Genomic DNA, 52,325 nt, shown 5'->3' on the forward strand with positions numbered 1-52,325 from the left:
TGGTGACATATGTGTGTTTGTGTGTGTGTATATATACACACACAGAAACAGTATATATACACACGGTATTAAATCCATCCCATTCAGTCCTTAACATTTAATTGTTGTGGAGGATTTCTTACTCTTGTAGAATAATGACTTTCCTGACAAAGGGGGTCACTCTGCTTGGCAGGAGAGACTTGCTTCTGGTATCAAAATCATCCTGATGTTACATTGCAGCCAGTTCCTGTTAAAACTGTATTGATCTAACTGAAGATTAGAAGTACCATGGTTTTGTGACTGGAGTTTGACATCCTGATGAACCTCTTCTGCACCTCTCCAAAGCTTCCACATCCTTCCTCTAATGTACTTCACATGCCATCTTACCAAAGTTTTATACAGCTGCAAATTCATTGTGTGTAGAACAAGCACAGAACACAGAACAGTATAACATAAAACAATAGAGTCACAATGGCTGTGCCAACTATAACGCCAACTAAAACTAATCCCATCTGACGGTGCATGGTCTATGTCCTCCATTCCCTGAACTTTTTGACTTTAATATTTAGCACTTTATGTCCTTATACTCACCTGGGACCAGCACGCAAGTGCCTTCACAAAGGGTGTACAACAGCACCTTTACCTGCTTCGAAGTCTATGTAGATTTGGTATGTCACCTAAAATTTCGACAAACTTGCATTGATACACAGTGGAGAGTATCCTACCTGGTTGCATCACAGGCTGGTATGAATACACTGATGCCCAGCAAAGGAAAAGCCTTCAGAAACTGATGGATACAGCCCAGTCAGTCACAGGAAAAAGCTCCCTCTGGCTCTGAGCACATTTACATAGAATGCTGCCACAAGAAAGCAGCATCCATCATCGAGGTTCCCTACCATCCAGGCCAAGCTCTCTTCCCACTACTATCATTAGGCAGGAGGTACAGAAGCCTTACGTCCCACAGCACCAGGTTCAAAAGCAATTATTACCCTGCAACCATCTGGCACCTGAATCTGGCCAACTTCACCTGCCACATCTCTGAACTGATTCCACAACCTACAGACTCACTTTTAATAGTATTTTTGCAATTCCAAAGAATTGAAGAGAGGTATTTTTATTTCTGCAGTTTGTCTTCTTTTGCACATTGTTTGTCAGTGTTTATGTACCATTTATCATAAATCCTGTTGTATTTCTTTATTTTCCTGCAAATGCCCACAAGAAAATGAATCTTAGGGCCGTATATGGTGACATATATGTATGTTGATAATAAATTTACTTTGAACTTTGACTTGACTTTGATCACCATAGCTACTTGTGTTGCCTGGAGAATTATTCAAACCCTACACAGGAGGAAGATATGATACAGGTTCTTAAGTTAGAAGTGGGTACTGAAAATACGTTGGCATTAATAATGTAGTGAAACAACATAAAAAGGAATATTATTTGTAAAAATGGATTCCAATTCATGTCAATGAGGAGGAATTTCTTTAGCCAGAGGGTAGTGAATCTGTGGAATTCATTCCCACAGATGCCTGTTTTAGGCCAAGTCATTGGGTATATTTAAAGCAGAGGTTGATTAGTCAGGTTGGTGAAGGCTATGGGAGGCGGCCAAACAAAGGGGTAATTCATCCATGATGGAATGGCAGAGCAGACTCGATGGGCCAAGTGGACTAATTTTGCTCCTATTTCTTTTGGTATTAAATATATTGCACTTCCACAAAACAGGTGCATCATATAAATCCAATCATGAGCATTGCACTCGACACGCCCAGCTTGGTGAGCACTATTCAAAATCCCCATATTTCCCTGCAGCACCCTCTGGATTGGAGTACAGTATTCCCAGAGTGGATACTGCTGCCTGACAGTGGTCTTTGTGACAAAGAGACAGTCAAGTGAGCTCACTTTAAGTCACTGACATTTTGGATGATGCAATGTTATCACTTTTTCATTCCTCTGCAAGGCATTTCCAAGGCTTTTATTATATCTCCTACTTTTTTGAGTGTTGAGATATACTGTAAAATTTGCATCCCTTCGACTCAAAGGAACTAATATGCAAGATTACTCAGAATCAGATTAATATCACCAGCATATGTTGTTACGCAGTAGCAGTACATTACAATACCTAATAAAAATTGTAAATTACAATAAATACATATTTATATTTAAGAAGTTAACTTAAATAAATAGTGCAAAAAGAGAGAATAAATAGTGAGGTAGTGTTCAATGTCCATTCAGAAACCTGGCAGCGGAGGGGAAGAATCTGTTTCTGACTCGTTGTGTGTGCCTTCCGGCTCCTGAACCTCCTTCCTGACGGTAGCAAATGAGAAGAGGGTATGTCCTGGGTGGTGGGACGCCACCTCTTTGAGGCACTGCTCCTTGAATATGTCCTGGATGCTGGGGAGGATGGAGCTGATGGTGTTCACAACTTCCCGCAGCTTATTTCGATCCTGTGCAACGACCCCCCCCCCCCATGGAAGAAGGTGGGGGCAGAGCCTACAGTACAATCATATTGGGAGAAAGTCAGGATTTTTGCCGACTGTATAACGAAGCAGCCCGAAGTTCCGTGACGAATAAAGATCAGAAGGTGAGTTAGGTAGCAGTTTGAAAGTATGGCTAGAGGGCTGAGGCAGCTGGCAAATTTATCCTGCGCCTTAGTGTAACACTCTGCCTGATCAGCGTTTCATGTCGATGATTTCTATCAAAGATATCTCTACCTGAAGTGTTAACACATATACGCTCTGACCTTCTGGCTACTGTTAGAATTTTCTGTTGCGTTGTCCTCGTTTGAGCATGGAGGTGAAAACCGGTTAGCAGAAGTTCTTTGTTTACATGATATACATATATATAAAACTATAACTCAGAACACATTTTAACCTCACGAACACTTCAACGCTTAACATTAAAACACGCCGTCAATCACCCGCAGTACGGCCACATGCTTGCGCTTCCACGTTACGTTTACGCATGGAATTCCGCAACTCGCCGAGGTTACGTCAGCTCGCTGATTGGATACATTGATTGGATCACGTGAAACCTTTGAGCTGGGGTTGTGGGTCAGGCTGATGTATGTGTTACATTGGCCGGTGTAGTTTGCAATTGAAGTTAAGAGTCCGGTTGCTTTAAAGATGTTTCAAGAACTGAATAATATTCTTAATACAACTCCCGAAACATGTGAGCAGGTAATGGGCTCTCTTACTGTTCAAGGCTTCCTGCAGAATGTGTTGGGGTGTGGGGAATCCACTGATTTAGCCGGAGTTGGCGGCAGAATAGAGTTTTTCTAGGGCCGCGTGGGAATTAGACAATGCATGACCTTCTCTAACTCAGTCGTTCCTCTAGTTGTGGAAACTAGAGTTGTGCCCAAAACTGCAGGAAATTGTAGACAGCCCAGCACGTCACGTAAAGCAGCTTTCCTCTGTGGACTCATGTTTTTTGCTGCCTTGATGAAGCAGCCAATATAATCAAAAGCTCCACTTTTCCTAGACACGCACAAAATGCTGGGGGATCTCAGCGGGCCAGGCAGCATCTATGGAAAAGAGTACAGCCGATGTTTCGGGCCGAACCCCTTTGGCCTGCTGAGTTGCTCCAGCATTTGTGTGTGTGTTGCTCGGATTTCCAGCATCTGCAGATTTTCTGTTGTTTGTGATTGGATTACTACTCTTCCGAGACATTCTCTCTTCTCCCTTCTCCCATCAAGCAGAACATATAAAAGCCTGAAAATACATATTTCCAGGCTCGAGGACAGCATCTAAGACGACTGAACGGCCCTCCAGTACAATAACATGGACCTTTGACCTCACATTCTAACTCATTAAGGTCTTGCCCTGATTGTCTACCTGCATTGCACTTTCTCTGTAACTAACACTTTATTCTGCCTTTTGATGTTACTTTCTCTATGAACTGATCTGTACGGATGGCATGCTAACCTAAGTTTTTCACTGTGCCTTAATACGTTTCAATTTACTATTGAAATATTTGTTCCCTAACTATAGCTAATTTTCTTTACTCCGTGATCGGTGCTTGTGCTTTCACCTACTTTAATCCCAAAAGTTCTTAAACTGTATTCACACTTACCTACTTTTCTTTTATACAGCTGTGCTTAAAGTTGTTGCATTTGACCAAGATATTTATTGGCTACGCGTTCAACAATTGCTGTGATTTTGTCAAAATTAATTAATACTGCATTTCTAGGATGCCATAGTGTCTATGTGTATAAGAATATTACTATAATATGAATGTATATAATATGAATATTAGTGTCATAGTGTATATGAATATTATTTTTACAGTTGGTCACAATGAGACAATCTGTGAGCCTCCTTTAAGATTAGAAGATCCTAAAATACAAAATATTACAGTACAGAAAATTATTAGAAAATTCAAAGCTATTTTCTATTGTCATTCTCATATCTTGGCATCCTCATCTGCTTTAGAACTATAGCATACAGGCAACCATTAAGTCCACAGCAGATCATTTAAAATGTACAGTGGTGTTTTCCTCAAGACTCTCCATTGCAGGACATCATCTGCTTTGACTCTGCATTATTTTACTTTATTTTGGAGACAGTGAGGAACGGACCCTACCAACCCAGTGAGCCACACCACTCAGCAACCAACCTATTTAACGCTGGCCTAATTACAGGACAATTTACAATGACCAATTAACCTACTGACTGGGGTACGCCTTTGAGAATGAAGCCAGAGCACCGAGAGGAAACACTCACATTCAGGGGAGGAACGTACAAACTCTGTACAGGAAATCTTGGAACTGAACTCTGAACTCCAGTGCCCCGAGCTGTAACAGAGCCGCACTAACTGCTGCACTACTATTGTGAAGTTGCTCCATATCTTCCTAGTCACACTCTTGGCAGGAATTTAAATTGATCTTTGTTAACTGGCCCACAGACTACACAAAATAACTATTTGCTTATAAACTTTAACTCTTCATACTTTGTATCATAAGTTAAATTTAATGTGTACTACTTTTTGGTTATGTAGTCTCGGTCATCTGCTACCATAACCAAATTTAATTGCTTATCTCCTCAGTCTAATCTGAATGTAGAGATATTCTGTATGTTCCCTGTGGCTTTTATATGTGAAGTGTCTAAAATCTTGTAACTGATAAAACAGAAAATGCTGGAAATAAAAAAGAGAGAGCTGGAGGAGATCAGAAGGTTGGGCAGAATCTGTGGAAGAAAAGGAATGGTTGATGTTTTGGAACAAGTCCTGATGCTGCATGCATTTATTACTGTAAACTTCCCTAACCGGAATTACTGTGAAGATTAAAAATGGTCAGTGTCCTTTCTTCAATCTTCATCCGCATTCCTCAAATCTGCTCAGTTATCTCCATCTTAATGTTTTGTTTCTGTTTCAAATCCGGTATATTAGGATTTTTTCACACTAATAACATCACAACTGCACCCCACCCACCCTACCAATCGACCATCTCTTCCTAGATCACATTGACCCTTTCTTATATTTGTAGTGAATTCTTTTCCTTCCTTCCAACATTTCCCCGTGAAATTCCTTTGATTGCCTTTTTTATTTTATTTCGAGATACAGTGCTGAGTGGGCCCTTTTGGTTCAATGAGCCGCACCACATGGCAACCGCTATGTTACAATGGCATTTTTTTTTTGAGAGGTAGTCTGTCAGTTCCTAGGGCAGTTAGCATACACACTCACACAAAAATTAATTAAAAAAAAGACAATGGCATTTTTGTTACACTTTGGCTCTTATTGCATCCAGGTATATTGCCTCAAAATGACTCAATCCTGTAAAAGAAGAACATAACTTGTAATACTCTTATTCAGGTAAAGCAACAAAATAAAATAAAATCTGTAAACACAAGATCAATTGAGAAAAGTGGAGTTAATGCTTCAAGTACATTGCTCATTGTCAGTTATGAAAAAATTACAGATCAACTGTGAGGGTGAGAAAAGATGGAGCAGGAGAAAAATGAGGTGATTGATAGAAAAGTTCAAGACCAATGAAAGCTCACCAAGAGAAATTTGAGAAGTTACAAAAGAAAACTCTGTAAGCACAATATGTCTGTCTTGTTTTGCATTTGCTTCCTCCTAATCCTCCTCCATCTAACTTGGTTGGTTTTCAGCTTTTGTCTTGGGTTCTAAGGGTCCGCAATATTTTCCAATACCGGTGTTCCCCGCTTTTCGAACGTTCGCTTTACGAAACCTCACTGATACGAAAGACCTACATTAGCACCCTGTTTTTGCTTTCAGAAGGTGTTTTCACTGTTACGAAGAAAGGCAGCGCGTGATAAAAAATCAGCGTGTGATAGAAGGCAGCGTGCACCCTGAGCAGCCGCTCTCCCCTGGATTTGGAACGGCATTGCTTAAACACATTGCATTGAGCAGCCGTTAGCAAGATGAGTTCTAAGGTGTCGGAAAAGCCTGAAAGAGCTCATAAGGGTGTTACACTTAGCATAAAACTAGACATAATTAAGCGTTTCGATCGTGGTGACCGAAGCAAGGACAAAGTGAGTTTGGCTTGTGGAAGTTGACAAAGATGATGTTGAAGAGGTTTTGGCATCCCGTGACCAAGAACTGATAGATAAAGAGCTGGTGCAATTGGAAGAAAAAAGGATAACAATCGAAACCGAATGCAGTCACGAAAGTGAACTCGTCCAGGAACTGAACGTGAAGCAGCTGCGTGAGATTTTTGCTGCAATGATAAAGTACGACTTTAATTTTGAAAGGGTACGTAGGTTTAGGGGATATTTGCAGGATGTTTTGAGTCCTTACAAAGAACTGTGTGATAGAAAAATGCTCGAGGCTCAGCAGTCAAGCAAGCCTTCCAGCAGACGACGAACCTCGACCTTCGACATCGAGGCAGGCAGTCATAGGAGAAGATGAGCTGCCTGCCCTGATTGATGATGAGATGACAACCCCGTGTCCCACCACCCCAACCCCTGGGCCCCGGACAGATGCTGTACCGATTCGCGGAGAATGCAGCAGTAGCCGGGAGACACACAGCACATCTTTAAGAAAAAAGCCGAAATAAACATGCTAATTAATTAGGTGCCGCCTAGCACTAATTGTCGGCCCAGATCAGTGCCGATGCAATCGCCTCTGATCTGCGCCGACATTTACGTGCCGGGCAGCACCTAATTAATTAGCATGTTTATTTCAGCTTTTTTCTTAAAGTTGTGCTGTGTGCCTCCCTGCTACCCCTGCATGCTTCGCGGCAATGTATCAGTCGGCGGCCTGGAGGGTGGGGGCCACTGTACCACCCCAACCTGCGACAATTCAGTCTAACACACCATCATCAATGTGCTCGATGTCTTCCCAATTCCCGTAAGTGATACTACACTGTACATACATTATTTCTACTTTATATCGGCTGTGTATTTTTACGTGTTATTTGGTAGATTTGGTAGCTTCATAGTTTAAAGGTTACTGGAGAGTGCGTTTATGCCGAGAGCGCTTGCGTGAGATTTTCTGCCGAGAGCGCTTGCGTGAGATTTTCGCTACAGAGATCTGTGCAGGCGATCGTTGTGAAGTATTTCTACTTTATATAGGCTGTGTATTTATCATATCATTCCTGCTTTTACTATATGTTACTGTTATTTTAGGTTTTATGTGTTATTAGGCATGATTTGGTAGGTTATTTTTGGGTCTGCGAACGCTCACAAAATTTTCCCATATAAATAAATGGTAATTGCTTCTTCGCTTTACGACATTTCGGCTTACGAACCGTTTCATAGGAACGCTTTACCTTCGGTTGGCGGGGGAAACCTGTACTGATTTTTGTTGTGACATTCAAATCTGGCCACTTGGTGCTGCTGTTGATAGCTCCACAAACTTGTTTCACAATATAGAAAAAAATCAAGGAGAATTTAGAACTTTGAAGAATATTCATGGTGTCCAGGCTTTTAAAGTTAAAAGTAAATTTATTATCAAAGTATGTTTGTGTTGCCATATACTACCTTGACTTTCTTTTCTTGGAAGCATTTACAGGAAAAAGGAAATATAATAGAAATTTAAGAAGAACTGTCCATGTGCAGATAAAGACTGAGAAGCAGCTAAGGTGCAAAAGAAGACAAACTGCCCAGATAAAAATAACATTGAGAGCATGAGTTGCAAAGGAGTTCTGTAAAGTGAGTCTGTAGGTCATAGAATCAGTTCAGAGTAGTGAGAAATTCAGCTATTCATGCCATTTCAAGGCTCCTGTATCTCCGGCCCAATAATAGTAGTGAGAAGAGGGTATGGCCTGGATAATGGGGGTTGTTGATAACAGACACAGATCTCTTGTGGCAGTGCTCCATGTGAATGTACTCAGAGTTGGAGAGGACTTTGACTGTGGTGGGCTGGGCTGTGTCCACCATTTTCTGTAGGATTTTCCGTTTGATGTTGGTCACTTGATCAGAAAGAACTTGCTGTTATCAGTCCTACATTTACCATGTACTGGTTTGTGTGTCATGTGATAAATTTAATTTTGAAGCTACTCAATACCTTCCAAATTTCTACTGTTATCAGACTTTTTCAGGGCTTCGTGATTTCTCCATTTCCTCATGACCAGGAATTAGCTGTGCCCTCTCAGCAGTCTTCGCCTGGCTCTTTCACTTGGCTGGTTATTTTTTTTGTTAAATGCTATTCTTGTTACTGTTCTTGTAATTTTCAATCAATGCTGTTCCTTGTCACAATATCAGTTTTATGATCAAGATCTGTTGTATAAGCAAATGGCGTAGAATGTTACAGTGGTGACCTATTTTATTCTGTGGTCTTTAATTTCTTTCATCCCACTTTCCTTGTGCACTATTGAAGTTCCTTCTTCAAAAGAGACAAGTCATTTTTAAAACTATTTGTTGTTATCTAATTCTGGTGGAATCTTGCTTTGTCTCTTTTTTCTGGAACTTTGAGGGAGGAGTGTTTTAGCTTTTTTTTAAACTTAATATCCCAAAGGTGAATTAATTGAAGCACTTGTTTACAGCCTGTATTTTTTTTAAAATGATGATGCAACTTGTATGCTGCCCTGAGGATGTTTGTATGCTTTGGCTTGTTACAGGTGTGTTTAAGATAAATGGGATAATTGTTTGTAATATTTACGGCAGGTGGATGGGGCATGAGAGGATAAGGAGAGTAATTATAAATCAGTTTGCCGGTAGACAATGTGTAACTAGCATTGTAAATTAGCATTGTAGAAGAAAGGGGGGAGGGGGAGAAGGGGGGAATGGGGTTTCAGTGCTGCTCACTTTATTACTTCACAGTTATAATTGTATTACTTTAGGCATTATAGTCACTTAAGATGTTGGGAATGGGAGTAGCTGTTTATACATGGAAAAGTTGCACAGGTAGCACCATTCATTTTGAAATGTGCTCTTGGCTTCACACGACCAGGACACAGCTTAATAGCTCATGAAAGATCTTCAACCAGTAACATAATGTTTTTCTTTCTTTTTGGATTTGGTGGTTGTCCATCGTGCACGACAATGACAGAAAAGATGTGCAGGAGAGTTGTTAAAATGGAAAAGCCATTGCACTGGGGCATTTCCACTCTCTCGACCTCAGAAGTTCGGGTCAAGTAATACAAAGGGCACCACAAATTGGGGACTTTCTCGGTTGCAGTGGGCAACCGTGACGCCTTCTGTGCCTTGTCATGTTCTTCGCTCTCTACAGAGCATTGTGGGACTGCCTTCCTAGCTGTTGGATCTCACTGTAGATCTCATCCACCCAGTGTGCCGGAGATGACTTCACATGCTGGGACAGGCATGTCCCTATCTCACTGGGGTATGAGGCCGCCGGCTACCCTCACCTGGTTTAGCCCACCTGTTGAAGTGGTGTACCAGGGTGTGGCCGCTGTCGCAGGTAAACAGCTGCTTGGAGCCACAAGTGAGAGCTGAGTGTCCGGTGGGGACCAAAAGTGAGTGAGCTGCCCCAGAATGGACACGGCAAGCCCCTTCACCAGAGGCGCTTCCTCTCCCTGGACACCCCACAGTCCCCTCTTCATGGTGAATGCCTGATGTACAGTGTTTTCGGTTATTTTCCCATTCTTTGAGATTGGAGACTGATAAATCTGACTGAGGGTTTCCGTGGGGGGTGAGGGTATCATGAACTGGGGACCTAACATTAAAGATGGGCCATTCATGAATAAAACTGGTAACTACATTTGTCACACATAGTTGGTGTAAAAAGAGGCCTGAAACTGAGAAAAATGATGTTGATCCGGGCAAATGGGACTTTTAGAACTTAGATCGATTCTCTTAGCTTAAAGAATGCTACAAAGAATATGGAGTTAAGTGAAGGATCATAATGTAAACAAAGAGAAGGGAATGCCTTAGATGCTCAGTGAAATCCATTATCTTGAAAGTTGCCGTATACAACTTTGCAAGATGAAATAATTGTAAAAATGAGAAATGAGGAAGGCAGCAGAAAGGAAATTATAGACCAGTTAGCCTGACCTCAGTGGTTGGGAAGATTTTGGAGTCAATTGTTAAGGATGAGGTTATGGAGTACTTGGTAACACAGGACAAAATAGGACAAAGTCAGCATGGTTTCCATACAGGTAAATCTTGCCTGATGAGCCTGTTGGAATTCTTTGAGGAGATTACAAGTAGGATAGACAAAGGGAATGCAGTGGATATTGTATATTTGGACTTTCAGAAGGCCTTTGACAAGGTGCCACACATGAGGCTGCTTGCCAAGTTAAGAGCCCATAGTATTACAGGAAAGTTACTAACATGGTTAGAGCATTGGCTGATTGGTAGGGGGCAGCGAGTGGGAATAAAAGGATCCTTTTCTGATTGGCTGCCAGTGACTAGTGGTGTGTTACGTACCCTGTAACTGGGTTGCCAAACCAGCAGAAATGGACCACTCAGTTGGAGTCTGGATTACTGGAACTAAGGAAGTTTTATTAAAGAAATAAGCAACACAGTACTCTAATCAAAAGGATAATAAATGCAACAGTTCAGCAATGATAAACCCACATGTACACAGAACTAGGATAATAGGATCAATCAAGCTCTATCGCCGTCTAGGGGTAAATGACCAGTTTCAAGTGACGCAAAGTTCAGTTCAATTGAGTTCACTTCAGTTCGCAGTAATCACTGTTGTGCCGTTGGGGGCGGGGGGGGGGAAGAGAGAGAACGAATGAATATTCAAATCGGATTCCAAACAGACCTTCGATATTCCTCGCAGTTAGCTTTCGGGCGAGCCCTTTGTAATGTCTTCTGAGGTCACCGACTGTGACCCCTCCGTTCCAGCTACGATCGTTCTTCTGCGGTGAACCCAGCACCCAGGCAAGGGTGGACACACACGCCAGGTTCCCGCCGATCCGTGCCTTTCTACCCTGTGCATCTATGGCTGGTCCCGCGACCAGACCTCCAAAATACTCCCACCAACTAGTGGGGGGGCACACCGCTTTCAGGGTCTCATTACCTCGTGGAGTCATGTGTCGATTGCCTTAGCGAACCTGTCCCTTTTTATCCCCCTGCTGGGGTATCGCCTGTCCATCACACTTCAAACAGTTCAGGGTTCAAAAGGAGCCGGTCTTGACAATACTCAGACCAGTGTCTCCTTCCGTTAAACACTCTCGTCTCTTCATTAACATTTTCAAATGCTTCATTGTCTTACTTATATCTCTCTCCTGAAGACAGGTGGCAGATCAACTGTTGATCCCACTGGTGCTAGCACAGGACAGTTAACATCTTAGTCTATGTGTACTTTTGTAACCCTCTTTCGTCACAGGTGTTCCGTAGGAGTTGGTGTTGGGACCACTTCTTTTTATGCTGTATACCAATGATTTAGATGGTGGAATAGATGACTTTGTTGCCAAGTTTGCAGATGATATGAAGATTGGTGGAGGGGCAGGTAGTGTTGAGGAAACAGGCTGTAGAAGGACTTAGATGAGGAGAATGGGCAAGAAAGTGGAAAATGAAATAGTATTGGAAAATGCATGGTCAGGCGCTTTGGTAGAAGAAATAAAGATGTAAACTGTTTTCTAAATGGGGAGAAAATCCAAAAATCTGAGATGCAAAGAGACTTGGGAGTACTTGTGCAGAACACCCTAAAGGTTAACTTGCAGGTTAAGTCGGCGGTGAAGAAGGCAAATGCCGTGTTAGCATTCTTTTCAAGAGGTTGAGAATACAAGAGCATGGATGTGATGCTGAGGCTTTATATGGTACTGGTGAGGCCTCATTTTGAGTATTGTAAAGAATGCTGAGATCTTCATCTAGGAAAAGATGTGCTGGCATTAGAGGGGTTCAGAGGAGGTTCATAAGGATGATTCCAGGAATGAAAGGGTTATCATCTGAGGAACGTTTGATGGCTCTGGGTCTGTACTCATTGGAATTCAGATGGATGAGAAAGGATCTCATTGAAACCTTTCAAATGTTGAAAGGCCTAGACAGACGATGTGGAAAGGATGTTTCACATGGTGGGGGAGTCTAGGACAGCAGGGCACAGCCTCAAGATAGAGGAGCATACATTTAAAACAGATGTGGAGAAATTTACTTAGCCAGAGTGTGGTGAAGTTGTGGAATTTATTACCACAGGCAGCTGTGAAGGCCAGGTCGTCGGGTGTATTTAAGGCAGAGCTTGATAGGGTCTTGATTGGACATGGCATCAAAGGTTACGGGAAGAAGGCTGGGGAGTGGGGCTGACGAGGGGGATAAAAAAAGGATTAGCCATGATTAAATGGCAGAACAGATTTGATGGGCAAAATGGTCTAATTTGACTCCTTTGTCTTATGGTCTAAATCCTTATCCCCCCCCCCCCAAACAGGCCCTGCTCTTCCCCCACCTGCCAGCCAACCCTTTGGTTTCTTCGTTACATTGGTATGAACTTCCCTCTGATGGTGAGATATTGCAGAGTGTGTGGAAGGAAACTCAAATAGGAATCTTGCTCTTAATGTTTTCCTTTTATTTTCTGAAACAGGGAATAAGTGTACTCCTTTGTGACAAGCAGACTGATGGAGGTTTCCTTGTGCATCATTTCCTTTCCTTTTATCTCAAAGGTGAGTGGTGTTTCCTGCTTGGGTACAGCATTGTATTTGGTTTGTGGCAGAATGCCAGAAATCTTGTGCTCCTGAATGCATTACACTTTCTGAGATTGTATAGGTTCTTTTAGTGGAATAAGTATCTCACTGTATTCAAGAGCTCATGTCATCATTCTGACCCACCTTTTTATTCTGGTATCTTCCCACTTCCTTCTCAGTCCTGAGGAGGGTCTCAGCCCGATACATTTACTGTTTACACTTTTCCATAGATGCAGCCTGACCTGCTGAGTTCCTCTGGCATTTTGTGTGTGTTGCTTTGGATTTTCAGTACCTGCAGACTCTCTCGTGTTTATGATTGGACACATCATTATTGTGTGTTTGTGATGGCTAGGTGGTTGGAGGCTGGTTTAATCAAGGAATATCCAAGGTCAATTGAGATAACAGATACATACAGTATAACCTCTGTTTATTCTGAAAAGAATATATCGTGGTAACTGTTTATTTATGATTAAAGTTTAAGTTCTGGAAATACCTATCAGGTTCCATGCTCTCTGTATGTAGATGTCAACTTTCAGGTTGATGACCTTTCATTCGAACTGAGAATAATTGGAATTAAGTTTTGTGATTAAGAAAGCAAGATAAAATAACAGAAAAGGAAGACTTGCTGTAAGGTGGAATGAACGCAGGGAGAAATGAACTGATAAAAGGTATGATCTTGCAAGATTAAAGAGACTTCTCCTTGAACATATTTAAAGATTTTTCCTCAACTGCTGTCTGTGGTAGAGAATTCCACTGGTTCACCAATCTGTGAAGAAGTTTCTCCTTATTTGAAAAAGGATTACTGATTTCCCAGCGTATATGATGAATAAACTGTTCCTGGGCTTCCAGACAGGTACAGATATCAATTTTAACCGAAGTTTCGATGACGAACTCTGCCATCTTCATCAGGAATGATTCCTGGGGTTGTCTAGTCCAGAAGCATTTATACCACAGTTGGCTGTCCCTCCTGATTGGTCAGTCCTCTTCCAACCAGGTTTCCGCTGTCCCACCTTGCTTATAATCAAATTCCAGTTCTTACTTAGATTAAGACCTTCGTCTTTGTTAACATTCTTTTCCTCCAATTTTATTTCAATGGCTTCCTTCGCCAGGCGGTCCCAAAAGCCATTGGTGCAGCACAGTCGTCATGTGCTGTCGTAGTCAATCCTATGACCATTGTGATTGCAGTGTTCTGCTACTCCGGATTTCTCCAGGTAAACCAAATGATTAATTCAATTAGAGTCAAGGTGGGACAGCAGAAACTGATTGGATATGGACTAACCAATCAGGAGGGATGAATGACTGGGGTATAAATACCACGGGACTAAACATGCCCAGGCATCAATCCTCATGAAGATGGCAGAGTTTGTCATTGAAACATCTATTAAAATCAATACCTGTACCCAGCTGGAAATCTGAGAGGAGTTTATTTCAACTTATTTCATTCCTAAATTCCTACCTTGTATACTTAGGCTGTAACTCTTAGTTTTGGACTAACCTACCAAAGGAACTTCCTTACTACATTTACTCTGTTCTGTCTATCTAGATTTTCTAAGCTTCAATGAGTTCCTCTCTCATTTCTCTGAACTCTAGTGGATATAAGCTCAACCATCCCAATCCTTCATTCTCTGTCAGTCCTGACATTTCCGGAATCACTCCAGTAAACTTTGCTGTACTCCCTCTGTAGCAGGGCTTCCTAACCTTTTTTATGCCATGGACCAATACCATTAAGCAAGGGGTCTGTGGGTGGGAACCCCTGCCCTATAGCAAGAATATCCTTCCTCTGATGAGGACAAAATCGCAATACTCAGGGTATGGTGTCATCAAAGCCAGATGCAGTTGATGAAAGGCATTCCTGCTCCTGTACTCAAATCCTCCTGCTGTGAAGAACAACATATCATTTTCTTCCTTCAACAGCTGCTGCACCTGCATGCTTATTTTCATTTATTAGTGTACCGTGACACCCAGTACATGTTGTACTTCCATGACTAATCTACCACTGTTCTGATAATCTGCTCCTTTGTTTTTTGCTGTCAAAGTGGAGATTCTCTCAAGTTAAGTCAAGTTCATTGCCATTTAACTGTACAGTATACATTTGTTTACATGTCATTATAGCGGTCAGATCGTTTGCCTATCCAAATCGCACTCGAGCATTTCAACAAACCCATCAAAGCTTGAATCCCCACCCACATTTGTGTCATCACAAACCTGGAGATATTACTTAACTTTCGGTGGATATTTTTAAAAGCTGAACTACCACATCATTCACTGTCTACCATTTGGAAAAAGACCCATTTATACCTATGGTTTATTTATTGTTTGCTAATCAGTTCTCTTCTTCTAATATCTTGGTCTCAAAATAACATGTTTTAATTTTGTACACTAATCTCTTAAAGTAAGTGTGTGTGTGTGTGTGTGTGTGTATATATATTTCTCTTCCCCCCCCCCCCCCCAATCCATTCAACTAAGTGCATACTCAAGAAATGCCAGGAAACGTCAAGCACATCTTCCTTTTCATAAATCCATGCTGACTTTGAGAGTTGCTATCACTGTCTTTGAATACTCAGCTATTACAGAATTTTCCCACTACCAATGTCAGTGTAAGTGTTCAATAATTCTCTTGTTTTCTTTCCTTCTTTATAAATAGTGATGTTATAATAATTGGCCTCCAATCTACAGAAACTGATTCATTTTCAAATCTACTATTTCTCTAGTCATTCCCTTAACCACTATGGGAGTGTTCACTTTCAACCCATGGGGATTTATTGGCCTTCAATCCTTCCAGTTTTCTTCACAGCATTTCTCTACTTTCCTCAGTTCCTCCCTTCGCAACATGCTAAATTTCCTCACATTTTCTGTATGTTATTCGTTTCCTCATTTGTGGAAACAGAGCCAGAGTAATCCTTCATTTTTTTTCCTCTTCCCACCAATGCCCCTCATGTTCTGAGGAAGAATTGCTAACCCAGTACTGTACATTGTCAAGTTTCTCCTTGAATGATGCTGTTCGGTTAGTTGTGTTCTTTCAGCATTTGCTTTTATTTGTTCAGTTTGTGTGCCATTTCTTTTCTTCCCTGTTATAAATTCCCCTTCTGATTGCCTTCACAATTTCTGTTTCTCAGTGTACTTACAGAATCTTTTACAATCATGTTTTATGTTCTGTGTAAGCTTGTTTTCGTACTCTACCTTCCTCCCTTTAATTAATCCTTTGATCCTCCTTTTATTGAGTTCCAAACTGTTCCCAGTGCTCAAGTCTGTTGCTTTTTCAGGGCAGTTTATACATTCTCCCTCTTGGATTCTGTACAAATCCAGTTGATGTTCAACCATTCCGATCCTGCTGTGGCTGGTCCAACATTAACTCTTAAATATGATTTCTGATCTCCCCTTGTCAACCCCAGTTTCATATTATTGTAATTTCTTTCACTTAGACTCAGAATTTTCAACATAAATCACAACATGTTTCCATCTTAATGAAGTATTCTTTCATGTGACGCTGCAAAGCCACTTTGAGAAAAGCTATCAGATTGCTAATTCATCCATTTTCTGAGGGCAGCAGAATAGCATAGCAGTTGGCAAAACATATTACAGTACCAGTGACACAGGTTCAATTCCTGCTGCTCTCTGTAAGGAGTTTGTATGTTCTCCCCATGAATGCATGGGGTTTCTTTGGATGCTCCGGTTTCCTAACACATTCCAAAGCTGTGGTCACATGGATGTAATTTGGCAGTGCTTGCTCAGTGGACCGGGAGGGCCTGTTACCATGCTGTATCTCTAAATTACTCACTGATGAGTTTAGGATGGCCTGCTTTCTTATTGGTTCCTCTGTGTATAGGCCTAAAAAAAAGCCACTATTATTTCTAATATACTGTACATGTGGATTCAAGAGGACCATGATTACTGATGTTTCCTTTTGTAAGTGCCTCTAATTTTATATTTAATGTCATCCCCAGCATCACTACTGAGTCCCGATGAAGGGTCTCAGCCCGAAATGTTGACTGTTTACTCTTTTCTACTGATGCTGCCCGACCTGCTGCGTTTCTCCAGCCTCGTGTGTGTGTGTGTGTGTGTGTGTTGCTTGGACTTCAAGCATCTGCAGATTTTCTCGTGTTTGTGATTGGACTACCACTGTTTAAAGGTCCAAGTATAATTCCCACTAGTATTTTCTGCCCCTTGGTATTTTTAGCTCTAGCCGTACAGGTTTGATATGATCCAGGTCAGTATCCTTCCACAATGTTGTGTTTGAACATCTCTTTAACCAGCAAAGGTACACTATTGCCTTTTCCTTTTTTTGCCTGAATATCCTAAATCGTAAACACCCTTGCATCTTCTGCATAGTCATTTTGTTTTGTCATACGCACAAGTGCACGTATGCACAGGTGAAATGAAAAACTGACTTGCAGCAGTTCTAGTCCTAATTCCAGCTCTAGCCATGTCTCTCTCCTAAATTCCAATTATTATACCCATTTTTGTTCATAATTCATCCACCTTATTGCAGATGCTCTGCAGATTAAGACACAAAGCCTGAGAGTCAGAATCAGGTTTATCATCACTGACATGTGTTGTGAAATTTGTTATTTTGCTACAGCAGTACAGTGTGAATTCATGACAATTACTGTAAGTTAATAAATAAATGGTGCAAAAGGTGACTAACAAGGTAGTATTCGTGGGCCATTCAGGAATCTGATAGTGGAGGGAAGAAGCTGTTCTTAAAACTTTGACTGGGTCTTCAGGCTCCTGTACCAACTCCCTGATGTGAAGAGAGCATGCCTCAGATGATGAGGATCTGTAATGATGGATGCCACCTTCTTGATGCCTCTTGGAGGTGGGGGGGGCAGTATGTGCCAGTGATGGGACTGATGGAACTACAACCCTCTGCAACCTTTTTGTGATTCTGTGCTTTGGAGACTCCACAGCAGGCTGTGATGTAACTGATCAAATTGCTGTCCACTGTAGATTTGCACAAGACTTTTTGTCCTCTTGGCATTATTTTGCACACTGTTCCGCTTGATTTTCATCCTCCATTTCTGTCTTCCACTTGTGCTTTTACTCTCCAGTTCTTTGTTTTTCTTTCCTCTACATCAAAGCATAGGTTTCCATTCTTCTGCCATTTTGTCTAATCTCTTCTCTATAGCACAAGGAAACATTCCCCTGGGGTGTTGGCCCTGTTTCTGCCCAAGTGCAGACTGTCCAACTTTTACTGGTCCCATTGTTTGAGGAGTTTGAACCTCTCCACTTTACACAATTCCTCTAGCCACGTACTAAACTGGTGTTATCATCCTCTTTTTGCTAACTAGCATGTGGCACTAGTAGTGATCCTGAGAATACTACCTTTGTCTGTCTTTTAATTTTCTTTCTGTTTCCATAACTTCAGCTTGTAGGACCTGTTCTTTTTTTAACTGCCTTTAGTATGGGTATTGACTGTTCACTCCTCTCTCCTTCAGAATGTCCTGTAGCCATTCACAAACATCCTTGACCCTCCCACCAGAGTTACAACATAGCATCTTAGAATCTTGCTTCTGGCCACAGAAATTCCTGTTTGTCCTCTTTGCAGTTGAGTACGCCATCTTAATCCTTGTAATTTTAGATGTCTTTTCACTGTCCTATATACCATCAATATTAGTGCCATCTGCAAGCCTTGTGGATTGTGGGCTTGCTGCCTCGGATTCCTGGGAAGGATATTTATATACTGTGCATTGACTAGAATACATTTTGCAAATACACCCAACACAAATCTTCTACTCACTTTACCTCTTTCATTCACTCACTCATATTTCTCTTACTTCTCCAAGGAAGTCAGCTGCAAATATCAGACCTGCTCAGTGTGGCATATTTAAAGATTTGTCGATGATTTCATCCCTTCTATTTGAAGATTGGATATAATAGGGGCCTAAGTTTGTTTGAGCTCTTCAGATTTTCCATGAGTCATATTTTAAAATAAACATTCCTGTGGAGTATAGTTTTTCCTTGTAAAGAATCCAGCATTAGAATAAAGCAACTGTATTGGGGGGTAATTGTAGCTGAGGTCTTTCCAGTTGCAGCCGGAAAGACTAAATTTGCCATGTGAAGGGTGTGATCCTTAAGTTCAAGTTCACAAGTTTATTGCTATTCAACTGCATACATATGCACAGCCAAATGAAACAATGTTCCTCCGGATTAAATGCACAACACAGTACATATAACACATAAAGTAATATTACCATAAATTAACAAATAATAAAATAAGTTTTAATTCTCCCATGTGAGGTATTATTTTTGAGCTCATCAAAATGTATTTCAGGTCAAGTCTATTGGCATCTACCTGTATATATTTCACATATATAACCATATAATGTATACAGAAACGTCAGATATTTCTCTTTTAAAGCACTGCAGTACACATAACACACAAACCTTATCCTAACTTATAAAGATAAGGATAAAATCTACAGGTGAATCACACATAAAAACCAAACTAAAGCGCATTTGAGTTTTCTATTGAACCAGCTAATGAATAGAAACATTTTTGAAAGTTTTCATCGCTCCCTTTCTCTCTAGCTCCTTTGGTCCTCACTCACATGATTGTGGCATGCAAGCCTTTGGTCGTTTTCTTCACAGAACAATAATTTTAAGTTGTACAGTATATTGTATGCATCCTCTGATGTAAACTGGAACAATTGAATTAAAATGGTAGAGAACAGAATACATAAGAATTTGCAGGTCCTTTGAAAAGGACAAATATGAAATATAAAGGAAAAGAATTTGATTAGCGGAGCTAATATTGGCACTAGTGGAATGGTGAGAGTGGAAGGTAGAAGTGGGAGATAAAGCAAAGATGTGGGGCCTTCAACAAATCAGAGGCCAAAGCAAAGTTTCTTCATCAAAAGTAAAGTTAGCTTGCAGTCAGACTGTCAGGAAGGGCAGGCAGGTGATGGGACTCTGCAGCCAACGGGCTGAGTATCAAAACATTAGGGATGCAGAATCAGAAAGGATGGCAAATACGGTACCCAAGGTGTTATATCTGAATGTGCGTAGTATAAGAAATAAGGAAGGGTAAGACAAAGGAACACATATCAATCTTCATAGAGGGATCAGAAGTGGAGAGAGTGAGCAGCTTGAAGTTCCTGGGTGTCTAGATCTCTGAGGATCTAATCTGGTCCCAACATACTGTTGTAGTCATAAAGAAGGCAAGACAGTGGCTATACTTCATTAGGAGTTTGAAGAGGTTCAGCATGTCAATAAATACACTAAAAAAACTTCTATAGTTGTACTATGGAGAGCATTCTGACAGGCTGCATCACTGTGTGGTATGGAGGGGCACAGGACCGAAAGAAGCTGCAGAAGGTTGTAAATCTCGTCAGCTCCATCTTGGGCAGTAGCCTACAAAGTACCCAGGATATTCTTTAGGGAGTGGTGTCTCAGAATTATTAAAGATCTCCAGCACCCAGGGCATGCCCTTTTCTGTTACCATCAGGTAGGAGGTACGGAAGCCTGAAGGCACACACTCAGTGATTCAGGACAGCTTCTTCCCCTCTGCCATCTGATTCCTAAGTGGACATTGAAGCTTTGGACACTAGCTCACTTTTTAAAAAAATAAACGGTATTTTTGTTTTTGCACTTTTTAAAATCTATTCAATATTCGTAATTGATATATTATTTTTAAAAATTTTATTTATTATTATTTTTCTGCTAGATTATGTATTACATTGAACTGCTGCTGCTAAGTTAACAAATTTCACGTCCCATGCCAGTGACAATAAACCTGATTCCGATTCAGAGATGATCTTGTTGCTCTATTGCAGATTGCCAGGTATGATGTTGTAGCCATCACTGAATTGTGGCTGAAGGATGGTTGTAGTTGAGAGCTGAATGTTCAAGGTTGCACGTTATATTGGAGGGATAGGAAGGTAGGCTGAGGGGGTGGTGTGGCTCTACTGGTAAAGAATGGTAGAAAGATGTGACATAGGATCAGAAGATATTGAATTCTTTGTTGGTTGAGTTAAGAAACTACAAGGGTAAAAGGACATTGATGGCAGTTATATGCAGGCCTCCCAACAGTGGCTGGGAGGTGGACCACAGAGTACAACAGGAAATAGAAAAGGCGTGTCAAAAGGACAATGTTATGGTAGTCATGGGAGATTTTAACATGCAGGTCAATTGGGAAAATCAGGTTGGTCATGGATCTCAAGAAAGTGAGTTTGTTGAATGCCTGCGAGATGGCTTTTTTTAGGGGAGTTTGTTATTGAGCCTACTAGGGGATCAGCTATGCTGGATTGGCTGTTTTGTAATGAACCGGAGGTGATTAGGGAGCTTAAGGTAAAAGAATCCTTAGGAGCAGTGATCACAATATGATTGAGTTCAACTTGAAATTTGATAGGGAGAAAGAAAAGTCTGACACAGCAAGAGTGGAGTAAAGGAAATTTACAGTGGTATGAGAGAGGAGTTGGCCAAAGTAAATTGGAAGGAGCTGCTGGCCGGGATGTCAGGACAGCAGAAATGGCGTGACTTCTGGGGACAAATGAGGAAGGTGCAGGACGTATGTATTCCAAAAATGAAGAAATATTCAAATGGTAAAATAGTACAACCATGGCTGACAAGGGAAGTCAAAGCTACTGCAAAAAGCAAAAGAAAGAGCATACAACAAAGCAAAAAATAGTGGAAAGATAGAGTTAAAAATAAAAAAATGTGTTAAAAATAAAAGAGAAATGAGAATGGATATAGGACCACAAGAAAATGAGGGAAGAGAAATAACGGGGGACAAGGAGATGGCTGATGCATCAGTCTTCACTGTGGAAGACACTAGCAGTGTGCCAGATGTTGTAGTGTGTGAAGGAAGAGAAGTGGGTGCAATTACTACTACAAGGCAGAAGGTGCTCAAAAAGCTGAAAGAGCTAAAAGTACATCAGTCACCTGGACCAGATGATCTGCACTCTAGGGTTGTGAAAGAGGTAGTGTTAGAGATTGTGGTGGCATTAGAAATGATCTTTCAAAAACCATTGGACTCTGGCGTGGTGCCAGACGATTGGAAAAGTGCAAATGTCACTCCACTCTATAAGAAAGCAGGGTGAAATTATAGACCAGTTAGCCTGACCTCAGTGGTTGGGAAGATATTAGAGTCAATTGTTAAGGATGAGGTGATGGAGTACTTGGTGACACAGGTCAAGATAGTGTCATGTGACCAGCAACAATGAATATAGAATTGAGTCAGGTTTTAAAAACAAACATAAACATTCATTGAACTCTACTCCACTTTAAAACGAAACTGCGTCATGAGTCAAATACACAGCATAACGGAGTAACTGACGAATTAAGCAACAAATCAACCTCCGTAATAACGGGTTTTCCATTACATACCTATTGAGAACATGTCATCACATGACCTCACACTGGCAGGAAAATTACATCACCCCACCATCACAAGACCATTACATCATGCTTACAAGATACTCAATTACATCATGGTCATAAGACAGTCACAAGATACCCACGAGGTATGTAACAATAGTACAAAGTCAGCATGGTTTCCTTCAGGGAATATCCTGCCTGACAAATCCTTTGGAATCCTTTGAGGAGATTACAAGTAGGATAGATAAAGGGGATGCAATGGATGTTGTATATTTGGACTTACAGCAGACCTTTGACAAGATGCCACACATGAGGCTGTTTACCAAGTTAAGAGCCCATGGTATTACAGGAAAATTACTAATATGGTTAGAGCGTTGGCTGATTGGTAGAAGGCAGCGAGTGGGAATAAAAGGATCCTTTCCTGGTTGGCTGCCAGTGACTAGTGGTGTTCCTCAGGGGTCGGTGTTGGGACCACTTCTTTTTATGTTGTATATCATTGATTTAGTTGATGGAATAGATGGCTTTATTGCCAAGTTTGCAAATGATACGAAGATTGGTGGAGGGGCAAGTAGTGTTGAGGAAATGGGTAGGATGCAGAAGGACTTAGACAGATTAGAAAAAATGGGCAAGAAAGTGGCGAATGAAATACAGTGTTGGAAATGCATGGTCATGCACTTTGTTAGTAGATGTAAATGTGTGGACTATTTTCTGAATGGGGAGAAAATCCAAAAATCTGAGATGCAAAGGGACTTGGGAGACCTAGAACACCCTAAAGGTTAACTTTGCAGGTTGAGTCAGTGGTGAGGAAGGCAAAGGCTAGGTTAGCTTTCATTTCAAGAGGTCTGGAATACAAAAGCAAGGATGTGATGCTGAGGCTTTATAAGGTACTGGTGAGGCCTCGTTTTGAGTATTGTGAACAGTTTTGGACTTTCATCTTAGAAAAGATATGCTGGCATTAGAGGGGTTCAGAGGAGGTTCACAAGGATGATTCCAGGAATGAAAGGGTTATCATACGAGGAAAGTTTGATGACTCTGGATCTGTACTCGCTGTAATTCAGAAACCTTTCAAATGTTGAAAGGCCTAGACAGAGTAGATGTGGAAAGGATGTTTCCTATGGTGGGAGAGTCAAGGACAAGAGGGCACAACTTCAGGATAGAGGGGTGCCCTTTCAAAACAGAGATGTGGAGAAATTTCTTCAGCCAAAGGGTTGTGAATGTCAAATTTGTTGCCACATGCAGCTGTGGAGGCCAGGTCGTTGGGTTTATTTAAGGCATGTATTGATAGGTTCTTGATTGGACATGGCATCAAAAGTTACGGGGAGAAGGCTGGGAACTGGGGTTGAGGAGAAGAAAAAGGATCAGCCATGATTGAATGGCAGAGCAGACTTGATGGGCCAGATGGCCTAATTCTACTCCTGTGTCTTATGGTCTAAAATAGGATCAAAGTAAGTAATATATTGCAGGAAAATACTGAAGGAGGTGAAGCAAAGCCAAAGAGCTCTGCAATGGTTCTGTTGTTTCCCTCAGGTTTTAGAAGTTTTCCCAAAGTTCTGCACAATATTTCTGTTGCTGGGAATGTAGCAAATAATGACTTTGTACTGTATTTGTCCTTGATGAGAAGCTATATTCATTAAACATAATTATGAATTTGCCTTTAATGAAAATGATCCCATTTAAAATAGATGCATCTTTTCTAGCTATCTTCCTTCCCCTCCCTCCCCGCCCCACTTTTTTTTTTATTCTGTTATCTTCCCCCTTCCTTTCCAATCCTGAAGAAGGGTTTCGGACAGAAATGTCGACTGTTTGTTCTTTTCCATAGGTGCTGCCTGACCTGCTGAGTTCCTCCAGCATTTTGTATGTGTTGGTTTGAATCTCTTTCTTTTATTTTTGGTAAATGATCAATTATAAGCTGATACCACTTCCGATTAAAGCCTTTATACATTCGCTTGAGCAGCGTGGTAACGTACCATTGACCTGGGTTCAGTTCCCATTACTGTGGGTTTCCTCCGGGTGCTCTGGTTTTATCCCACAGTCCAAAGACATACCGATTGGAATATTAATTGGTCATTGTAAATTGTCCCGTGATTAGGTTGAGATTAAATCAGGCGATTGCTGGTCAGCACAGCTTGAAGGGCAGGAAGAGCCTATTGAGCGTGGTTTCTCAACAAAATAAAATGTTAACTTATTACATTTTCCACAAAGGTATTAAATTTTTTGTTTACTCTCTCATAAGGTTATGGAATTGGAATTAGAATTTTTGATCAATATCATTGCGATTTGTGTGACTAGACCTGTGGAACAAGTGAAAGTAGCTACATGCTTAGCTACATAGAGGGGGTAGAATGATTAAACTGGTTTAAGGGTATACTTGGGTAGAATTTCAGCTCCCTTGATTTTGTTGCTAGAAGGGAGGATTTGACAAAGTTCTCTTGTGTGTGTCCTCTGTATTTAAATACGTTACACTTTAACAAAATATGATCTGTAATGAGGTTCCTTTTTCAGCCTAGATAGTTTCTACAATTTTAACATTAAGTTCCACAAATTGAAAAAGAATATTTCTGATGTTCTATACAACTCAATGAAGCCGATTTGATTAAAGGCAAAAAAGTTTGAAACACTCCAGAGGTTAGATAGCAGCAAATGAAAGAAATTTCTGATAACTTGCTTTTTCTGTTAAAAACAGAATTGGCCAGTTCTGCTGTAGGTTATTCACCTGTAATATTTGCTGAATTTTTATCTTTCCACTTAAACAGCTCTGCATTTCACAGTATTTGCATGTTCCTTTGTTTGTGTTCTATCTCCCTAACTAGTTAATCTAGCAACCAGAATTGCTTCAATAGTTTATCGCTACATCAACCCTGAGCTCACCCTCAGATTTTCTCTCTGTTCTATCCATTCGTCTTTCACTCTCTCCAACTTCTTTTCTCTTTCCCAGTGTTGACGGAGAATCTCTGACCTGAAGCATTAACTACTTTTCTTTTCTCCATTGCTGCTGAAGTTTTTTTCCCAGTGTTTTAATACCTGATACTCATCAAAAAATAAACTTTTCTGCTCAAAGGTTTTTTCAACTTCCGACATTCTCTGTTTTTGTTTTGGGTTTCTGTCATGTGCGAGTTTTTTTAATGTTTAACATTACTAGCAGGCTTGGCTCCTTTCAGAAACCTGGTGGCAAGTTCTAGCAGTTTAAGCCCTGTGACAAACGTAACAGGTTTATGTTGAAACTGCAGCATGAAAGCTGGTCTTTCAGTCAAACTGTCGATGTTCCTGCTCTATTAGAGCCCACACCCACTCAAATTACCCTTTTCTTACTGTCTTGAATAACTTTCAATCATCCTCCCTGTTTATGCCAACCCTCCCAGAAGTACTAAATTCAATCACTCCACAGGTGAAGAAATAAATTAATTTGATATTTTAGTAGTTCTTTGTTCTGCATTCCAAGCATGAATATTTCAACACAACTCAATCAAACCCCTTGACACAACTCAATCAAGCCCCCACATAGTTTTTAAGACTTTTATGGGACTTTTGTTATTTATTTTGACAATATTACAAGAAAATTTATGAGTAACAAGCTGATCCTAATTGTTTTATTAGCAGCTATATATTCCTTAATATCTTAATAAAAGCATGTATGTGCAGGTATTTTGTACAGCTTGTATGTATATTAGGTGTGGTTAAAAGTGATTCTGACTTTGGTGGACTGTGGAATTTCCTTTAAGCTGTGTTTTTCCAGCTTGTGATTCAATTTCAGTAGAATATTTGGAATGGATTTGGAAGCTGCGGCTGATTTGGAACAAAAAACATTTTGAGGGAGTAAAGTGGAAATTTAAAAAAAAGCTTTCTCAGTAGTACTGAGCCTAATGTTAATTTGTTTTGCAGGAGGTTGCAAAGTTTGCTTTCTTGGCCTGCTTCAGTCATTCAGTCATTACAGTCTTGTTGCCCAAAAGCTGGTAAGTTTGGATGAAGTATTTGGCAACAATTTTTAAATGTTAAAGATTCCCTTTTGCGTATGAATAGGTGTGTTTTATTTTTAATTTTGTTGACATTTTATCCTGGTGGTTCTACATATTTATTTTATTATTCCTCTTCTAATTCACTTGGTCAGTGAATTTTATACTGGAATATAATTTGGATGAATGTCAGGTCTTCAACTTTGGTCTACATAATGGGAAAGTGGAGTATTTGTTAAATCGTGAGAGATTGGTGATGTTTGTACATGTAGACTGATAGGGAAACAAACATCCAGACACAACGAGTGATTAATAGGTTAAGTGAGTAGGCAACTTCCCACTCATGGAGTACAATGGAAGGAAAAATATCCACTTTGGAAGGAAAAATGGAAGAGCAAATTATTATTTAAATGGTAAAAGATTGCAGCATACTGCTTTGCAGAGGGACTTGGGGGTGCTTGTGTATGAATCACAAAAGTTTGGTTTGCAGATGCAGCAGGTTATCAAGGAGGCAATTGGGATATTGGCCTTCACTGCTAGAGGGATTGAATTTAAGAGCAGGGAGGTTATACTGCAATTATATAGGATACTGGTGAGGCTTCATCTGGAGTACTGCATGTAGTTCTGGTCTCCTTACCTGAGGAAGCATATACTGGCTTTCAAGGCAATGCAGAGGAAGTTCAGCAGGTTGACTTCGGAGATGAGGGGGTTAGACTATGAGGAGAGATTGAGTCGCCTGGGACTGTACTCACTGGAATTCAAAAGAATGAGAGGAGGTCTTATAGAAACATAAAATTATGAAAAAGGATAGATAAGATAGAGGCAGGAAAGTTGTTTTCACTGGTAAGTGAGACTGGAACTTGGGGTCATAGTCTCAAATTTTGGGGGAGTAAATTTAGGACGGAGATGAAGAGGAACTGCTGTTTCCAAAGAGTGGTGAATCTGTGAATTATTTGCCCAATGAAGCACTGGAGGCTACCTCAGTAAATATATTTAAGACAAGGTTGGGTAGATTTTTGCATAGTAGGGGAATTAAGGGTTATGTGGAAAAGGCAGGTAGGTGGAGATGAGTCCATGGCCAGATCAGCCATGATCTTATTGAATGGCAGAGCAAGCTTGACAGGCCAGATGGCCTACTCCTGCTCCTATTTTTTTTTATGTTTTTATGTTCTTATGCTGTTATGATTTTGCAACTGTGTAGGGTCTTGGTGAGACTGAATTTGGAGAACTGTGTACCACTTTCATCTCCTTACCTAACAAAGGATATACTTGGAGGAAAAGCAGTGAAGATTCATCAGATTAATTCCAGGAATGGCACCTTTGCATATGAAAAGAGATTGAGTGGACTACTATTGTAACCTGTAATTTGAGAGAGTAGTTCATCAAACCAACACAATTCATGAAGAGCTTGACAGGCTAGATGGAAAGGTGGTGTTTCCCTTGCTTGAGGACCATGGGGCACATTTGAAGAATAAGGCATAAGCGTTTAGTACTGAGATGAAGGGAAATTCCTTCCCTCAAAGTGGTGAGACTTTGAAATTCCTTACCAATGTGGATTGTTTTCACTTTGTGTTCATTCAAAACATTATTAAAGGAATTGAACGAATTGTGATACAATATGACGCTGCAGTGGATGGTCAGCTGTGATTTTAATGAAAGGCAGAAGTATTTAAAAACTGGATGGGTTTTTAAATATTTGCCATTTCTGGTGTTTACTCATTTGTTGTCCTTTGTTTTGAAGCATTCTTTAAAAAGAATCTGTGCAGGAAAGATTTGCTTTCTAGAAATTTCTTACTGCATATATCTCATCATATTTTATTATGCATCCACATGTGTGGCTTGTGTTAACAGGGAGTTAATCTGTCTGCAGCCAGAGAGAAGGGACAGCTGGTATTTTTGGAAGGACTGTGCTCATCTCTTGACCTATTGCTTGATGATCAACAGGACAGTACTTTGCACAAATCATCCCCTCTGCAATTTCTAAGGTATTATAATTTCAAAGTCTTAGACAAATAATTATGTTAGAAGATGGAATGAATCTTTACTGGAGATTGCAGATTAATCTGTTCTTCAAGGCTTCCTCAAAAAGTTTTCTTTCTCTGATAGCTATATGGACAGGAAAGGAATAGAGGGTTATGGGCTGAGTGCAGGTCGGTGGGACTAGGTGAGAGTAAGAGTTCAGCACAGACTAGAAGGGCTGAGATGGCCTGTTTCGGTGCTGTAATTATTATATGGTTATATGCAAGAATAAGAAATGCACAAAGCAGACAACGTCTAGTTTGAAATGCTGTTCCAATCATTCTTGTTGGATCTGACAAATGGTCTTCCTTAAGGGAAGGAAGCAAGTTATTTTTTAGTAATCTTTAATAAAATCCCATGGCTGCTATTAAACTGCTACCGGTAAGCCCTTACGGTATTTGATTACATCAGACCATGCCAAATATTTCCTGATTCGCTCTGATCTTCCTTTTCCTTTTCATCATTGTCAGCTTCTCTCTGTTCCTCCCACCTTCTCTCATTCTGCCCACTCCCTTAATGTCTGTCATTTACTGTATATGTCCTACCCCAATCTGGCTTCTTAAAGTGCATCACCTCGCACTTGTAGGGATTAATATTTATCTGCCAGTGCTCTGCCCAACTTTGCCTCTGATCTATACCCTAATGTAGTCTGAGACAATCTTCTTGTTACAGCACCAATTTTCTTGTATTCTGCAAACATTACAGTTATACCTTCTACACTCACATTCCTGCAGTACGATTTTGAATCAGGAATTTCATCCCACCATTGCCATCCATTTCCTATCATCAGCCTTGGATCTTGTATCTTAGCCTTCTGGGTCATCCTATAGTACTGAACCTTGTCATTGTCAGTGACAAGGTGACGTTGTCCTTGGATTGTGAGCCTTGGTAAGCATGCATGCATGCCAGCCAGCAAGATGAGCTGTGTGGCTTGCCAGGATTTGGGGTGGGGGGGGGGCGCTGTCATGTCAATGGCACTTCAAGGCATGGGGAAAGGTGTCTGTGGTGAATGCCTTCCTACAGAATCTGGTTTATTATCACTGACATATTATGTGAAATTTTTTGTTTTTGCGGCAGCAGTACAGTGCAAAGATGTAAAAATCTTCAAATTACAGAAATAGTGCAAAAATACCCAATAACAAGGTAGTATTGATAGTCCATGGACCATGGAGAAATCTGATGGCAGAGGGAAAGGAGCTACTCCTGAATCATTGGGTGTGCATCACAGCTTGGTATGGAGGCTCCAGCGCACAGAATTGCAAGACGCTGCAACCAGTCAGCGTGCTCTCCACCACATAGAACATAAAACTGTAGAGCACAGGAACAGACTCTTCCGTCCACAATGATGTGCCAAACCAATTAAATTAGTAATCAAATGGCCAACTCAACTAACCTTTTCCGACGATACAATATCAATATCTCTTCATTTTCCTCAACCAAGATGGTGCTGGTGAAAATTGTGGGCAGCTTACAAAACCTCTATATGTACCTCTTCTGAGCTACTCCCACTGAAATCTGCAGTATCATGCTTTTGAACCATCTTAATGAACTAGCGATTTCACGACCTTTGGAAGGACATGGCGGACTTAATTCTCAAGAGTTCAGGTACACCACCTTTAAACGGACGAAGGTCCATCACCACGGCCGTAAGGGAGGAGAGGAGGACTCCAAGACAGACTAAAATACTGGTGTATGAAACTTTGTCTACCCAGTATCTTGTTAGAAAATGTACATTTGCTGGACAACACGATTGAGGACCTAAGGAAAAGATTGCTGTATTGGAGGGTATTCCGGGATTACTGCACTCTGTGTTTCATGGAGACATGGCTAACTCAAGAAACACTGGATTTGATTGATCATATTTGAAGGCCTCTTAATACACAGAATGGACCAGTCTGCTGCTTTGGAGAAGACAAAATGTTGGGGGGGAAGGGGGTCTGTGTTTCATGATAAACTCTTCATGGTTCTCAGACATAGCGGCTTTGTCGCACTCTTGTTCCCCCGACCTGGAGCGTCAAATGATTAGGTGCCAACTGTTCTACTTCTCCTCCATGATTCTGAATGCAGCTTATGTACAGCTAAAGGTCGATGTTGAGCAGGAACTCTATGTACCAAGTGCCTGCATCAGCAAACAAAAAACAGCCTAACCTGACCCCTTTCAAATCATTCTCAAGGATTTGAGGATTTCAGTCAGGTTCATTTGAAGAAATCTCTGCCCAACTATCAACAATATATCATCTGCAGCACCTGGGATCCAAATACACTCGACCACTGCTACACTACCATAAGAAATCTTTGGATCCCTACACTACATTTTGCGAAATCTGATAATGTGGCTGTCCTCCTCCTAACTGCATACAGTCAGAGGCTAAGGAGCAAGTTCCAGAAATAAGGGCAACAAAGAGGTGGTCACGGGATGCGGAGGAGCAGCTGCAGGATTGCTTCGAGTCGATGGACTGAGCCATGTTCAAGGACTCATCAGAAGATCTGAATGAATACACCACGGTTGTCACAGACTTCCTAATGTTATGTACCCCGTAACTGGGTTGCCAAACCAGCAGAAATGGACCACTTTGTTGGAGTCTGGATTACTGGAACTAAGAAAGTTTTATTAAAGAAATAAGTAACACAGTACTCTAATAGTAAGGATATAAATGCAACAGGTTAGCAATGAATAAACACACATGTACACAGAATTAGGATAATAGGATCAATCAAGCTCTATCGCATTCTAGGGGTAAAATGATCAGTCTCAAGTGACACAGAGTTCAGTTCAGTTTCAGTTCACAGTAATCGCTGTCGTGCCGTTGGGGGGAGAGAGAGAGAGAGAGAGCGAATGCTGATATTCAAATCGGATTCAACAGACCGACCTTTGTTCTTCACAGTTCGCTATCGGCGCGAGACCTTTTTAATGTCTTCTGAGGTCACCGACTGTGACCCCTCCGTTCCGGATACAATCGTTCTTCTGCGGTGAACCCGGCACCCAGGCAAGGGTGGACACACACACCAGGTTCCCGCCGACCGTACCTTCTCACCCTGTGCGTCTATGGTTGGTCCTGCGTCTAGACCTCCAAAACTCCCACCAACTTGTGGGGGCACACCGCTTTTCCAGGGTCTCGTTATTTCGTGCTGTCGTGTGTGTCCTTTGCCTTAGCGAACCTGTTCCTTTTATCCCCCTGCTGGGGTATTGCCTGTTCATCAAACTTCAAACAGTTCAGGTTCAAAGCAACTGGTCTCTGACAATACTCGGAACTGTGTCCCCTTTTCATTAATCCCTCTCGTCTCTCTCTTATTAGCATTTTGAATGTTTCCCCCATTTGTCTCTCTCTTATCGGCATCTTCTGATAATTTGGTCTATTGTCACACTAAAACCAAACATAGATGAGTGTGTCCCCACAAAATTATTCAGAGTCTTTCCCAACCAGAAGCCCTGGGTGAACCATGAGATTCTCAATTGGCTGAGGACTAGATCAGTGTCATTCAGGTCTGGCAGCCAGTAAAATGCAAGAGGTCCAGGTACAACCTCCAAGAAGCCATTCCACATGCAAAGTGGCAATTCCAGACCAAACCTGAAGCACTGAAGGATGCTGGACAGCTGTGGCAGGGGTCGGATGTTCTCACTTCCTACCAAGTGAAACCAAGCGACATGGGTGACAACGTGGTTTCACTCTCAGATGAGCTCAGTGCCTTTTTTTGCTTGCTTTGACCATCAAAACATGGAGGCATCTTCGTGAACTCCCATAGCCCCTGATGACCCTGTGATTTCAGTCTCAGGCTGAAGTGAAAACCATGGAAATCATCCAACTAAGATAGAGTATCTGGCCGAATACTAAAGAGCTGTTCTAATCAATGGACTGGAGTGTTCACTGATATATTTAACCTCTCACTTTGGCAGACTGTGGTACCCATCCTGTCTGCTTCAAGCAGACTTCATTTATACCAGTGCCTAAGGAGCTGGTAACCTGCTTCAATAATTATCGTCCAGTAACACTTACAGCCACTGTAACAAAGTGCTTTGAGAGGTTGGTGATGAAACATATCATCTCCTGCCTGAGAAGCAACTTTGGTCTGCTCTAAATTGCCTGCTGTCACAACAGGTGAACAAGAGCTGCCATTTCATTCGATCTTCACTCAACCCTGGAACATATGGACAGCGAAGATGCATACATCAGGATGTTCTTCATTGATTGCAGCTTGGCATTCGATATTTTCATCCCCTCAAAACTAATCAATAAGCATCAAGACCTAGGCTTCAATTTCTCCTTGTGCAATTTGGTCCTCTTGTTTCCTCACTTGCAGACCCCAGTCAGTTCAGATTGGAAATATCTCCAACGCAGTCACATCAGGACAGGTGCACCACGAGGCTGTGCGTAGCCCCCTGCTCTACCAGTTTTATACTTGGGACTAAAGGCTGATTTATACTTGTGCGTTAATTGTACGCTGCAGGTATGGCGTAGCCACGTACCCTACGCTGTACTCTATGCCGAACCCTACGCCGTAGCCTGACGCGCACCTCTCCCAAAATGTAACTATGCGTCGCAGTGACGCAGACTGAAACAACTGTGATTGGTCTGCTTGGTAGCATCTTATTTCCTCCTACGCTGCAATAGCTTCCCATTGGGCGACTGAAGGGTAGGGAAGGAACTCTGGCTGCAATGCTTTCCATAAAGCTTTACAGACCTCCAAAATTATGGAGGTCCCTGTGCTTGATGCCAGTTTGTAGCTAGTTGCTACAGCCTGTTGACTTCCACCTGAAGCTAAAACTGGAATGGTGATTGCCAGTCTCTGAGTATACTGTGCGTACACTGATGTGAAATAAATCGTTGGAGACGATGAACCAAATTGCCAAATCTACCTGCCAACATACGAAAATATTTGAAATGCATTTCCTCGTCCATGTCTCTCAGTGGCCAGACAAGTACAGAAAATTCACCCTCCTTTAGTTTCAGTCGCCATTGTTTGAAGTTTTAAGTTTCTTCGTGTTGAAACTCAACACAGTGGCATAGAAACCCCAACGCCAACTATCGTTTTGGTGGTGAATTGCAAAGCGATGCAGACACACCAACGCACAAGTATAAATGCTCACAATGGCGTAGCCCACTTGCCTAGGCTACGGCGTAAACTGGTACGCACAAGTATAAATCAACCTTAAGGCTAAGCACAGCTCCAATGCCATATTTAAGGCACCGCTGCACTGCCATTGGCTGATTCAAAGATGGTGACGAATCAGCATGTAAGAGGGAGACTGAGAATCTGGCTGAATGTTGCCACAACAACAATTTCTCACTCAATGTCAGTAAGACCAAGGAACTGATTGTTGACTGAAGAAGGAGGAAATTGAAGCCTCATGAGCCGGTCCTCATCAGGGGATTAGCAGTGGAGAGGGTCAGTTACTTTAAATTACTCGGTGTTATCATTTTAGAAGATCTTTTCTGGGTCCAGCGTGTAAGTGCCATTACAAAGAAAGCACAGAAGCACCTCTACTTCGAAGTTTGCGAAGATTCAGCATGTTATCAAAAACTTTGGCTGACATTCACAGATGTGTGATGGAGAGTACACTGAAAAGGTTACATAATGGTGAGGAAACACCAAAGTCTTTGCATGGAAAAGCCTACGAAAAGTAGTGGATACAGCCCAGTCCGTCACAGATAAAGCCTCTCACCTCCCCCCCCCCCCCACCAATGAACACATCTACCTGGAGCACTGTTTGCAGGAAAGCAGCATCCATCTTCAAGAACCCCCACATCTAGACCGTACTCTCTTCTCGCTGCCGCCATCAGGATGGAAGCACAGGAGCCTCAGCACCATCAGGCTCTTGAACCTGAGGGAATAACTTCACTCAACTTTATTCACCCTATCACTGAATGGTTCCCACAACCTTTTGGACTCACTTTCAAGGATTTTTCATCTCATGTTCCTAATATTTATCGCTAATTTATTAGTATTACTATCATTTTATCTTTCTCTTTGTATTAACAGTTTGTTGTCTTTTGCACATTGGTTGTTTGCCTGTTGAGTGTGGTGTTTTATTGTGTTTTTTGTACTTACTGTGAATGCCCACAAGAAAATGAGTCTCAGGGTTGTATGCGGTGACATACATGTGTTTTGGGTAATAAATTTACCTTGAACTTTGACATTCATCTGCCTATTGTCTATTGCTGTTGTGTGCTGGGGCAGCAGGCTGAGGGTAGCAGACACAAACAGAATCAACAAACTTATTCGTAAGGCCAGTGATGTTGTGGGGATGGAACTGGACTCTCTCTCACGGTGGTGTCTGAAAAGGGGATGCTGTCTAAGTTGCATGCCATCTTGGTCAATGTCTCCCATCCACTACATAATGTACTGGGTGGGCACAGGAGTACATTCAGCCAGAAACTCATTCCACCGAGATGCAACACTGAGCGTCATAGGAAGTCATTCCTGCCTGTAGCCATCAAACTTTACAACGCCTCCCTTGGAGGGTCAGAAACCCTGAGCCAATAGGCTGGTCCTGGACTTATTTCCTGGCATAATTTACATATTGCTATTTAACAATTTATGTTTTTATTACTATTTATTATTTATGGTGCGACTGTAACGAAAACCAATTTCCCTCGAGATCAATAAAGTATGACTATCTAAGTGTCTCGTAAAAGTTCTTATTATATCTGCCTCTACCACCAGCAGTTCAGTCCAGGCACCCACCCCCACTCTCTGGTGTTTTAAAAAAACACTTGCCTCTCACATCTCCCTTGAAATGACCCCCCCACCTCCTGAAATGCATACTCTCTGATATTAGTTATTTCAACCCTGGGTAAATGATACAGTCTGTCTACTCTATGCATGCCTCTCATAACCTTATAAACCTCTATTAGATCTCCTCTCAGCCTGTGCTGCTCCTGAGAAAACAACCCGGGTTTGTCCAACCTCTCACTACAGCTCAGGCTCTCTCATCCAGGCAACGTACTGGAAACCTCTTCTGCATCCTTCCCAAAGCTTTGATGTCCTTCATGTTCTGTAGGTGACTAGAAATGTACGCAGTACTTTAGATGGGCTAGTGTTTCATAAAGCTGCAACGTAACTTGTTGATTTTTGAACTCAATGCCTTGACTAACAAAGGAAGGACAAACCAAGGTAGAACATACAGGGTTAATGGTAAGGCACTGAGGAGTGCAGTGGAACAGAGGGATCTGGGAATACAGATACAAAATTCCCTAAAAGTGTCGTCGCAGGTAGATAGGGTCGTAAAGAGAGCTTTTGGTACATTGGCCTTTATTAGTCGAAGTATTGAGTATAAGAGCTGGAATGTTATGATGAGGTTGTATAAGGCATTGGTGAGGCCGAATCTGGAGTATCGTGTTCAGTTTTGGTCACCAAATTACAGGAAGGATATAAATAAGGTTGAAAGAGTGCAGAGAAGGTTTACAAGGATGTTGCCGGGACTTGAGAAACTCAGTTACAGAGAAAGGTTGAATAGGTTAGGACTTTATTCCCTGGAGCGTAGAAGAATGAGGGGAGATTTGATAGAGGTATATAAAATTATGATGGGTATAGATAGAGTGAATGCAAGCAGGCTTTTTCCACTGAGGCAAGGGGAGAAAAAAACCAGAGGACATGGGTTTAGGGTGAGGGGGTAAATTTTAAAGGGAACATTAGGGGGGGCTTCTTCACACAGAGAGTGGTGGGAGTATGGAATGAGCTGCCAGACGAGGTGATAAATGCGGGTTCTTTTTTAACATTTAAGAATAAATTGGACAGATACATGGATGGGAGGTGTATGGAGGGATATGGTCCGTGTGCAGGTCAGTGGGACTAGGCAGAAAATGGTTCGGCACAGCCAAGAGTGGCCAAAGGGCCTGTTTCTGTGCTGTAGTTTCTATGGTTCTATGCAAGCATGCCATAAGCCGCCTTTAACCAACCTATCAACCTGCGTAGCCGTTTTGAGGGAACTACAACTCCAAGATCTCTGTTCATCAACACTGCCTTTAAGAGTGTACTGTCTGATTACGTTTGACCTACACCTCACCTTTGGCCGGGTTAAACTCCACCTGCCATTTCTCCACCTGTATCTGTAACTGCTGTATTCTTTGCCAGTCTTCTATGCTCTCCAAAACCCCACTAATCTTCGTATCATCTGCAAACTCATTAACTCATCCATCTACATTTCCGTCCAGGTTATTTATATACATTACAAACAGCAGAAGTTCCAGTACAGATCCTTGCAGAGCACCACTAATCACAGATCTCCAGCAAGAATAAGTCCCTTCAACTAATACTTTCTATGAGCAAGCTAGTTCTGAGTCTAAACGGCCAATTCACCTTGGATCCCATGTATCTTAATATTCTGGATGAGCCTCTCATTTCTGTATCTATAGAAGTTTGTAAGAATCCTTGGTAATATTCCAAGTTTCCTGAATCTAGGAATTGACTGTCAACTTAAGGAAGGTTGTTTTAACCATAATCCTCCTCTCAAAGCTTTTCATTATGTAAGATGCGTGCGCTACCGAGCGATAGATGTTGATGCAGCTCGTGCTGCTTTCTTGAGCACCAGAATAAATGATGGCCTTTTGAAGCAGGTGGACACCTCAGACTGCAGCAATGAGAGGGGCTGAAGTCCTTGAGTACTGCTGTCAGTTGGTTGGCAGAGGTTTTCAGTACCTGACCAGGTATACCACTGGGGCCTGATGGCTTGTGAAGGCTCATCCTTTTGAAGTACTGTATTATCGGACATCAGCCTCAGGGCATGCATAAAAGGCATTGAGCTTGTGGTGGAGTGAAGTATCCTGGTTTTATAAGGGTGTTTGGAAACCATCCTAATTTGGAAGCAGTAAACTGTTGACATTGTGGTGATAAAGGAGGGCAATAAGATCTCTGCTAAAGCAAGAGATACACTAGTTCTCAGTTGATGAATATGAAATGTAGGTAGAGGTAATAATCCACTATTCATTTAATTGATCCAATTTCAATTCTCCTCCAATCATCGCACAATTGGATAACATATGAGCTTTCTCAAGGCTCAGATCTAAGCGTAAGATGGGTTTCTGCTTTGATGATCACCCCAACAAAGGCTTTCTGAAGGCTCAGCTATACATATTAATTACTTCATTAAGCATTTAGTAACTATGGACATTTAACTCTTGAGTGCATGGATGAGAGAGGAAAAATGAAAATTTCTTCCCTCCCCACCTTGCTTTTTCCTCTTTGTTGCAATCTTGCACAAAACCTTTTTGTATGACAGCAGTATTGGCCTTGGATTTTCAAGCTTTTTGATTGCTCTTATCTGGCATTTGAAACATAGCTTTGCAGTCAACCAACAGTAAGTTTGTTAACTAGCCTTGCCCTGGCTGACTTTGTTTGCTGGCATAGCGGTTATGTAATCGAGAGGCCTGGACTAATGATCCAATATCATGATATCATATCATGCCATGATAGGGGTGGAGAGGAGGGGGAGGACCTCAAGTAAAACAGAGTTTTAAAAGATGGTATTATGATGCAACCCATGAAATCATTGGTGCATTTAAACAAAATATATAGTTTGCAGATTTTCTTTGGCAAAGGAATGCTGTGTCTGTCCCTAGTTTGCATTTTGAATGCTCCAGACCCACAGCAAGGTGTCTACTGAATTGATTGCAAATGCCACTGTGTTGTATTAAATTAATGCAAAAGGAAATAATAATGGTTAGTTTGCTGGGTGTTAATCATGGCAATGGCACAATCAACCTCTGTAACTTTGCAACGCTTTCACCACTAAATTGAGGGGTTGTGCAAGAAATGGAAGATTTGCCGAAAGGATTGGGAGCAAGAGGAGGTCATCCCTCAAGCCTATTCACTGGACTGATAGCAGATCTGTAATCTAACTCCATATGTTTGCCTTTGACCAAAATCCCTTTGCTTAAAAACAAAATGATCAGCTTCCATTTTAAAATTAACATTTGAACTAGATATACCATCAGCTGTACATGACAGGAAAGAATTCCAAACTTGCCCAAATTTGACTAGTTATTTTCTCTCAAGATTGGAACACGACAAGGTCTGTAAGAAAAAGTAACTTTTCTTCGAAGTTCAAAGTAAATTTATTATCAAAGTACATGTGTGTCACCATATACAACCCTGAGATTCATTTTCTCCTAAGGAAGTAGAGGTACTGCCATGCTTTCTTTGTAATTGTCCTTGCATACTGAACCTGGGACGTCCTACGAAATGATAATACTGAGGAATTTAAAGTTGCCGACCCTCTCCAATTCTGATCTTCTGGTGAAGACTGGCTCATGGATCTATGGTTTCCCCTTCCTGAAGTGAAAAATCAGCTCCTTGTTCTTCCTGATATTGAGTAAGAAGTTGTTGTTATGGCACCTCCTATATGCTGATTTGTCACCACCTTCGATTCAGCCCATGACATTGTTGTCATCAGCAAACTTGATTGTGGCACACAGTCCGAAATGCAAAGGGAGTAGAGCAGGGGACTAAGTACACAGCCTTGTGGTGGGCCTGTGGTAATAGAGATTGTGGAGGAGATGTTGTTGCCAATCTATACTGACTGGGGTCTGCAAGTGAGCAAATCAAGGATTCAGTTGCACAAGGATGCATTGAGGCTAAGCCTTTGAAGCTTTATGATTAGTTTTGAGGGGATGATAGTATTTAATGCCAGTCTGTAGTCAATAAAGAGCATCCTGATGTATGCATCGTTGTTGTCCAGATGTTCCAGGGTTCAGTGAAAAGCCAATCAGATAGCATCTACTGTGGACCTGTTGCACTGGTAGGCAAATTGGAGCAGATCCAAGTCATTGTACATCACTAACCTCTCAAAACATTTCATCACTCTAGATGTACCTTAAGTGCTACTGGATGATAATCATCGAGGCAAGTTATTATGTCATTAGGTACCGGTATTAGTGAAATTTGCTTGAAATAAATGCTGAAGTAAGAGTTTAAAGATCTCTGAGGTCTCCAGCCAGTTGATCGGCACAGGTCTTTCATACTTGGCCAGGTACCCTGTGGGCAGGATGGGCCTGAAGGTTGCTCGCACGTTGGCCTCAGAGACTGAAATCACAGGATCATTGGGGCCTGTGATAGTTTGTGTTTTGACGGTCAAAACGAGCATAAAAGGCATTGAGCTCATCTGGAAGTGAGGCCCTGTTGTTGCCTACGTCACTTAGTTTATCTTTGTAAGACCTGATAGCATTCAAGCACTGCCACAGCTGTTGAGCATCCTTCGTTGATTCAAGTTTAGTTCAGAATTGCCACTTTGACCATGAGATGGCTTTCTGGACCTCTTGTAACTTTTTTGGTCACCATACCTGAATGCCTCCGATCTGGGTCTCAGCAGATTGCAGATCTCATTGTTCATCCAGGGGTTCTGGTTGGGGAAGACTCTGAATGATTTTGTGGGGACACACTTGGTTAAATAAAGTCTGTGACAACCATGGTGTATTCATTCAAATCCCCAGATGAGTCCTTGAACACGGCCCAGTCTACTGTTGCGAAGCAATCCCATAGTCGCTCCTCTACCTCCTGTGATCACTGCTTTGCTATTCTAATCTGGAGCTTTGTTCTTAAGCCTTTGCCTGTATATAGGAAGGAGAAGAAAAGCCAAATGATCAGATTTACTGAAATACAGCCTGGGCATGGAACAGAGGCATTCTTTATCTTAGTACAACAGTGCTGTAGTGTGTTGGGACCTGTGCTGATAGCATTTTGGCAGGGTTTTCTTCAAACAAGCCTGATTGAAGTCCCCAACTATGATTTGTAATGCATCAGGGTAGACTGTTTCTTGTTTGGTGACAGCGCTATGCAGTATCTCAGGCGTTTGATGGTATGCTGCTGGTGGTATGTAAACTGCAGTCAGGATTATGATGAAGAACTCCCTAGGTAAATAGAACAGATGGTATTTGACCATTAGGTGTTCAAGTTCGGGAAAATCCACAGTTTGACAAAACTGCCACATTGGAGCGCCACTGAGAGTTCGTCTATAAAACAATGCTTAATTTGACAGCTGAATATCGTGGGCTTTGAACGTTAGGCAGGAAATTGATGCCCTTGACTTTCACATAGTTTTCATTTTACGAAGAATTAGTATGGCTTTTGTTTATAAATCCAATATTATGAGGAAGCTCCTACTTGAAAAGTAATTTTCTCCATTCTTACATTTTTAAATGCACTGACCTTAAATATATATATTGCATTCATCAGCTGCTTCTGTGCTGGTGTCCTTCATACTGAAGTGTCGATCTGATACCTGATCAGGCGGAGAATTGTCATCTGATGTACAGAAAACCCTAAACTGCAAGGAAAGTGGAGTGCTGACTCCCACTTCCCACACCCAGTCTTTTAACCTTTCCACCAAATCAGCGGTTAGTTTGGGTTGGAGTTGGAAGAACCAGTTTTGTGCAAAATGCAAGTAAGGTTAAAGGTTTCAATGTTTCAGGTTGCCACAATTGCAGCTCCTGTGAGAATATTTTATCTTCCAGCTCTCCCAGTGCAAGTCTTCGATCACTCTACAAGTTCGTCTGTACATCAGTACAGAAGACCAGTGAAACTGCTTGGAAATTTCCAGTATTGATTATAGATGACTTAAGTGTCCTGCTTAGCCTTGGAGTGACCACTAAAGACATTTTGAATTTTATGCATTACTGTAGAGCCACACTTTGCTCAAAGCTTAAGGTAAGTTTAATGCCAGTTTCCATAAGCGTTTTATTGGTACTTCTGAATATGTTCCAAATTCTGATAAAAGATAATCAATTTAAAACATTAATTTTTTTTTCTCAATGGATGTTGCCTGAATTGTTCCATATTTATGGCATATTTTTACAATTGATATTGAAGTTTTGTTCAGTGATTTGTTAAATTTAAACTATTTTATTGGTCAGGAGCACCAAAGGATGAGGTTACCTGAGCTACCAGAAAATTTGCAACGATTCTCATTGCTCTGACAACTGAGTTCCTTGTACTCTGTAACACACTCAAGTTGCTGGAGGAACTTTACAGATCAGGCAGCATCTATGGAAAAGAGTAAACATTCGACATTTCGGGCCAAGACCCTTCATCAGGACTGGGGGAGAAAAGAGAAATCAGAGCAATAAAGTGGGATGGACGGGAGGAAGAAGTACTAGGTGATATCTGGTGCTCTGGGTGTGGCCTCCCGTGTTATTGGTGAGGCCCAATGTAGTTTGGGAGACAGCTTCACCGAACACCTACGCTGCATCTGCCAGAATAAGCAGGATCTCCCAGTGGCCACCCATTTTAATTTCACCTCCCAGTCCCATTCTGACATGTCAGTCCATGGCTTCCTCTACTGTCGCGATGAGGGCACACTCAGGTTGGAGGAGCAACACCTTGTATTCTGTCTGGGTAGCCTCCAACCTGATGGCATGAATATCGATTTCTCAAACTTCCGGTATTTACCCCCTCCCCCCTTCACCATTCCCCCATTCTCGTTTCCCTCTCATCTTACCTGCCCATCACCTCTCTCTGGTGCTCCTCCCCTTTCCCTTTCTTCCATGGTCTTCTACCCTCTCCCATCTGATTTCCCCCTTCTTCAGCCCTTTATCTCTTTCACCAATCAACTTCCCAGGTCTTTACTTCACCCCTCCCTCTCCCCTCCTGCCCCCACCAGTTTCACCTATTGCTTACCACCTTATACTACTTCCTTCTCTCCCCCAACTTTTTGCTCTGACTTCTCATCTTTTTTTCCCAGTCCTGATGAAGGGTCTTGGCCCAAAACATTGACTGTTTACTCTTTTTGATAGCTGCTGCCTGGCTTGCTGAGTTCCTCCAGCATTTTATGTGTGTTGCTTGGACTTACAGCCTCTGCAGATTTTCTCGTGTTTGTCCTTGTACTCTGTACAGAGCGACCACATCCATCCTTTGTTATGGTTACCAGAATGTTACTCGTACCAATCTTTTTGTTCTGCAAGCTGCTTAACTCCCTTCTATCAGTAATCTGGTCGAATTTTTGGATTGTAATTGTTAAGTAAAAGTATTGCTTCTGCAGTTTTGTTTCCTTTTGTGCATTATTTGTTCTTGAAACCTGGGTGATATCCAAAGAAATTTATGTACTGTGGTAATTTTCCTGTTATTAAACAGTGGTGTCAAATTCAATGCAGCCAGTTCCCAGCAATCTGCAACAATACACAACATGTTTTCACGGTGGATCTTTGCATTCCCTAGCATTCTCAAGGAGAATTCCAGTTGCCTTAAACCTAGCAGATTTCATCAATTACTTGATATTTTGTTAGCGAGTAATTTGATTTTGAAGTTCAGATCAAAGAATATTATCCTGAGAATTGTAATAACATAATCTTGTAAATTGGAGTGTTGGATGCTTTAGTTATGTTTATGAGATGTCAATATTTCAAAGCAACTATTTGAGCATTGCTTTGAAAGCCTGATAATATCAAATTTGAGCAAAATTAGAATTTATTTTGATTAGTTTGTATTTACTTTCCTAAGACAAATAAGAATAACTTGCATACCTGTGGATATGTAGTGGATTATATGTCATAAAATAAATCCATAAAGGAATAAAGATCAACACAGAATTGTACAAATAGACCAATGTTAACAGGTGTAACATAATTATTTTAAACTAAAAACTCTTGGGAAATGCAGCTGTATTCATGATATTTTACTTCGTCTGATGGTGGCTGGATTACGGAGGATTTGAAGTATTGCTTCATTTGTAAAGATGCAGAGCCACCTTGAGAATTTTGTTCTACTTTGGACCCTGTGTCTTGGGAAGGACGTACGGTGGATTCCGGTTAATTTAGACACCAGGACCAGTATGTTTTGGCCCAATTAAACACTGCCCAAATTAGCCAAAGTTTCATGGAAATAGTTAGAAAGGTTTTTTTTTAAAAAAAGACAAACTGAGTAACAAATTGTGTAGTTAAAACATGATTGAATACCACCAATACTGCTCAGTACTATAAAACTGTCTTAGTTCCTCATACTTATCAACGGAGGAATTCATCCACACCGCGTTCTTTTGACTGTGGTCATTGTAAATAGGCCTGTGGTTAGGCTGGGTTTAAATCGGGGGGATTGTTGTGCAACGCAGCTCAAAGGATTAAAAGGGCCTGTTCCACACTTAATCTCAATAAATAAATAAATAAATAAAATCAGCACAGACACCTAGCGTAGTTAATGGACTGCCTTCATACAATGCTGTTGATGATTGCATCCTCCAAATCTTCATTTTCTTTGTAATATTCAAGATGATTGTCAATACTGTTATGGCAAGCTTAAACAACTAATGCCCGTTGGTCAGCTGACAACCAATCTCAGGCTGACTTTCACTAATTGAGCGATTTTCCAATCAACATCTTGAATATTCTTTGGGTAAACTATTTAAGTAGTTGTGCTTTGGGATGTACAGTTGAGTTTTGAGATTTTGCACTTGAGTGGTTTTACTGAATAAAGGAGTATTTTGAGTTCTGGCTTTGTCCCATCTCCAGACTTCAGGTCTCATCAGTAGCTAAAGGCAAATGAACACAACAGATATCTTCAAATTCTCAGTTGTTTCTAACTTGTTGAAGGTGTGAAACTGTTTCATTTTCACTCCCTGCTGTTTCTGGCATCTCCGAGCCTGAATGCCTGAAACTGCAGTGAGCAAAACAGTTCTGAATTGTCTTGCTTGTTTCTCGCCAACTATCAGTGACAAAAATTGATGCTTTTTGAACAGAAACACATGCAACTGATGGTTTTTAAATACTCAAATAATGGTGTTGGTCTGTCGGCCACGCACGCGACTTACGCTGGATAGAAACTGTTCGGCAACAGTCTCCAGCTCCTATTCAGCGCATAGTATCCCAAATAAATGAAAGGAATCCCGGTTATTTTCTTGCAAACAACAGGAATTCTGCAGATGCTGGAAATTCAAGCAACACACATCAAAGTTGACGAAGGGTCTCGGCCTGAAACGTCGACTGCGCTTCTTCCTATAGATGCTGCCTGGCCTGCTGCGTTCACCAGCAACTTTGATGTGTGTTGCCGGTTATTTTCTTAGTGAGTTTTTGTCTTTTAAGAGCTGTCCCAGATGGGTGGCTGCCCCGACTAACCAATGGTCCAGTTAACCGGAATCTACTATTGATGTTAAAGAGGCAATGGTCCAGCTTTATCAGAATACTACTGAAGCTCAGAAGTTGGGTTATGATTCTATACAATCTTAGACAGATCTCATTAACCTAACTTGCCTATTAACAGACAAATTAGGAGCAGCAGTAACCACCTGGCCTGCCAGCCTGCTCTATCATTTAACATAAAAATCCGTGAACTACAAATCCCAGAAGATTGAAACAAAAACATGAAGTGCTCAGAAAAATACTTGTCCCCTGGATCAAAACCAGTTCCGTTTTGTTTTTTTATCCCCCAATTTTCACAAGGTTAAGAAAGATGTGTAAAATCAGAGGGCATAGTTTTATAAGATGAGAAAGAGAAGAGATCAGAAGATTTCTTTTCATCTAGAGAGTGATTGCGATGAAATGGACTGCCTAAGAAAGTGGTGGTGGCGGGTACTCTCATTGCATTTTAAAGTGTCAGGGTGAATACTCGGGGGGGGGGGTGGGTAATGGAACAAGTGCGGTAAATGGAATCACTTTAAAGGATTAGAGGGGTACCTGATGGGTCAGCATGGGTATTGTGGGATGAAGGCCCTATTTCTATGCTGTATGACTCAGTTATCTCTGCCCTCACCCCCCTCCACTCTTCTCATTAAGCTATCAACCAGAAAACTTTGTAATTAGTGGAATTACCTCACACCTGTGGCCTCGCTCCTATCCCCTCACCTCGGTTTTTTTTTACAACTTAAAACTAAATTGTTTTCTCACTATCTAATTTCTGACGAAGGTTCTGTAATCTGATACAGTAACTCCTTTTCACACTGCCTGATCAGCTGAGTGTATTTGGCTTTTTGTACTCCTGTTTCAGATTTTTCCATTATAGCCAATGTCTATTTTCACATCCTATTGTCTCTTATTGTTACTGTTAATTCTTTCCTTGATATATATTTTTAGCTGGCTTTTCTACCTTTAAAGTTGTACATAATTGCAAATTTATTATATTTTGTATCCTGGAAACAGTTCCATGTTTTTTTAAAGGAGGGAAAAAATCCTTTTGTATTGCAGGGAAACTTAGTGGCATTGGCGCATAACACAGAAGATTTGGAAGATGAAGAAAATGATTTTGTGGTCAAATCACTGAGTTACCAGTCTCATCTGATTCTGCAAGCGGAAGGATTAGCCACTGGGTACTGCAAGGATATCCATGGTGAGGTATGATCACTTGTCATGGAACTTTCAATACTGTTTAAGATTACATCTGTTTTGAGGATGATGGTAAACTGTCACCAAATTTCACTGAAGCTAAATCTTACAGCTAATTATCCTGTGATTAAACTGAGCTACTCAATGAACTGAATGCATGCTTGTGTAGCCTGACTGCAGTTTGGTGCACTGTAAGCTTTAGTTGAAAACGTGTTCAAAAGATGTTAATTTACTGGCAGTGCTCCAACAAATGCAATCAATTTTCCCCTAATTATTTTCTTTTGTCTTTACATATAGCTGAAGATTATTTGGCGCTCCCTTTCACCTGTGAAGACGGAAAAAAATGTTACAAAAATTTTTCAGTACAAAATACAAGACAAAAATGTTGCCTTTTTTGCCAGAGGAACCTCATCTGCTGTACTCTAGGATTTCTTTTGGTTCATATAATTGAGCGATATGAAGGACATTTACTGTTTTGAAATGGACTTGATTATAATTATCTGACAACTAAGGAGTCCTTTGACTTACATTGGTTTAACAACTTTATTTCAAAAGGCTATAAAATAGTATTCTGCTATGTGTATACTGTATATTGTTCATTTATAATGACATGAAACCATCTACAACAAACCAGCTTATAGCTATAGGTACAGGGTATTTCCCAGTTAAAACTTCAATGCAATTGCTTTGTATCTTGATTATTCATTTCCAATTGCTGCTTATAATATCCACTCCACTTAGAAGCAGGGCTCATGGGTTTAAATTGTGATCAACAACAAATTTTTCCCTTGGGTTTTTTAAACCATCTATTTTTTTTCTTATCTCCAGGGAGCAGGAAGCGCAGAATCAAATATCGCTATGATGATTGTATGTTCTAGTATCAATTGTTTGGCGACAATAAAGTATAAAGTATTTTCCTATAACCCAGTGTTCCCAACCTTTATTATGCCACGGACCAATACCATTAAGCAAGGGGTCTGTGGACCCCAGGTTGGGAACACCCTGATGTAAACATTTTTTTTCTAGATAATGTGGTTCCTGGTATCTTATGAAATGTTAATAAATAAAGGAACCCCTAACTGCTAATTTCTTCAGTTGACTAAATTCTGTAATGGGGGGTCGGGGGGAGGGAGGACGGAGGGAATGTCGACTCAGACCATGAGAGACCTGCGTCGGATATTTTCATGCCTTACGAGGTGCAGATTGGAAGTCTGTGTGGGGCGCCACTCCTCGCACAGCCTAGAGCAATGTGTGATTAAGTGCCTTGCTCAAGGACACAAACACGCTGCCACAGCTGAGGCTCAAACTAGCTACCTTGAGGTCACTAGACGAACGCCATAACCACTTGGCCACGTGCCCAACAATCAAGGAAAGACAAAACCCCCATCATAGAAAATTTCTGTAGCACCAGGCATCCATTTTGTGTTTAATGTGTCTGTTAATAGCATCTTTGATGAAGTAAAACTTTTGTAAGTATACAAAAATGTGCTTGAAGATGAGCAAAAAGCAAAATATGGCAAAACAAATGAGTGTTTAGATGTAGAAATGTATAATGATGTACAAAGCTGATATTTGATAGGTTTTTACTTTTCACACATATTGGGCTAAGTGTGAGCTACATAGTAAAGTTGATATGATTTCTTAAAGCCTTGACTGAAATTCATTGCTCCTTTAACTATGCACCAGTAGTTTGCTCTAACAGGATGTTTTAGACCCAACAAGAGAGTGAAATAAAATGCAAGACACACAAAAAATGCTGGTGAACGCAGCAGTCCAGGCAGCATCTATAGGAAGAGGTACAGTCGATGTTTCAAGCCAAGACCCTTCATCAGGACCAACTGAAAGAAGAGATAGTAAGAGATTTGAAAGTGGGAGGGGGAGGGGGAGATCCGAAATGATAGGAGAAGACAGGAGGGGGAGGGATTGAGCTAAGAGCTGGAAAGTTGATTGGCAAAATGGATATGAGGCTGGAGAAGGGAGAGGATCATGGGACGGGAGGCCGAGGGAGAAGGTAGGGGAAGCCCAGAGGATGGGCAAGGAGTTATAGTGAGAGGGACAGGGAGGAAAAGGAGAGAGAGAAAAAATAAAATAATAATAATGAATAAATAACGATGGGGTACGAAGGGGAGGTAGGGCATTAAGGAAGTTAGAGAGGTCAATATTCATGCCATCAGGTTGGAGACTACCCAGATGGAATATAAGGTGTTGTTCCTCCAACCTGAGTGTGGCTTCATCTTGACAGTAGAGGAGGTCGTGGATAGACATATCAGAATGCGAATGGGATGTGGAATTAAAATGTGTGGCCACTGGGAGATCCTGCTTTCTCTGGCGGACACAGCGTAGGTGTTCAGCGAGACGCAGTATATCACCCCAGCCGACTCACAGGTGAAGTGTCGCCTCACCTGGAAGGACTGTCTGGGGCCCTGAATGGTGGTAAGGGAGGAAGTGTAAGGGCATGTGTAGCACTTGTTCCCTTTACAAGGATAAGTGCCAGGAGGGAGATGGGTGGGGAGGGATTGGGGGGACGAATGGACAAGGGAGTCGTGTAGGGAGCGATCCCCGCAGAATGCGGGGGGCGGGGGGAAGATGTGCTTAGTGGTGGGATCCCGTTGGAGGTGGTGGAAGTTACGGAGAATAATATGTTGGACCCAGAGGTTGGTGGAGTGGTAGGTGAGGACAAGGGGAACCCTATTCCCAGTGGGGTGGCGGGAGGATGGAGTGAGAGCAGATGTGCATGAAACAGGAGAGATGCGTTTGAGAGCAGAGTTGATGTTGGAGGAAGGGAAGCCCCTTTCTTCAAAAAAGGAGGACATCTCCTTCGTCCTGGAATGAAAAGCCTCATCCTGAGAGCAGATGCGGCGGAGATGGAGGAATTGCGAGAAGGTGATGGTACTTTTGCAAGAGACAGGGTGGGAAGAGGAACAGTCCAGATAGCTGTGAGAGTCTGTAGGCTTATAGTAGACATCAGTAGATAAGCTGTCTCCAGAGATAGAGACAGAAAAATCAAGAAAGGGGAGGGAGCTATCGGAAATAGACCAGGTAAACTTGAGGGCAGGGTGAAAGTTGGAGGCAAAATTAATGAAGTCAACGAGCTCGGCATGCGTCCAGGAAGCAGCGCCAATGCAGTCGTTGATGTAGCGAAGGAAAAGTGGGGGACAGATACCAGTATAGGCTTGGAAAATGGATTGTTCCACAAAGCCAACAAAAAGGCATGCATAGCTGGGACCCATATGGGTGCCCATGGCTACACCTTTAGTTTGGAGGAAGTAGGAGGAGCCAAAGGAGAAATTATTAAGAGTAAGGAATAATTCCGCTAGACGGAGCAGAGTGGTGGTAGAGGGGAACTGGTTAAGTCTGGAATCCAAAAAGAAGCGGAGAGCTTTGAGACCTTCCTGGTGGGGGATGGAGGTATATAGGGACTGGACATCCACATCCCATTCCCATTCTGATATGTCTGTCCACGGCCTCCTCTACTGTCAAGATGAAGCCACACTCAGGTTGGAGGTACAACACCTTATATTCCGTATGGGTAGCCGTAGCCTCCAACCTGATGTCATGAATATTGACTTCTCTAACTTCCGTTAATGCCCCATCTCCCATCCATTATTTATTTATTTATTATTTATTATATTTTTTTTCTCTCTCCTTTTTCTCCCTCTGTCCCTCTCACTATACTCCTTGCCCATCCTCTGGACTTCTCCCTCCCCCTTTCTTTCTCCCTAGGCCTCCTGTCCCATGATCCTCTCCCTTCTCCAGCCTCATATCCCTTTTGCCAATCAACTTTCCAGCTCTTAGCTCCATCCCTCCCCCTCCTGTCTTCTCCTATCATTTCGGATCTCCCCCTTCCTCTCCCACTTTCAAATCTCTTACTATCTCTTCTTTCAGTTAGTCCTGACGAAGGGTCTTGGCCCGAAACGTCAACTGTACCTCTTCCTATAGATGCTGCCTGGCCTGCTGCGTTCACCAGCATTTTTTGTGTGTGTTGCTTGAAATTCCAGCATCTGCAGATTTCCTCGTGTTTGAGTAAAATAGAATATTAGATTTAATATAAAGTTAGCCAAATTTAGTTCCAGGCTATCTGCATGAGCAATAATCCATTGCGTTTCACAAAATATTGTTTGGAATTGTGCTGGGGGTAAAAAAAAAAAGGGAAAATGTAAAATGGCAACTAGACTTCTATATTTGAGTAACACATACAGCAGGTCAGGCAGTATCTATGGGAATAAATGGTCAACGTTTCAGGCCAAAATGATTCATCAGGAGTTCCTCCACATTGTATCTTAAGATCTCCAGCATCTGCAGAACCTACAGTTAAGTGATACAGACTTCAATGGAAGACCAATTAATGAGAAGAGAGTAGATCAAAAGGAGATATTCAGAATTGTACTTCCATGGTACAGAAGGACTTTATACCTATTATGATTGCTGAAGAATGCTGTTGTAAATGACTGAAACAGGAAGGGCAGTAGGAAACAATGAAGTCATATGCAGAAGTGCAAAAACTTGTAACTAAAAAAGATAAAAATAATTAGTTTGGGAAAAGTATACGGTAAAACTTAAAAGAAATATGAAATTCTACACAATTTTTATAATTAGGAAAACAATGGATGGAAGCATATGGACTCCAACATTTTTATTTAAAATGTCGTTTAGGAACTGACAAATGTAATAATTACATAAGCACACAGCATATATGAACAGGTCCTCTTGTCCCTCACACCTGCCCCACCATTCAATATCATCAATGCTGATCAGTCTTGGACCTCATCTCCTCTGAGCTGTATCCATCAATCTCCTGATCTTCCAACAATCTACCTTCTCTTTAAATATTTCTGGTAAGCTTGCTTACACTGCTCTGTGTGGTGAAGAATTCCACAGGGAAGAAAGAAGAGCATATCAGTAGTGCCAAGGAAACGAATATTGAACCAAGGATTTGCCAAGATTTTGAAACAAAGTATCTCTATTGAATGAAATAAATAATATAGTAATAATTCTGAGAGAACTTTCAGCTATTTATTTAATGTTCAATATTGTCGCTTTCGTAATGACGAAGCTTCAAATGATAAAGCTGTAGTGTACTTGAACTTCAGCCCAATTACTGAGCACAGACAAAGAACTGAACAAGGACTTTGCAGATTTTTTACGAGACAGGAGAAACTAAGGACTTCAGTTTTAATTTTTACTAGCTTGAAAATTGTTTGCCATAAGTTTTTCCAGAGTCTTCCAGATTATTTAAACTATTTATGAACACAATACAAATGAAAGTGAACCTAAATCTTATAGCTCTGAATGGCTTCATTTTCACTGATTTATTATGGGGAATGTTAACCTCACAAGGAGAACAACATTTTAAGATTAGCTGATTTTTTGTTTGCATATTGGCTTTATGTCAGGATGAACCTTAGGATGAAAATAAGGATAATTTTCTTCATTCAAGATGTGAGTCTATAGAATTTCTACTCGAGGGCTATGAAGGATCAGTGACTGATTTCATTCCAGTGCAATTACCTGTGATCTTGTTGAATGGAAAGCAAATGTGAGGAGCTGAATGACCAACTCGTCCTCCTTTTTCTTGTGTTATTATTATTATTAAAGACTGCAGCTAAAAAAAAGGCTCACTTTGTGCTATTGATTAAAAGAAGATGCATCTTAAATACAGTTGGTGGAAATAAAAAATGATCAGTACTTTCAGAAGAACTGAAACTGTTGGAAGCATTCAGTTGGTCAGGTAGAGAAAAAGTTTCTCTATTTCTGCTATCTCAGATGATGAGTGTTTCCAGAGTCTTCTGTTTCAATTTCAGATTCCTGTCATTAATAATTTTCTGGTTTTCTTTCAGAAGGAAATTAGTTGGAGCTTGTGAGATTGATCTGCAGAGTTGTGTGTGGAGAGTGTAGAGAGGTTTCAGGACTGCTCTGATAGAATAGAAGCAGGCAAAGGCTTGATAAGCTACATGGCTTGTGCTTTAACAGATTATTATTCTGTAAATCTAATGATCAATTTATGCACAGAATCTTATGAGTATTATTACACTATTGATAACTTTTTTTAGTGAGGTTGTATGAAGCATAATGCCATCAGTCCCATTCTCCACCCCCCCCCTTAATTCCCTATGACCTTGTTACCTATTCTCTTTCACATACCTATTGATGTGTACATGGATTTTAGCAAGGCATTTGATAAGGTACCCCATGCAAGGCTTATTGAGAAAATAAGGAGGCATGGGATCCAAGGGGACATTGCTTTGTGGATCCAGAACTGGTTTGCCCACAGAAGGCAAAGAGTGGTTGTAGATGGGACGTATTCTGCATGGAGGCCGGTGACCAGTGGTGTGCCTCAGGGATCTCTTCTGGGACACCTACTGTTTGTGATGTTTATAAATGACCTGGATGAAGAAGTGGAGGGATGGGTTAGTAAATTGCTGATGACACAAAGGTTGGGGGTGTTGTGGATAGCGTGGAGGGCTGTCAGAGGTTACAACGGGACATTGATAGGATGCAAAACTGGGCTGGGAAGTGGCAGATGCAATTCAACCCAGATAAGTGTGAGGTTGTCCATTTTGGTAGGTCAAATATGATGACAGGATATAGTATTAATGGTAAGACTCTTGGAAGTGTGGAGGATCAGAGGGACCTTGGGGTCCGAGTCTATAGGACACTAAAAGCTGCTACACAGGTTGACTCTGTGGTTAAGAAGGCATACGGTGCATTGGCCTTCATCAATTGTGGGATTGAGTTTAAGAGCGATATAGGACCCTGGTCAGACCCCGCTTGGAGTACTGTGATCATTTCTGGTCACCTCACTGTAGGAAAGGCGTGGAAACCATAGAAAGGGTGTAGAGG

At 41.3% G+C, this 52,325-nt stretch overlaps 1 protein-coding gene across 2 annotated transcripts; it reads left to right on the plus strand.

The window, feature by feature from the left end:
• Nucleotides 1–503: 503 nt before the first annotated feature.
• Nucleotides 504–47,270, plus strand: elp6 (elongator acetyltransferase complex subunit 6). 2 transcript variants are annotated; one of them, XM_063057430.1, is made up of 7 exons: nucleotides 504–2,563; nucleotides 12,865–12,943; nucleotides 26,159–26,229; nucleotides 28,081–28,214; nucleotides 40,695–40,887; nucleotides 45,348–45,494; nucleotides 45,783–47,270. In XM_063057430.1, exons 1-7 carry the CDS (start codon nucleotides 2,450–2,452, stop codon nucleotides 45,909–45,911), a joined length of 867 nt encoding a protein of 288 aa, XP_062913500.1. In that variant the 5' UTR covers nucleotides 504–2,449; the 3' UTR covers nucleotides 45,912–47,270. The 2 variants fall into 2 exon arrangements, with proteins under 2 accessions (XP_062913500.1, XP_062913507.1); XM_063057437.1 differs by lacking the exon at nucleotides 504–2,563 and adding an exon at nucleotides 3,020–3,158.
• Nucleotides 47,271–52,325: the final 5,055 nt, after the last annotated feature.

Source organism: Mobula hypostoma, chromosome 1 (assembly GCF_963921235.1).
Source record: "Mobula hypostoma chromosome 1, sMobHyp1.1, whole genome shotgun sequence".
NCBI lineage: Eukaryota > Metazoa > Chordata > Chondrichthyes > Myliobatiformes > Myliobatidae > Mobula > Mobula hypostoma.

Coding starts and splice junctions, on each gene's coding strand:
- elp6 (XM_063057430.1), top strand. CDS start 2,450: ATGGAAGAAGGTGGGGGCAGAGCCTACAGTACAATCATATTGGGAGAA. Junction 12,944..26,158: donor CCTTTCCTTTTATCTCAAAG/GTGAGTGGTGTT, acceptor TTTGTTTTGCAG/GAGGTTGCAAAGTTTGCTTT. Junction 45,495..45,782: donor GCAAGGATATCCATGGTGAG/GTATGATCACTT, acceptor CTTTACATATAG/CTGAAGATTATTTGGCGCTC.